At 39.6% G+C, this 66,371-nt stretch overlaps 4 protein-coding genes across 5 annotated transcripts; 1 reads left to right on the forward strand and 3 right to left on the reverse strand.

Annotated features, from left to right (window-relative positions):
* Positions 1-1,056: 1,056 nt before the first annotated feature.
* On the reverse strand, positions 1,057-2,489 carry LOC127368126 (C-C motif chemokine 5-like). Its single transcript, XM_051408613.1, has 3 exons — positions 2,315-2,489; positions 1,717-1,825; positions 1,057-1,421 (listed from the first exon to the last, which is right to left on the reverse strand). The coding sequence occupies exons 1-3, from the start codon at positions 2,394-2,396 to the stop codon at positions 1,310-1,312; spliced, it is 303 nt and encodes a 100-aa protein (XP_051264573.1). The 5' UTR covers positions 2,397-2,489; the 3' UTR covers positions 1,057-1,309.
* A 9,250-nt stretch (positions 2,490-11,739) lies between these two features.
* On the reverse strand, positions 11,740-27,932 carry ehd3 (EH-domain containing 3). The gene is made up of 8 exons (XM_051408587.1): positions 26,658-27,932; positions 23,485-23,661; positions 22,565-22,662; positions 17,413-17,554; positions 17,139-17,238; positions 16,400-16,570; positions 14,634-14,798; positions 11,740-14,526 (listed from the first exon to the last, which is right to left on the reverse strand). The coding sequence occupies exons 1-8, from the start codon at positions 26,882-26,884 to the stop codon at positions 13,999-14,001; spliced, it is 1,608 nt and encodes a 535-aa protein (XP_051264547.1). The 5' UTR covers positions 26,885-27,932; the 3' UTR covers positions 11,740-13,998.
* A 1,220-nt stretch (positions 27,933-29,152) lies between these two features.
* Positions 29,153-35,178, reverse strand: il20ra (interleukin 20 receptor, alpha). Its single transcript, XM_051408582.1, has 7 exons — positions 34,865-35,178; positions 33,790-33,913; positions 33,187-33,389; positions 32,829-33,004; positions 32,530-32,674; positions 32,157-32,293; positions 29,153-31,907 (listed from the first exon to the last, which is right to left on the reverse strand). Exons 1-7 carry the CDS (start codon positions 34,911-34,913, stop codon positions 30,666-30,668), a joined length of 2,076 nt encoding a protein of 691 aa, XP_051264542.1. The 5' UTR covers positions 34,914-35,178; the 3' UTR covers positions 29,153-30,665.
* Positions 35,179-36,165: 987 nt separating this feature from the next.
* On the forward strand, positions 36,166-53,352 carry med23 (mediator complex subunit 23). Of its 2 annotated transcripts, XM_051408577.1 has the most exons (31): positions 36,166-36,360; positions 37,932-37,963; positions 38,064-38,151; positions 38,246-38,370; positions 38,701-38,812; positions 39,305-39,403; positions 39,548-39,649; positions 39,762-39,831; positions 40,190-40,302; positions 40,392-40,487; positions 41,319-41,336; positions 45,190-45,396; positions 45,588-45,731; positions 45,948-46,093; positions 46,254-46,499; positions 46,701-46,843; positions 47,639-47,813; positions 47,978-48,141; positions 48,325-48,449; positions 48,573-48,778; positions 49,054-49,234; positions 49,318-49,488; positions 49,640-49,856; positions 50,043-50,152; positions 50,307-50,433; positions 50,830-50,995; positions 51,179-51,251; positions 51,340-51,554; positions 51,695-51,815; positions 51,906-52,037; positions 52,646-53,352. In XM_051408577.1, exons 1-31 carry the CDS (start codon positions 36,310-36,312, stop codon positions 52,859-52,861), a joined length of 4,191 nt encoding a protein of 1,396 aa, XP_051264537.1. In that variant the 5' UTR covers positions 36,166-36,309; the 3' UTR covers positions 52,862-53,352. The 2 variants fall into 2 exon arrangements, with proteins under 2 accessions (XP_051264537.1, XP_051264538.1); XM_051408578.1 differs by lacking the exon at positions 41,319-41,336 and having other exon boundaries at positions 36,167-36,360.
* The last annotated feature ends 13,019 nt before the right edge of the window (positions 53,353-66,371 follow it).

The raw sequence follows: 66,371 nt of genomic DNA on the forward strand, positions 1-66,371 counted from the left end.
TAGTAACATGATTGTTGATGATCATCACAATTGCAAATAAGACACACTCGAGCTGCCCAATCTCCCGCCTGATTCTTTTCCTCATTAATATGCAAATCTATGCAGCAAGGCCCTCCAAAATCTAATCAGACCATCTCATCTGGTGGGTCACCTGTGGTGTGAGTATAAAGCCTTTGTCGTAAGCTTTCAATGAATAATTGTGCTCCCAAGAATGCCATACACACACATATGAAGTAGAACCCATGGAGGCAGGACATGAAAATAAAAATCTGGGTCTGAAACTATTTAAAGAAAAGCTGGGTGATGATGTCACCGCATTGACGTCATTTGAGGTGTCGTTCTGGGTCAGGAGGAGATTTGGAGGTCACTTTCTCAAGAAATGTTGAGGAACTCTAACAAAGTACGAGCACCAGTAGATACACTTGCACCGCACCTACAGTCTGTGTCTTTACTTTTTCCTTGTGTGTGTTTCATTTTTTAATTGACCCTGGAAATAAGCCATCTGAGAGGGTTTTATAGTTGTCAGATTTGACTTGGTACACAGCTCCATGGTTTAGCTGATGAAAAACAGAGTTGAGATATTTCAAACACCGTTTTCACTGAGCTACTGTTCTCAAGTGTGGAATTACAAATGAGATTAAACAATTCCTCATTTTTCTGCAGTCGACCCAGGGCAATAAAAACCTGGCTGTAGAAGACACTACGAAACATTTGGAGAATGTGAAAAAGAGAGACAAGCAACATCTGCTGGCCACAGAGAGACATCACACACTAAACTGCAAATGAAGGGCTGCAGAAGCAGTGTGATGTTATTTTTTAAAAACAAATGCCAACTGATGCTCGTCTAAAGAGTTAAATCAAACTTTTTGTGCCTGGCTTTGTGGTGCAGATCTGAATTCCCGTTGGGCTCTCTCTGTCAGAAACCACCTTCACGTGGTTGTTTCACTTGTTTGATGTGTATGAGTTGGATGAGGACACTACAACAATGTGGAATTGAATTATTCCTGATCAAAGTCTGGGTCACAAGGTAAAATCAAAACAAAGAGAAAACAAATGTAATCATGTATGTTTTTTAATAATATAGTAATCTTCCAATACATCACTTAAATCCAAATTAAAACAGAAAAAAGAACAGATCATAAAAATCACTAATTTTAGGGGTTTTGCATTTACTTATAAACTTATAATAAAATATTCTCTTTAAAAATAGAGGACGTCATGAAGATAAATCAAGGGTTACTGTTACACCACCACCTCCGCTTGGCTCAGTATTTGAGGTGTGGTACACCGTAACATTGGGTGAGTCGGGCTAGTTGGACCCGGAGCTGTTCTCTCCATCATTTTGGATGAAGCTGATGATGTCCTGAACCCAGTTCTCAGATGGGTTGGCACAGAATTGACGACCTTTCTTCATCATAAAACTAAAACAGAGACAAAGATTGTTGATGTAATTTTCAGCATCACTCTTTTGTGACAGATAGTGTGGTCTTGTTCATTAAAACTTTCCTACCATTTGATACCATTTGTAGTTTATATTTAAATAAAACAATTTAGTTTATGTATCTTTGTTGTCTTTGCTTAGCAACTTGTGTATACGTGAATCTTTAAGAGCGAGATTTTTTGTATATTTAAACAAAGAAGGCCAATAAAGTTGATTCTGGTTGTGATTCTGAACTTGTGAGGTTGAAGTTTAATAACGAGAGATGAAACACTCACATCACAGCCGACATTGGACACTGCCCTTCTGTGTATCTGTAGTTCGACACTTTCGTCTTAGGCAGGCTCTTGGCGAACTTAAAGCAGCACTCATCTGGACCAAAGCTGTCTGAGAAAACCGAGAAAGAAACAGAAATGTTATGGACATAAAGAGACGCTGAGTGGTATTCAACACAAAACCATTACATAAACATAAAATTGTCTTTTTTTCCCATTTCACTTTGCAACCTTTGGAGAACAAATGTGACACAGCTGTAACCTGCGGAAGAAGGCTGTGGTTCAGTTTGATTCAGATATGATTCAAAAGTGAGAAAAAACAAATCATTTAAATGCTCTTACTAATATTTATTTATTCTATTTGTTTTTTAATGACTGTTAATTTAATTTATGAATTTAATTTATGAGAAACTGAGAGGGTTTTTTTTCCGCCAACACACTCAGAAATGACGCAGTGGGAACCTTATTGGGTTGACTCAGCCTTCAGAATAGAACGGAAAAGATTTTATATTGAACAAATAATAAGAAAACACAACAAGAATAACCAATAAACACACAGAGTAAATTCTCAAGTTAAACAAGTGGAATGCAGGCAGCTTACTTGGATATGCCAAGACAGCGAGAGACGAGAGAAGTAAGACACAGGTCACCAGAACGATGGGGTTCTTCATCATCATCATCATCTTGATTGCGTCTGTTGTCTATCTGACCTGCCTGGCTGTCTTGTTGTCTTAAAGGTGTCTGTCTGCTTTCTGTCTGCTTCACTCACAGCCCCTCACTTTTATTGCGCTGCTAGTCTGAGTGTGTGTGTGTGTGTGTGTGTGTGTGTGTGTGTGTGTGTGTGTGTGTGTGTGTGTGTGTGTGTGTGTGTGTGTGGCTGAAAGCATTGGTAGCAAAACAGGTTCCATGACAAGATAAAAAAATAAATAACCCGAAACTACAGAGCATGCATAAACCCTGCGGCCAAAGCAAAAAAAGAAGAGTGAGGGGCGGAGGACGTTGTGGGTGAGAGGAGAAATTAAATAGAAGACACTTTATGTGTGTGTGTGTGTGTGTGTGTGTGTGTGTGTGTTGTGTGGTTTGCAGCGTGCAGATGCACTGTGGTTTTAAACTTCTTCTAAGTGCTGCTGGTTCATGTGGTTTTTTTTAAAGGATATGGTTTAAAATGGAATTATTTTATCTCGTAAATAATCTATGTGAACATGTAACCTGATAATGTAGGACAGGTTAAGAGCTATTTATTATCTTCTTTCTTCTTCTATCTTTTTGAAACTCAACGGCCTTACATCAACGGGCAATGCAAAATACTGTCTGTCCACAGGTCTATGTTCTGTTGTGTGAATGGAAAACAAATCAGCAACATTGGTGAGACAAAAGCTGCATTTATGCATGAATCTCACAGACATTTAAAAGAAAATGTAAGGCGTTTGTATACAATGGCTTAGTCACATTTCTCAAAACTCTTCACACAGTTCTCATTACCAACATGCAGCTCAGCGCAACAGTTAAGCTCACATCCAAAATGAACTAATGCAACCAAAACACTGCTTTCAAGATCAACTTATGCACCTAAACTCTGCCAAAAGTAACATCACACAGTAACATTTTAATATTAATTTATCATAAACCAAGATTCACTTAAGAGAAATAATTGTTTGGATCGTGCAAACATATTCACTAGATATACAGAGCTTCAGATACACAGTTTAGTCCACACTCAAGTAAACTGCTGTGTTATATAAATATATATAAATATATATATTTTATTTGATTTTTAATCTTGAATTTAAGTATGTGGGGATTTGGGGGTAAAGGGTATATATGCATGTCATTTTACTGTATATATTACATACGTGTGTTTTGTGTGTGTAGTTCATAATTTCATGTTCATAAAGAGAGAACAGGAAATGATGGGATAGAGATGTGAAAGGCCCCTAGCAACACCGTAACCACACACTCTGAATTGTGTGTACTAAGAATAGTAAAAATATTTTAACCACATAATAACACACATAATTTAGAACATAGTATGTAAATAAGTGAAAACATTTTCAAATTATCTAAAAAGAGTAGATCATAATGAAAGTTGGTTCATTTATGAAAGAAATGACTTCCTGAATGTCAGATCATCCAGTCACTTCACTACATAATTGTATGGCTAATACTTTAATTCTCAGTTTAGTATAGTGATTATACGTCCACTTCTATTCATACTGTGGACTAAGCCTGATTGATCTGTGTCTGACCTGTTAGCTCAGTACAGATGTGGATGTTTGTGCATTCCTACAATATGTTGCATTTAAGGTGAGTAATATCCTGTGTTTGTTACTGTGTCTTGCAATGTGTATTTAGATTTCACAGTATGGAATATACATGTACGAAGTTGCATCTGGTACTAAATATTAAGCGGAAAAAAATAAATGTATTTATCTGGTTAAACTAGAAGTAAAGGTTCAAGGGTACTTTATTCGTAACCACAGGAAGATTAGCAGTCAAAGACAAGACTCTCGACAAAAATATAAAAAGAACAAACAACTCAGACAATAGACAAACATACAAACATGATAAAGGATAAAGACAAAAGATAAAAGTGCTCCAGGCTCTAAAACTCAAAGATAGCTCAATACAAATGACCTAAGATAAATAACCACTAGAGTAAATAAGGTAAAGGTAAAAGTCGTATATGACTCACTGATTATAGGCAGACAAGTGAGAACAGAATATTAACATACACAAACACAAAACCCCGGAGGCTGACTTGCAGAAATCCACCCTCTGCTAACTCAAACTGAAACCTGTGGTTTGTAACAGAGGAAGGGGTACAAAATGCAATCACTTGGACGTGTGAAAACCAGTAGAGTAAAAATGTGACATATTATATATTTATACCTTATATAAGCAAAGACATGATTTAGTATGTACTGTATATGGAAGCCACAAAACTGCTTCATTACAAATATAAACTGCTGGAAAATAACTACAAGCAGGACCTTGTGACCAAAGATAAAAATTTTACATGAACAGAAAACAACCTTAAATAATTTCATGTTGTGTCAAATTCAAACCCGGCAAATATTCTCAAAGGGAAAGTTTGGAAGTCGTACAAATGAACGCTGTATAAAGGTTTCTGTGGAAGGATTCGGCACGATGATTAGGACATTTCCTCAAATGACATCACTTGAGTAAGGTCAGGTTTGGTTTTGGAAAGAGTGACATGGAAAGAAAGTCTTACAAATGAAGGTGTTGCGGTGGAGGGGTGGTGGGTAGAGGAGGGCGTTATTTGCCAACATCACAGTTCAAATTAGCTCATTTTAACCTTGATTATTTTCTGATTTAAGTGACCTCAGCAAACTTCTGGCCAAATTCATCAGAAAACAAAACTAATTGGCCAAATAAATCCATCTAACTTTTCAGTAGTAGTCTTCCTTATATCCTTAAATCGTGAAAGAAAGCACTCATATATCAGTAGAACACAGAATAAAGAAATCACCTGGAAAGCTTGTGCTGCTCAACATCATTTGAAAGGCAATATAGCCTACATTGTAGGTTGATATGGCCCTGGTTATAACATGTGCAACTGTGGATACTGGTGGGAGACTGAGGGAATGTAAACAACCAACTATGCCACCTAACAAAATTCACCACAGAAAATATGTACAACCGGGATATGAGTAATACCAAATACCAATGACCTTAAGGTCAGACGTAAACAAGACACACAGTCTCATTCAGTGAGAAAGTATAGAATACATTAAGTGATTCTTATTTCAGGGAATAAAAAAAGAAAAGCTTAGAGGTTAATGGTAAACACAGATGAGATGATATTACAATTTTCAACTTAAATGAAACAACATATTTAACAATTGTTTTTAAAAGGTTATAGTTTTTTCTTGGAAGGAGAGCTTCAATTATTTTATGTATTTTTTTTACCAATTAAAGTAAAATCAACAGATGAATAAAGGTATACAATTGTGTAAAAAAAAAGTGTAATTGAAGACATTCAAATGTGTCCTAATATGACTACATATATAAAGAACACATTTTATGGTATTTGATTTACTTGTGTTGCAGTCAGTGAGTGACCACTGGGTGGCAGCAGAGTCATAAAGAGGAGAGTGACTGGAAGAGGAATCTAATCTTTGCTGTGTTTCTCTGTGTTCATTCACAGCTTTTAATGATCTGTAACTGTATTTGTGTTAAGTTTAACACCTGAAAGGACAATAGATTAGGCTGATCTGATCATAGAGTGTCAGATATTTTCACTCCCAGAAATGTGAAGATGAGGGTGTTGCAGATATGGATTCCACAGTGATCCTTTTGGAAATTAGGAAGGGAAATTATTTCTACACAGGAATGAGCAGAAGCCAGAGAGCTTGAACGTGCTTGTGTCGTTTTTGCTATGACTATTTCTTTTATTACCAGTGTGTTTATATTTAAGCTTTGCATTTTCTGAGAATGCATCCTGTCTGTCTGTTAAAAAGGAAAATGTTTAGCAAACAATAACCACTGTCTCCTCTCTGCACATCCTCTCCTCATCCTGGCTTTTGACCAGTTCAGATAACAGACGCTCATTCATCAAGTGATACAGTGTTCCCTCCGTTTTCCATCAGCATGCTGCCTCTCCGGGACAACTGCCCTGCCTGCTGGAAAATCCTCAGCCTTTACACAAACAGACAACAAAGCAAGATAAAATGTCCATTTATCAGGCTATAAAAATTCAACAAAAGCAGGTTTCAGTCACAAGCGGAGCTGGAATTGATGTGATCCAGAGGTGAATCCGGATCTGGAAGAAGTGGAATGACACAAAAAGCTGTAGATGTCCTGTAGTATGAGTGCACAACATTTCAGTACATGGGAAGAACTAAAATGGCTTAATTTAATCTTTGACAAATACTTGTACTACTTGGCATCACTCAGCATGTAAAGACTAAATTGATAGGGAATTAATCAAGTGTGAGTAAGATTATTTGAGTTGGAAACTACTGGAAGACTTTATCGTTAGATGTGATCACCAATAAAAGGGCTGCTGTAGCATCCTGGCAGTTATAATTTCAAAATAAAGTTCCTCTGCAACAGGTGCAGGACGCTTTCTGAAATATCTGGAAAAAGTAAAACTCAAAAGGAAAATCTGATGGTGCCAGAACAGCAGCAACTGCAGTAAACTGTTTGATTCCTGTCTTTAGATGCCTTAAAATCTACATAAGTGACACCAGAAAATGATTTTAAAATGTACTCAAAATGGTACCTTGGAACTCACTGTACTCACTGTACTCATAATAATCAAACTCAGCAAGAATAGCGACGACTAGTTACTGTCCACGCCTAAAAAATGAGTTCTGCTGTCGACAGCTGAGTCAGTCTGGTGCCTGTTCTCCCTAAAAAACATACCGTTCCCTGATAACGTATCAGAGAATTCCTCATTCAGACAACTCTTACATAACAATGATGAAAACTCTGTTCCTGCGTGCCATGCTCACACACTTCCACTCACATCACATGTAAAATAGACAGGAACATGGATGGATGACGATAAAATGAACTTCTTGAACCGGTGCAGAGTGACTGTCAGGGGGCTTCCGATAATGTCAAGGGAAAAAAATGCCTCGTGAGAGTATACAAATATCTGAGGTGTGTCTTATTTTTCAACAATATCAAGAAAGAAAAAAGCTCATTCTCATACAGCCACATCCTGAAAGTTAACTGTCAGGTCTTTCAGGTGGAAACCATTAGACATTAGAGGAAATATCAGACCACAATAGTGTGATATGTTGTCTTATCATACTGTGCAATAAGAATGTTGTTTTCTTTCCCAGAGATACTATATCCACAAAGACAGGAGACTTTAGAGCAACTAAAAAAAGCGATTAGGACAATAACAGTCTAACCAGCACCAATCAGAACTGACTGCGTATGATGAGATGTTGAGTGTTACTTTATGGAAAGAAAATCTTACTTTAACACAACAATGAACTTTATTTTTCCACCTTAGGAGTCTGAAATAGAATCATAACATAACTGTGTTAACAGTTTGGTTAAAATTACTCTCAGGTCAGAAGTTGGTATATTTCTGAAATGTTTCCTGGTATCAGAACAATGATGCTTGTTACTTTAAAGGTCAAAGGACAGGCTTGTTTGTCTCAAAAGCCACAAGAGATTGAGATTGTGGCATTTAAATAAATGAACCACGCATCATGAATGTGTGTTTAGGTGTGTGTGCGTTTTCACAGGATGTTGACCTCGTCCATGGCCTCTGTTTTAGCCAGGAAGAGGTTCAAGGAATGGCCAACAGGACTTGGGGTAACGCACACACACAGACATTTAACACACTGCAGTCACAGGATATAAACAAGGCAGAGCTAGCTGACCTGACACCAGTTCAAACAGCATGTCATTCATTGTCTTTATTTTTGATAGTTTGTACCAGGATCTGATTTCAGACATTTTCCTTTATGATTATCACTAATTACCAGATTAATACTTACCTGTAACAAAATATAACATCTTTCACTTTTAACTTGATTACTTTAAAAATCATGAATAAAAGTAAGTTAATGAGGATTGATTCAATGAACCCTGGAAATAAGAACAATTGGGTTGTCATTGTTGAAACGTAAGTATAGTCACCTATACTGAGTGCAAGTGAATTATATCTTATCCTCTTTTGGCATTAACAAATTTCTAAGTTAGACAATGCCTCTGCCTCTAATTTCTCTTTCAATTTGTACTTTGTTTGTTATCATGTCCTGCACTCACACTCTCTGCCACCATGGAGACAGAGGGCAATTAACAGGAGGGTGTCACCACTCGGTCGACCTTGTGACCACTCCACCCTCAAGCACCATGCATCGAAGCAGCGATGAGCTGTGACTCAGAGAGTCACAAGTGGATGTGTCAGTGAACTACTCTGGTTTGAGCCAGGTTCACTCTCCCCCAGAGGGCGGTTTGGTTGTGTGTTCTAACAAATAAAATTGGCAGTGTTTGTTAGTGGGAAGCTAGTCAGGGATTATGTTGTCCTCTTTTTGGTTGGTCGGGCTGCCTTAACAGTGGGGATAAATCAGGAAGTGTCTGTCTGTAAGTCTTCTCAGGTCAGACTGCAGTGCTTTAGAAATGAACATAACTGGAGGAACTGAGGAAAAAAGCCACATTTAGCTTAAAGGGATAATTCAGGTTTTTGGAAGTCAGACAGTGGTCAGCACATTCCAGTTTGGAGAAGCAGACAGGAGTCACGGCATGGAAGTTAAGTAATGTACCTCTGTGGGTGGGGGCAGCAACAAGATGTATTTTATCCACCTAAAAGAATCCCAAAGCGGGAAAAACAAACACTGGTTCTAGATAGGGACATTCGTGTTTTTCGCGTTTCCAGGCCACCATAGTGTGGGGAGAGTGAAGTGAGGGCGTTGCAGTCGGCAATTACATTGCTAGACGCCACTAAATCCTACACACCTGGACATAAGTGTACGCAATGTTTAGATTATTTTCACTGCTTTTCATTGCCAGCCCTTTCCAATGGGAAACTGAAGCATTTATTTCTGGTTTTTAGTCTTGTGGCTTTGGAGAGAACATAGATGGATATAATAGCTGGCCTGTAAACAAATACAAGTAAACCAAGGAGCCGACGAATGTTAACATTTCTCAGGTGATTTCACTGAGTCATTTTTTTTTTCAAAGGTATGTGATATTCATAGAGTAGAATTCAATCAATTAAATAATTCTATATTTATGATATACTCCACATATATCATAATCCTAAATATGAATTTGTTGAATAAATATGAAAATGAGGAATGTTAAATGCAGCCTCCAGGTTTACTTGTATTGTCTTACAGGCCTGTCTTGCATGGTCCAATATGGCAGAGACATTGACGTATCCCAGCAACACGCCGGAGAGGCCAATGCAGCGTCTATATTTATATGTCTATGTATTATATGTCTATGTACAGGCCTTTATTGTCAAGAGGTCAAGACTTTATTGCACAGGCAGGAAACAGACAGAGATCAATTGAAAAGAAAATTAGAGCAAAAGAAATACTCAAGTCACATATTACATACAATGTCATTTGATATGTATATGATATAAAAAGAAACATAATCACATAATTATGATAATGAATGCCTTCTGACAGACTGTTAAGTGTATATTATATTCCCAATGCTTTATGTAAAACATTTTATGTAGGATGTTTTAATATAATCCAATCAGTCAGTTTGTTAATCACTTTTTCTTTTTCTCTCCTCCCTGACAACTGATCCATTAGTGGACTTTGAGTTAAGGTTATTTAATTAAATTTAAATCTTTTTTTAACCTTTGGCTGCAGGATGATTTTAGCTTGCTTTTATATCATAGCAGTAACATGTACAATGTGTGTCTGTGTTTGAGAGCACCATCCAAACTCAGTGCTCTGAGATACCAGTTCCCTCATGTTTCTGGGTGTATACGGTTAATCCTGATCTATAGCTTCCCCTGTCCACCAGACAAACACACACATCTATCACACATTCACTGCACGCAAAAACACACACGTTCGTATATCACTGTTGACAGACGTAACACATTTGACAAACCAGTTCAAGATATACTGTTTTTCTCCTGAAAAGATAAGATACCATCCAAAACCAGAGACAAAACCTTTCAGCTGTCTCTGCCTCTAAACTATTTTTCCTCTCTCTGTCGGCCTCTTTCTCTCTAGTGTGTTTCCGCTCTCTCGCTCTTTCTGTCTAATTTTTCCACATTTTCCAGGAAAGACTAAAATACTCTACTTAAAATAGTTGTCCTGTTGTTTTCCTATCACTTACTTAATTTTAGTTTATTTCTGTTTTATGATCTAGAGACAGTTTACGACATTGGCCATTACAATGCTCACACACACACACACACACACACACACACACACACACACACACACACACACCATCAAAGTCTTTGTTATTCATTATTTGTATCATAAAACCTGCGTGCCCTTCAAGATAGACGAAACAAATACAAAGACTGATCAGCATACAATAAAAACACTGACTTTCATATATGATGAAGGATGTGGGTGTTGGTGTGTGTCTGTGTGTGTGTGTGTGTGTGTGTGTGTGTGTGAAGGTCAAGGTGGGACAGACAGGAAATGAAGGACAAGAACACAACTTCCTGTGTGAGAGGAGAGAGTGCTGGATCTTCCCTACATACGGGGTGTGTGTGTGTGTGTGTGTGTGTGTGCGTGCTTATATCTGTATATGTTCATGAGGTCTTAAGTCAGAGGGAATGCATTGACTTCCTGTCACACACACACACACACACGGAAGTCCCTAGATAATACAATAATGTCTAGGATGTCGAACTAATATTTCATGCTATGTTTCCTGTCATTTTTAGTTCATGTCATGTTATAGTCAATGTCAGTGACTCTTGATAATTAATGTGGAAATCTGCTATTCATGTATATACATGTATATATATTTTAAAGGGTCTATCAGCTCTATTGTTGTTTTGTTGCTTGTTTTTAGTTTTATTTAGGGACACAGAGGATTAAGCTCCCCTCTTTGCAGAAAGACAGTATATAAGTGGCATAAAACTGATGTGTTTGTGTCTTTTAGTGAAAGAAAAAGCATGACTGAATGCTTTTATGAAATTAAAGTCCTTTCTGTACATGTTTTGCTGATTCGCTCCCTACATTTCTGATAACAGTAAAGTTGTTCAGCATGAATCTCAGATAAATTATTTCAGACAGACCGTTTAGGCTTCCATTGGGAGTTTGCTCTGATTTTATTGAAATAATTTACTATATAATCCAATTTTCAAATCTTTCCTCATTAATCAGTTAGTATATGTTTGTCAGACAAGATATGATCATATTAGAGTGGAAAACACAAACTCTCAAACTATAAATCTTGAGATCTACTTAACTGTTAACTGCATAATGGTTCTGAGTTTAATCAAGAAAAATCTACTGTAGTGTATCAACAGCATGATTTTCTTCAAATACAAATGTATGTTTCTTTTTCTTCTGAAAATAAAATAAACAAAACCCAGGGAAAAAGAAGGCAGAGTAAATGAATCTTTATTACACTTTTGGACTATTGTTTATGTCGACAGAAAAGCAGTGAAGTACAGATTTTGCAATACATAAACATCTTAAAACAGAAAAAATACCATTACGCCAGTGTATTTACCAGTACACAGGACGTCATGTTGCAATCTGTCAGGGTATGAAAACAATTTGTGAATCTGAAGGACTTTGTTTTGCAGAGAATCCACTTTCGACAAGCATGCTTTTAACATTTATTCCGTTGGTCTGTTGTGGCTCGCCTGTGAAATGTAAGATAGTAGTGATGCATAAAGCACCCAGAGATGGAAGTGGCTGATCTCCCAATCTGTGTTTGTGGAATGCGAACAGTCTTTTAATGTACAGTAGATTCACAGTAACGGCACAGAGATGAACAGGGAGGGGCACAAAAACTGGACATATTTCAATTCTGTGGCTCAAGCTGGGTGAATATTGTCTCAGTCATAAAACATATAGTGAACATTTCTTATCATATGGGAACCCAAATTTAGTATGTTTAGTTTCATCTTATGATCAGCAACTCTCACAACAACAAACATGGTCAAACGTGAAGTATATATACACACACATACATACTGGCATATCGCTACCATAAATCAGAAACATTGTACAGAGAGATTACATTTATTACATGTATACAATTTAAAACACGTGAATGGAAAGCCAAAAACAAACATCTGAAAAATGTGTCGATTAGTGTTTTGTTACCACAAAATAAGCTGTGTTCACTCTCTTGACTGCCGGGTTAGACAACTTTCAGATGGTAAACAATAATGGATTCATCCGATTTTCAATTAATAACCCACTGGAAAACTCCTGGATCAGTAACCTGTGTAATGCTTAAGATTTAAACATATATGTTACAAATAATAACACTGATACATGTGGTCGTATGTGTACATACAACAGTCAGGATGTGCCCACACAGAACCGTGAACGTCTGCACATTCAACATTCAAAGTCCTTACAATACATTTATACTGAGAATGTCTGCACACTCATGTGTCCAAACAATACCCATTATATGGTTTCATATTACAGTCACAGTATTTCCAAACATGTTAATGATATTTAGAACTATGTAAAAATCCTCATCCTCAGTTTCTCATGTGCTTGTTTCCCCATTAGAGAAACATTTTCCTCCTTCATCGCAGAAGGTCAATTCAGATGCTACAGTAAATGATGTCATAAACTCACCACACACACACACACACACACACACACACACACACACACACACACACACACACACACACACACACACACACACACACACACACACACACACACACACACACACACACACACACACACACACACACACACACACCTGTATATCACATTTATTGTTTTAAAAAGATGATGTAGGGCCATTTTCTTTTTAAGGTAAGAGGAGGTGTTGGACTGTGAACTGCTCTGGTTAGAAACCATGTTACCAGAACTCATGTTAATTTTCTGTGTGTGTGCTTCTACACATTTGTGTGTTTGTGTGTATTCTCCCGCTGCTTGCCAGGAAGTCTTTGTAGCTGTTTGTTATATGTCGCCATGAAACAAAGGCCAGAATACTCAGCCGTGCCAGGGGACAAAAAAACCTCGAGATACAAGAACTGTGAAATGTTTTGCAAGTTGGGTGGAGAACTGCAGTCAATATGATAATAGTTTCTATTATAGATAAAGTTATAAAGGGGGAGAAGGCAGTTTATTTACTTTTTTATATCCCAGTCTTTTTCCCAAAATGACCTTTTGAAGAAAAGTTTCTTTCTTCACTTTTTGTCTTCACATTGTTGCATCTCCTTTTCTTCCAGTAGCTTGGATCAACTCACATTTTGCTGTATTCCAGTGTGTTTTGTTTTAGTTTCTTTACTAATTACTTTATCTAACATATCTCACCCTTAATACAAAGGAGGACACTGGGCTAAATACTTGACGTCATTCAAAGAACTTGTCAAGATCCAGTTTTTCTACCCTGGTAAAAGCATGGAATCAGCCACTTAGCATTCCCTAACTTTTTTTCTGAATGTAACTTAATATTTTACTCTAATATATTGGCCTCTTGAGGGGAGGGAAAGACTGTAGATGTGAGGGTGACAGCAGCAGAGAGGGACTGGCAGATGGAAATGGGGTCTAATTTAGTTTTTGCTATAATGCTACAGGAATATTTCTATTTTAAGTGGGATGTGAAAGGGGGAGGTTCTACTTACAGGTTTTAGGGATAGGGGCGAGTGTAATCTTACATTTACTCAGGTATTTTCCTCTTGGAAGGCGGCACCAGGTGTGCAGGCAGATCCGATGGTAGTTCATGTCCCTCCAGTTTCACTTTAATCAGGTGATTGGCCAACGCAAACTCCTCATCATCAAGCATCCCATCCTTATCGATATCTGCCAGCTTCCAGATCTTTCCCAGCACTGTATTGGGCAGTTTTGACTTCACCATCTCCCTCTTGGCGTTGGCCCCCGTCACCTTCCCGTTGACGGGAGATAACGTGTAGAAAATCTCATCATAAGCAGGTTTGTCACGGGCGACGACCCACTCTGCCTCGTCGATACCTTCCCCAGCTCCTTCGCCGTACCCGTGGCCAAACGGGCCGTCCAAAGTTCCGTCAAACGCGCCGCCCTTCACAACTGGGTTGGGACGCTGGTTTTCTTCTTGGCGGACCAGGACCATTAAGCCAGCGATGTCGTTGGCCAGCATGTCGTCCACCGCCTCGAGGAGTTTGGGTTTCAGAGGCTGGAATTTGTTGAGATCCTGAGCTTGGAGTTGGTCCTGATAGAGATAACACAAAAAACAAAAACAACCACATCTCAAGTTCAGGTCTTATCTATCAAAACCTCTATATATAAATCTACATTCCTTTGCTCTTTCCTGTTTACCTGCATCTTCTTAAGACTAGGAAAATCTCCAGGTGATATCTGATGCTCTCTCTCAATGCGTTTGTAAATATCTCCCAGACTGCCGATCAGTTCTTTCTTCTTGTTCTCCTTCCCAAACACTGAGGGCATCTCTTTCTTCAGTGAGCTGATGATGTAGGCATGGACCTGCATTGTGAGAGTGAAAGATGTAGTCAAGATTTCAGTTCTGTTCAGTTGATTTGGCGACACTTGTGGTTACTGGTGGTAATGCTAAGAAAGTCTTACTAATTTAAATTTCAGAGTTACTTTTGAAATGACATGTTTATTGACCACCGGGGGCAGTAAATAAGCTACGCTGTCAGGAATACAACAGAAGAGGACAAGATAATCTTTCCTCCTGACAATGCCTGGGACCAGCTGTTCTGCTGTTGCGGATTACATAACATATGCTCTTGCCTTCCAAATTTTGTCCACCACATGCATGCATAATTTCCTGTGAAGCCCATTGAAGCCTTTTGAATCTAGCATGGAAATGGCTGACCCCACCACCAAATGCAACTACTATGTAGAGAGGTAACTGTATATAGCAGAATAAATGTCATTAATAGTAAAACCGGGTTTGATGAAAGTATTAAGGATTGAGACAGATGAGACAATAAAGGCTCACCCATTAGGTCTTATTGGATGTCATACATGCAGTGACAGCTGTTGATTAAATGTATATTCAGGAAGATTTAAATAGGGACCCTAAATTATTTACAACAACATATACACAAATAAACACATATCTGCACTAATGTAGCAAAAATACAGTTTTCAACAAACTATGAAGGACTGATGAAGAACATCTTTATCTCAAATCTCTAATTTAAGATTAAGCAAGTTCACTTTCAGAAGAACTTTTGATACATTGCTCAAATGTAATATCATAAGTAACCGACTGTTGCAAGCCTGGAGTCTAGGGACACTTAACACGCCTTTAACCACATTAGTCATACAGTAAATATCTCAGTAAATCTCTCAAATTACCTTTGTTGACATTTGTTTTTAATATTCAACACAAACTAAACATGGCAAAAGTGAAGGGAAAACCCATATTTGTTAGGTTGCTGTGGTGATATAAATGTTTTTCCCTGAATCCACCTTGTGTCCTTGAAGTTCATCACGAAACCCACAGACACAAACACAAACACACACACACACACACACACACACACACACACACACACACACACACACACACACACACGCTCTCACACTCTATCAGCTGTCAAACAGGAAAACAGTGCTCAACTCTCAGTCTGATAAATCTGTGTGTGTGTGTGTGTGTGTGTGTGTGTATGTTTGAGTGTTTGCATCCTCTGTTTCCTCCAACTACAACAGACAGCAGACTGTTGCCTCTTATACCTTACTTCCTGTCCAGAGAGGAAACAGGAAACAATTCACTCAGAGGAGAATAGCCTAGAGAATTAGTCTGGTTCTACTGGTTCTGTGGCAGCGACAAGCTTATTCTGTCAAGGTTAACAGCTGGACGGGGTGGGGAGTTAACAAATGAGGGGCGAACACAAATAGGAAGCACACACAGAGACACACCTAGAAAATGATTGTAAATCAGTATGTGGAATACTACCAGACTGATAATCCTTCTGTGGAAGATGGGCATTGGGTATAGATATTTTAAAAGGAAAAACCAACACCACCCTCTTCCAACTGTTAGCTACATCTGTCACATAACCATATTCTCCATCATTGAGTGGTTGTGTCTATGTCTTCCACTTGTACCTTACCTTGGCTAGTCTTGCCCTCTTGATCAGATCGTTGAGTTTTCTAAGCGCTGCATTTCTCGGTAAAGACTGAATGTCCTTAAATAAGTCCTGCTCTTCTGCTTCAAACAGCTTCCTGTTGTCTGGAATCAACAGAGGGTGGGACCAGAATGAACCGATGTAGACGCGGATTACCTATCAGGGTGATGGAGAAAGAAAATCAACAGACAGCTAATAGCACCTCATTTTTGAGTGACCACATTGATTAGTTTGTTAGTACATAACCAATAATACATATGGAGTAATATAAATGGGGCATATAATGGGCCATTAGATGACAACTAGAGTAGTTTCTATCTAAGGGAAAACCCCAAACCACAAGTTTTTCCACAATTTTGGGACTGAAGACAATATCAAGGTATGAAGAGAGGTGCATTTTATCCACATCGAGCCTGAGGAGGACCAGGTCGGTGTTTAAATTTTACCACTAAGGCCTGAGGGAGCTGTGTTCCAGTGTTCAGGTATCTTTGAATTGCATTTTCATTGATATTTTTATTCAGTATCAAATGCATTGAGGTTTCATGGATGTACACACAACTGCACTGCTCTGCCTATCTCAGCTCTACCTTCTGACCTTCTGCCCAAACTGGATTTTCTGGTTAGAAACACCAAACAAGATGGTGGAAAGCTTTAAACCTTAAAGTCCATTGTTTTTTGTTTTTTTAAATATTAAATATTAAATATTAAATATAGGTATATATACCTCAGGGGTGTTGACTATTTTCCCCAGTGACCACATCAGGGCACCATACACCCTCATCAGCTGCTGGGTTTCTATCTGGTCAGCCTTGTTCAGCACAACTCTGGGAAAAAACAACACAAGAGAACGAGCGTTGATGTTGACTGATTTGTGTTGAGGCAAAGAGCTGCTAACAGCATCACTGCACGAACATCCTATTAGGTACAAAGAGAACAACTATTCATGTCTATGTTGTCTAGAATTGGATATGTCTGTAAATCAAGCAACCTTACTGTACCTGATCTTGTCCTCATGGTTCTTCAGGGCCTTTATAACCTCTGAGAACTCGTCCGAGATGTCCAGTTTGTGGGCGTCAAACAATAATATGATCCTGTCCACTCTCTCAGCAAACCACTCCAACACAGCCGCAAAGTCATAGCCTGAGATGAGGAAGAGGAGGAGGTCAAATTTCAGAGATGGAAGAATGTAAGAAAAAAAGCTGTAACAACGTGTATCCTTTCACTTCCTGTTTCTTCCTTTGCTCCCGTCCCATACCAGTGTGAAAATATCATTAAAGTAAGGCAATTTAATTAATTAATTTAATAACTGGAATATTCCTATTTTATTTGGGATACTGTGATGTTGCAATATTCCCAGGAGGAAACCGTTACAATGGCTTCAGGTCATAGAGGAGGCAATGAGGACGCCCATATTACAACATGCTGAGAGAAAAGAATGTCTGTTTATAGATGGAGGCAGTACTGTCAGGGTTCAACTAAGTGGCTTTTCAAAACAAAATGATGAGGGCGGGGAAAAAATAAATAAAATGATTGTCTTATTTGGCTCTGATTTTTACACAACAATGATTTTTAACAATTTAGCATCATAAATGGACACAGTCAAGGCTAAACGTACAATGCAACCACAGGCTTCTAAATGAATGAAGGCAGTAATGAATGCATTGATGAATGACTTAATGCCTTCATAAATTCCTCCATAATGCATGAATAAATGAATCAGTGATTAAATCTGTCAGCAGCAGTACATCATTGCCTCCTTTGACTTTCCATCCTACTCAAGGACAAAACTTACCTAGAGAAATTCCACAGTATATGAGAGGAGAACAAAGAACAAAGAACAGAACGAAGGATTAGTGAGCTAAGACTTCCAACCAACACTGAAGGATACATAAGAGATGCAGAGTTAATGGCGAACCTGTTACAGCTGGGATTATATGGATGGCAACTAAGAGGCATTTGATGTCAGTTGGTAGTAGCTTTATGTTAATACAGTCAATGTCAAAGGGATTTTCTGAGGAGCTAGGTTTCTGAAAACTTTTAAAAACTAAATTAACCAACACTTTGAATATATCTAAATCTGACTCATAAAATCCCCCTTTTTACATACTTGCCAAACTGCTGCTATTGCTAATGTGGCTGCGCTGCTGCTCGTCCCAGTGGAGGAACAGTTTATACTCAAAGTGAAAGATTTCTACAGAGCAAAACTTTCTAAACCCTGAGGTTTTGATATTACATGATAATGCTGTCATGATGCCTCCTTATCAGAAAAAAAATAAATAAATCACCTTTCAGAACAGAGTATAATGTTGTTGAGAGTTCAATCATTCCTCACTGGGATGTGAGCAAAAGATTATCAGTTGTAGCAGTAAGTATGTAAAACATGGAAACTGGTTTTGTCTTTCTCGCCCCTACGAGCACAGCTGAGAGGAGACAGAGGGCACACTGCTGCTTGGGCAAAGCTACAGTGGGTTAAGAGACACACAGATACCTTGATATTTTGAATTTTAGTGGATTATTCTTCACAATAAGCAATTTTTACATGGTGTGGGGGGGGGACAAGACTGAGTCTAAAGCTCCACTATCGCCACCTAGGACCTGGGACAATTTTCTTATCAGAGAAGGGCCAATTCCTAACAAATGTTATCTCGGGATACTTTTCAAAAAGAACAGGTCTAAACTGTAGTTCTTATAAAACTATTTACAGAGATCCAACAGTCCCCACCACGAGCAAGCACTTAAACAATTAGGGTTTATTTTTTGTGGGCTCATGAATACCCACAGTGAATTTTCCTATAACTTGTGTACCAAGCTAAAATTTTGTTATGCTCTTGTAGTATCAAAAATGGAGATGACTCATGTTATGGGGAGTATGTAAAACTAAGAAAATCCACTTCTAATGTTTTAAAACGCTCTCTTTGTGTTACAATGTGATTAACTGTATCTCCTCTGTTACCGGCATTCTCGCCGCCATTTAGAAATGCAAGATGATCAGTAAGTGCACAGATCACCGATCGTATCGCAAGACTAGAAGGAAACAGACACTCTGGCTATGTTTGTCCATATGTTAATATGACTAAATATCCAATTGGGAATTGGGTAGCTAACAGGGTAAACTCAGGGAAAACTCAGATAAACTCAAATATATGTTCTTTCCCCAAACCATGTGACAAGAGTCTGATGAAGAATGTGTAACAGTCCATAAATTCTTCAAAGTATCGCTTTAATTAGCCTTTCTGCAGCTGGTTGATGCCCAGATTTATTATCTACAATACCTCCATAAGGACATCTATGTAGGCAGCTATAGCCTGAAAACTCCTCATCTGGACACACACACACACACACACACACACACACACACACACACAAATACAGACATGGATAGAACAATGCAACAGGGTGAAAGAAATGATAATGATAGCACACAGAACCTACAGATATCACACACCCAAATGAAACATGAAAACATATACATGGCATGCAATAAAGAAATGGATGGAACTGGATGAAAATAAAATGAAAATGAACAGACACAAACAAAAGCTCTACCATACACACTCATACACTCTCTCTGTCCCCAGAGACAACACAGATGTGCTGACTCAGTAGAGGTTAATGTTAGCCTGTTTTTACATCTAACAGACAATAACAGGGTCACACCTCACTGTGCTGTTTATTTGGTTTGACAACACGTTCAGAAGACACTTTGACCAGACAAACAGAAAGCAGAACAGAGCTGATGTGAGTCCATTTCAATTAAATGACTTCCAATTGTAAACATTATAAACATAAGTTCGGTTGATGTAGACAGAGCATTCACTCTCAAGACAACAACGTTCTCGTGACAAGTATTAATACACACCCAACCCTGCTATGAAGTAATGTGCTGAACTCAATGACCAGAATATGATCCTTGTTCTTACTAAAGCTTTGGAATTTGTATGTTTATATATTTTATCATCTCAACACTCATCGCTAGATAATCACTACATTATCATGAAAAATGTCAATGTTGATGTAGGTAAAACTTCTCACTTTAAAATTGTGGGTATATCATGACCTTAAAGGTCCAGTGTGTAACATTTAGAAGGATTTATTGGTAGAAACTGAATACAAGTTATGTTTTCATTAGTGTATAATCACCTGAAAATGAGAATTATTGTGTTTTTGTTACCTTAGAATGAGCTGCTTTTATCTTCAGAGGAAGTAGATCATCTTCTAAGGAGGCCACTATGTTGAACCGCTATGTTTCTACAAAAGCGCAGAACGGAAAAAGTTTGCGGCCACTTTAGTTTCTCCTACACGCTTGGAAGGCTGAGCTGTATCAAATGGTTGCAATCTGCAACTTAACCACTAGATGCCATATATATGCCAAATCCTAGACATTGGTCCTTTAAAATCTGAACTGACATGAATTTTATTCCATCCCAGATCTGCTCTGAATGCAATTTGCTCCTTTTAAGGCTGATAACTAATCTATTAATGCTGTTGTTTTATATTGATAAATGCACTATAACAGGTTTTATGTTCAGCACTAGAAGCAAGCAAGAATGCTTTCACCCATACTACTCAATAATTCAACAAAGGAGATGTTTTTCAAGCTCATTACCATACTCAATTCCTTTTTTTTTTTTTATAATGTGAGGTGCTATTTATGCAAAAGGTTCTGTGATAAGAGTCAATATTAAAAATGTCAACAGTGTTTTGGTGAAAGAGAAACAATCCCTGTGGGCCTTACTCAACATAAGGAAACATTTAACAGTGAAAAATGAAAACTGGTTTTCAAAATAGAGAACAAAGGAGAGAACGGACTAAAACATAAAGAATTCAAAGATGGATAGAGAAAGAGGGAGTGAGTGAATGTGGGAAAGACTAAAAAAGTTGTCTTTAAATTATCCCAGCTCTTTTGTTAATGTTAACGGTTGGTATGGCAATGCCAGCATTTAGCCTCGGGAATGCCAGCCGTGCTGGACACACATCAAACTGTAAGAAAGCTGGGAAGAATCCTTGTAAGCCTTTCACACCTAAACATCTCTTCACACTGCATTCTCTGCATTCAGTTCAACACCAGCGCTGCGGAAGAGCTGAAGAATAATAATATCAAGATCCACACAGCTGTGGAGTGTTTCTTGCAATTTTCTAGAAAATCCCCACGAGCCAAGAGCAATGTGAAATGAATGGGCTTTTGTGTAATTAGATGGGATGAATTAAGAAGCAAAAACATTATCAAATTAAAACGGCCATGTGAGACTCTCTTCTACTTTGACTTCAATGTGCCCCTTAGCTTGCAGCTTCTACATTCTTCATTTATATGAAGATACTAGACTTTGAAGGACATTTGTTACATTATTTCCCTCTCTGAATCACAGTCAGATCACAGTATGTTTTTTACCTTATAAAATGAATACAGTTCTTTCCAATATGATAATAATAAAAGTATGTTGGTTACCACCACATGAGTAATGCATGATATGTCTCCGGTGATGTTTGGGAGGTTGCCAAAATGTGCAAATGACATATAGATCTGCTACAAATAACAGTATGTTGTATTTTAACCACTGCAAAACTTACTGAAGTGTAAACAAAGGAAAATCTAAGAGTCCCTAGAATAGTTTTATGGTTCTCTGGTTGCATTTTCTGCTCAGCAGTGACTTTGAAAATAGTGAATTTTGTTTCCGTGCCAAAGCTAAAGCATATGTAACTACTTATGTGCAGCTCTTGTTTGTTGATCATAAAAGTTTAATGTGTGTTTTGCATGTTTTAAAATCAGTACTGAACTGTACAGTGTTACAAAATGTTAAATCTGAACCGTGTGCATGCATGTGTTTGTGCATGTGTGTGTGTGTGTGTGTGTGTGTGTGTGTGTGTGTGTGTGTGTGTGTGTGTGTGTGTGAAGAGAGCACATTCAAAGCTCATCTTTTTTGCCACTGCTTCCTGTTCTTTGAAATGAATGAAGCATAATCCTCCTGATAGCTAAAAACTAAAATAAACACACACACACACACACATCCAAAGGAAATGCTGACATGGTAGTTCAGAGTTCAGTGGGATGAAGGGGGCTCCAGCTGAACGAACACTGACCCTCTCCCTCTTTCTCTCTCTCACACACACACATTAACATAAACAGCGGAGGATCATGAGTGTGTCTCTTACCTCGACTAATTCTCTGTTTCTCCCCTGACAGAATCCCTGGTGTGTCAATCACACTGATGCTCTCCAGCACTGGGTTAGGCAACTGTGCACACACAAACCTAGAAAACAAACACACACACACACACACACACACACACACACACACACACACACACACACACACACACAAGAGTTAAAAGAAACCGGACAGAAGTGTAAAACGTTTTAACAACAAACATCATCCCTCTCCAGACCTCACTCTCCCTCTCTCCTCCTTCTCCTACATCTCCGCTGCTCTCCCTCTCTGTCTCCAGCTGTATAAATACAAACAGGTTAGCAGTCGTCCTCACTGTGAACCCCTTTAATCCCCACTGACAGTCAGCGTTTCTTCTGCCTTCTTTCAGCAGTGGTGAGCCCTCACAGCGAGGACACTACCCGCAAGAGTAAAGAGTTTTTGGCACTTCCTTTTCCAGAAGGATGACTCTGCAGAGAGGACTGGCTGTCTCTATCTCTCTCTCACACAAACACACACACACACACACACACACACACACACACACACACACACACACACACACACACACACACACACACACACACACACACACACACACACACACACACACAGACAGCCATTAGAAGAGAAAGGCCTGACCAGTGAGCAGAGGGAAATTCAATCACACAGGAATGTAGAGCTACAGTGTGGTTTTTCACTAGTACTCTCACCCTCTCTTTCTTCTCCACTATTTCCCCTCTACGTTCACATACTTCACCTTGGTACACCGCTTTGTATTTTCAGTACACACACACACACACACACACACACACACACACACACACACACACACACACACACACACACCCTCAAAAGATATCTGACAGCATCTGCCATCAGTGTAATTCATGTAGCACTTTGTGAAAATGCGTATGTGTGCGTTTACCTGTTAAGGAATGCGTTTCCAAATGCGTTCAGCTTTCTGAAGGGCTTCTTGGGGTCAACCACCAAAGCGTTGCCGGGGATGACTCCTTCTGTGTCGCCGTGCATCACCGCGATGAAGGAATCGGTGGTGGGTTCAGGGCCAATTCTCATTCCAGGAAAATCCTGCTCCAACAGGTAGCTGTATGGGAGATAGTATGACATAGCGTTAAACAAAACAAGGCAAGGGATAAGATGTTTTTGGAGCGACTACCCACCGTGTAAGAATAAATCAACCGTACATAAAAGGCTTTTATTGTTGGCATAATCCTTCCAGGAGATGCTACCTGAGACAATGAACAATAGAGCAGATTAATAGGAATTTCTAAAGACTTCAGGACACAAATATTACATCCACTTTTTAAGCATTTGTCTGGGAGGAAAATTATGCTACTGTAAAGCACCTATGACAGAAAAGTTCTCCAACCACTTCCACATCTGCTTGTAGATTTTAGATTATTTGTCAGTTATAATCAATCTTATGAGTTGACTGGATCCCGGCAGTCAGCTGCAGATGCGTTACCTCTGCAGCTTCTGATTTCAAAGAAGGGCTTTAAGGCTCTTTCAAAGTGATTGTGCGGAAAGGAAATTGGTCTGGATGGTAAGAAAAAAAAAAAAGAAATCACCAGAAAACAGGTCTGCCTTGAATTAGAAGCTGCTGGAACAAAGATTAGGGGAATTTTACATCATCATAGGTTGGATCACGGCTGCTGAACACTGCTCCAAACTCAGCAGGATAATGTTTGATTTAATAGAGGTATTTTGCCAAAAGCAGAATTACATGAACAAAGGTATGTTTGTAGTGGAGAAGGGGATGTGCAGTCCCCACGAGCATGAGGACCGCTGTCAGTAGTACCCCGTGGGACTGATATGCTGCAAACTGCACAAAGTGGACATAACACTGACCATGTAGCAAATATTCAGACTGGACTAGGAAGACGAATCTGTACAAGAATTTGGTTGAGCTCTACCAGCTTGCCAGACACTTGTTTTGTTTACTGACGATGAAGAACAGCTGACTGAGGAGGAAAAGGTTAAAAGGGACGGACAACCGACGTTAGATTTTATGCATGTATGGTTTTGACTGGGCACATTTTTCAGGACACCTATAAAAGAAACAGGCATCATGTTAAACTTGCAACTGATGCAAACTTTTGACCTCATCTGTGACAGTTGCTATGGGAACACAGCTGACTTACAACCCAGATGTTGTAGGTGTGAAAGGTCGAATCCTCATCTGTTAATTCTGTGACATCACACGTGATACAAATGAAGATTAGTGCTTTTCTGTTGAGTCTCACACCCCAAACACACATGTTAATGCAGACCAAAAAAGAAGGGGGAGAAAAAAAAAAGACATTTAGGCAAAAGATTTACAGCTAAAAAGGGACCATAAATTTAAAGTGTGAGTGTGGGATGTGTATGCATTTTAACTGCTACCAGATGTAAGGATGGTTCCCCATACATCTTCTCCACACACACACACACACACACACACACACACCTTGTCAGAAGAGCTAGCAGTGCCTGGTAGAGCCATCTCTCTGCACACGTGTCTGTGTAGTGGGAGTCCTCCTGTCTATCTGTCTGTGGGGTGGTTGCACAAAGCATATGTATGTGCATCTAGCGGACTGTATGTTTGATATCATATATTTACTGTGTGTGTTGTGTGTGTGTGTGTGTGCAATTTACATACACACTACTTTTAGTCACCTTGAAGGAAAACTTGGATTCAGGTGATTATTTTGTTCTTTGAAAGCGTCTCAGAAGGCAAAATTTGGGACAAAAGTGGAAAATCAATAAATTTCAGCCATAAAAAGGAAGACAGGGTCTGATTACAGCCCTCTGAATAACCGCCATACAAGAGAGACTATATTACCCTCCACCAGCATTTCCTGTCTTTCCGTCCATTTTACCTTTCCTTTAGCTGCCAAACAGATATTATTTACATTCTATGACTTGTTAAAATGAAAAAAAAAAAGCATCATTATTGTAACTTTTCCTAAAGGAGCTGCACTGCTTCCACATCCAGAGCCTGTGACCCTGCCATATGAAGTGAAAGAGATGCTGGTCAGGGGGTTACTCAGCAGTTTGTACATTCTGCATCTTACTGTTACAATGACAGTGGTGTGGGGTCAGTCTGCTGACTGGTGGGTGTTGTCATTAGTGAAAGAGTAAAAAGATAGAGCGAGAAGCGAGATAGAGAGAGTGAGACAGAAGAGGAAGGAGAAGAGAGCAGGGATGTCTGCACAGTCTTATAGCAGGAAGTCACTAACAGCATCCTCTCTCTGGCTTTCAAAGGCTAACCCCACTAATTACCTACTATGCTCTGCAAGCGTATGTTTGTGCGAGTGCGCGAGAGAGGGGCGAGTCTTTAGTAGCTGCCCTGCAGTTCAAAGAGTCCCAACACGCAGCTGCTAATATCTCCCGCTGTCACACATCTACCAATACCAGAGATACTCCAGGTCATACTGTAAGTTCTCACACCACTCTAAATATACAGCATTATTTTACTAGCAACCACTCGTTGTGTAACGCTTACAGGCTATTTCTAATCTCCACCAGATGAAAATAAAAGTTTAATGAACTAGATCCCAGAACAACCCCTAATGTGAAAGATTTTCATCCGTCAGTCTAATCTTGACACATGTATGTACCATTAATAGGATGTGGTATGTACACACACATCCTCAGGGAGGGCTCCAGTGTCAGGCAGTGCTGTCTCCATATGATTTAGGTTTGCATGCCTGTATGTTATGTTGGCTGTCATATAAACTGTTTAATGGATTCAATAAAGTTTGCAGAGGTGTGGCTCTAAGCAGTTAGGCTGTGGGTGTATTTTTGTGTGTGACGACTGATCCTTTTGTTATTCTTCTTTTTTTCATAATAATCTTTATGTTTTTTTTACCTCATTGCAATGTGTTTTAGGCCAATTGTGTTAGGTTCTAGTGTATTACACGAAAAAACAGCTTCACTGGTGCAGCTGAGAGAGGGTAAAGTCAGTTTGGGTGTGTCAACCTCGCCCTTTCTATCTTTCTGGTGGCGTGTGTGTGTGTGTGTGTGTGTGTGTGTGTGTGGATAACCCTTGTCATATGAAGCTCTTCACATATGAGCGTGTTTGTGTGCTGTTTTTCTCACCGTATGAAGCTTGTCTTGCCAGTGGAGTACTGTCCAACCAGTAACACCATTGGCTTGTTGTCAAAGTCTGCATCCTCTAGAGCTGGAGAGTGGAACTCGTGGAACTTGTAGCTCTCCTCCAGCGGCAGGAGTTTGGTTTTGTAGAGCTTCTTAAGTCCTTCACTGACTGTCTGAAAGACTTCTGGCTCCTTCTTCCTCCTGTCGTCGGTTCCAAGCCAGCTGAACATGGTTGCTGGTTGCTTATTGTTACACTAGTAAAGCCTCCAATGAGTGTAACTGGTCAAAGATGCCTATTCTTGTTGTTGACTGACAGGTATATCCTGAAAAGTCTACAAATTTGTTATGTCCTTGAGGAATTAGATACTCCAAACTAAAACAGTTTCAAAAAGTCAGATGAAGATCTAACCTAATTCAAACCTAATTTAGTGACATATACAAACTAATGCACACTAAATGATATATTTTTCTGGAAATCACCTTAAAAGTCTGTTTTGGAAAACAAATTGCTGAAAATCAGCCTCAGGAAAAATATATATGGATGAAATAAAGCCAGCCAGTCAGTCAGTCAGTCAGTCTGTCCTGCCACACTGAATGGGTGGTGACTGTTGTTGTTACTGATAATATTGAGGTCTGGTCTGATATTCAGCCCAGTTGTAGGCTATTTAAGACTTTGTCTCTTGTAATGTCTACGAATAAAAAGATGTAAAGATTATATATGTTTTTATCAGAATTTAAACCTTTAAATGTACTATCATCATCGAGTCCATAGGTCCTGCCAAGTCCAGGCCACTTATGCTCCTGGACCAAAGAAACACTGCATTAAATGAAGTTGTTATTTGTTTGCCAATCTATTTCAGTAAACAAACACTGTCCAGAAAGGCCTAAATCACGCTGCTCATGCACAACATCCCGTTACCGCAATTCAATTTTCGTCCAAGGGCTAACTAGCAGAGGAATCCCAAAAATGATGCACCGACCTGCTGTCAGAGCGCAACCACCGTTATTGTTCAACCACTCCCGCTCTTCAGCACACAAAACAACACAAAACCTCGTCGGGACAAACTAATATTTCTGCCGTTTTCGTGTCAAAAATAAAAAAAAATACGAGTAGCCTGTTTTGCTAGCGCTACGAGGGTATTTTCTGTCACAGCACAGCGCTGAGTGTAGCAGCAGCTGATGTCCTGCAGCTCAATTTAAATGCCGAGTCGAAGGAAACCCGAGCCCGGCGGAAGTGCCCAACGGCTGGCAGTCCGACCCGCCGTGGTCCCGCCCAGTGATGCGGAGCTGAAGCTGAGAGGGACGAAGCCATGATGGATGAGGAGAGGACGAGCTGCCGATGGAGCACAGCGCGCCACCTAGAGGCAAATACATTTACACAAACAAACAGCAACTTACTCACTTGGTCCCAGTAGGGTAACTAACTAGTTAGGCTACATTTACTCAAGTATTTGTACTTTAGTTTCCATTTTGAACAAGTGTTTCCTTCTAATTCACTATGAATGAAAATAGCAGTATAACAATAAAGGGCAAAATGTTGAAGTTTTGACAGCTAGTTACCAGGTTACATAACGTTACAAAACATGATAACGTGAAAATATTATACATAGCCTCACCTCACCTTGCTTCAACAGTAAAATGCTACTTTAACATTAATATATATTAATGTGACATATAATAACGAATGAAACGTTACATATTTTGCTGGATACAGTGACTCCTGGTGGAGCTCCATATCAAAACCAATGTGGCTCTAAAGATGTATTAACTAGATATTAACCATATCTAGATAAACAAAAACAACTTCATTTAATGCAGTGTTTCTTTGGTCCAGGAGCATAAGTGGCCTGGACTTGGCAGGACCTATGGACTTGATGATGATAGTACATTTAAAGGTTTAAATTCTGATAAAACATATACAATCTTTATATCTTTTTATTCATAGACATTACCAGAGACAAAGTCTTAAATAGCCTACAACTGGGCTGAATATAACATCAGACCAGACCTCAATATTATCAATAACAACAATAGTGACAATCCATACTAGGATACAACATGTTTTTATAGTGTGCATGTATAGTGGTGATATGACAGGAGAAATATATAACAATCACAGAAATTGAGATTTTCCAACTTTAAAACCTATGGCTAACGGGCAGTTACAGCATCACTAATGAGTATACTTACCTATATATGTCTATATCAGATACAAGGAATAAGGTGGGAGAGGAATTAATTTTAATTTTAAATGTCCTTGCTCTTGCTTGCACAGAAAATGCCATGATGTGTGTTTGCAATATGACCAGCAGATGGCTCTATTGGCCCTCGTATGAGAAAGTTAATCATAGTGCAGAACAAAGGTCGGTATGTATGTATGGTAAGCATGTGGACTCTTCCTGAGAATATCTAAAAGCTGATAAGAGTATCAACCTCTAGTGAGAAAAAGGAAACACTGGTAAAATAACAGGTGTTAAAATCACAGCAGAACACAATAGTTACCAAGTAAAATTTTTTATTTTTGAATATGCAATAATTCTTGCAACATAAAAAACTGTGACAAATATATCACTGACTTCTTTCACATAGTAAAACCATTTTGACAAAACATCAAACATATCATATTGCAAATAACCTGAATTGTGTAAATACATGAATCTGAAACTAAAAGTAACTGTGGGGTTTCATAATTACCCTTTTGCTGTGGCTTTGGATGCATGCAAGTTACCAGTGTACAGGAAGAGGTTTTACAGTAATTCAGTGCCAAAAATTCCCCAAATCTGACCGTGGCGATAACTGCTGTGTGGATAAAATGTATTATCAAAGCTTCCTTCATATAACATTTTGACTAAACATGACTTTAAGCAAAGATAATTAAAAAGAGGAACATTAACAAAAGAGCACAATGATTCACTCCATTATTACACAACGAAACATACTTAATGTAGCATGCTTATGAACATACGATTATACCAAAGTGAAAGTATTTACTGTGCTTTAATCAGTAGCATCAGTAGCAAATAATGAAGTCTGACAACATAGGCAAGACGAGGAAGTATCCTGTCACGCCTCTGAACATCTCAAACAGAAAACAAAGGCACAGATAATATTGACACATGCTGCAGGTCAGGCAGCTTCATTATTTATAGTTTCTAGATTGAGTAGAAAAAGTGCTGTAGTTTTTACTTCATCATGGAATCACAAAAATGCACATCTTGTCCTTGAACATCAGTATTTCCTTCATATATTCAGCAATGGGGCATTATTACAAAAAGTTTGCTCTAGTCACTGACTGATAAAATGAGGAATAATAACATTATGATTCAGCCACCAGCATACCAATAAATACTGTCTCAACAAAAACAGTTTAAGTACTTCACCTGGAACTAAAACAGGAACAGACTAGACCAAAACCAAAACTACCCACAACTACTGCAACTATCAACTAAACAGATATTTTTTTTGGTAAAGTAGAAGACAACACCAACGTAAAGTTTCTTTATAGGACTTTTTAACTACTACCAAATCTCCAGAACTCACTAAGATCACAATCACAAAGATTGTGCAATCTGTCCACAATCTAATCTGGTATGTTGATGATAGTTCTGGGAAATTAAACCGGAGCAGTTCATTGGTGCTTTGTTGGCTTGAGACATGAAGCATTTAGTGACCATGGAGTAATATGGTTTACATTTTTATCACACAGCGTTTAATCAGGAAGAATCCTTTATCACAGGTTATCTATTACAAGAAGTCTGACTTCATGTCAAGCATAATACAATGATTAGACTGAGTTAATCAGATACATCATAAATCATGATAATAATGATAAAGCAGCAACATTCGTGTGTATAAAAAACCCTACTACAGTACTAAGTGCTCCTTCGAATTTAATATTATCACGTGTATTTTAAATAAAACTGATTTCGTACAAAAATATTTCCATGATTCTATGTGCAGAAGAAGAAAATTTTTCTGTAATAATGGGGTGAATATATTGATGAATATCATCTACTGGTCCATTGAGATTACCAAGTTCCATTTGGTCAAAATATCATCCACCTCCCACCCTCTTTCCCCACTTCTCTCCATCTCTTTCTGTGCCTCTGCCACTTCCTCGGACCCTTGTCTGACATACACGTTTTCCAGCTTCAACTCTCCCTTCGTAGCATTCACTTCCTCCTCCTCCTCCTCTCCACCCATCCTGTTCTCCCTCCCTTTCTCGTCCTGCATCAACCCTTCCTCCCCGCTGAACTCAATCCCCATCTCTGGCAACACTAGTTGCCTGGTCTCGGGATCCCAATCAATACAAAGAGTTCCCTCCTCTTCCTCCTCCTCCTCCTCCTCGTCCTCTGTTCTGACCACTGTAGCCAATCTCAGAACACCATAGTCATCTGGTAAGACATCTGCCTGGTCAGCATGGGAAGTAGACATGCCTTTGATACTCTGAGAGGCATAAGCCGAAAGAAGAGGTGCTCCTTCGCTCTCGCTTTCTTCCTCCACACCTCCACCTATCTTTTCATCTCTTCTTGCTCTCAACTTTCCATCCATCTCTTCCTCCTTCTTTGTTTGTAGATTTAAAGGCACATGGAAGAGGCCAATTTGTGGGGTTTTGTTTATAAATAAACCAGGACACTCTCTACCCTGCTTCTCTCCATCCTCCTCTCCTTTGGTTGTTCCCTGAAGAGACAGTAATGGTGTCTGCGTGTGGGTGGGTGGAACAGAATTTACCTGTGAAAATGCATGCGCCTGTATAAGTGTGCTCATCTCTGTCGGCATGTGTGTTTGTGAGCATGTGTGGGTTGACTTCTGCGAAAGGTAGGACTTTGCACGAAGAGCGTGAACTCCAGTACGGTGACCATCCCCAACTCTCCAATCTTTCTTCTTGTGACTGTCTTCTGCTGCACCTTTCAGGTGTACACCTTTCAGATTATTCCCATCTTCCCCACCATCATGCCTCCTCTCCTCTCTTTCTTCCTCTTCTCCTCGGACACTGATTTTAGGAGCTACGCCAACAAACCCATAATCAACAGATTCATCATCCCAGGGGTCCTCAGGCTCTGGGGGTACTTCCCTCTGTGCCCTCTGTGGGGCATATGCTGGTGGTGGTTCTGCAAAGGGTCCATCGCGCTTTGGGCAATTACGGTCTGATACGCCACTTTCGAGATCTGATGACTGGATGATGGTGATGAGGGTGATGTTGAGATTCTCAGGGGGGGACATCAGAGGGGGCTGATGAAAAGAAGGTGGGTTCTGGAAGTTGAAGGAGTGTGGCATTAAAAGACTGACCTTTAGCTTTTGAAACCGTTTTGAAATAAACTTGACATGCTGAGAAGCCATGCAATAGTCATGTATTATTTATCACATATCAATTAGACAGTAAAATTGATATTGCAAAAAAATTTAAGATGCCATTTTGCAAATTTTAATTACATTAAGGACAAAATAAATAAAGGATAGACAGTAGAGCCATTGTGTGTAAAATGTGTGTGTTTGCATTACCAGTATATATGGGCTCTTCTCTTCTTTCCCCGTCAGGTAGTAATAGAGAACGTAGCCAACCACTAGCAGCATACACATGCACACAAGTGGAACAACAATACCCACAACCACCCTCCGTAGCTGGCCAATCACAGGGTCTGGAGGATAATGGGAAACAGGAACATGACACACACACTCACTTTTGTATAAAATCTAAAATGCTCTCACTAAGCTATTTTTCTTGATTGACACAGGAAATAAAAGACGTTTCAGGAACTAACATCAATCTGTCTTTCACTTGCGTATCAGGTTTAGTTACGTTCCTTTCTACCTGTCAATCAGAGAGGGGAAATATTCACTCTCTCACACTAACACACACGCAATGTGGTTGTACCTGGAGGCGTGGTTATGCAGTGCCATGCTGACGACTGACAATGGAGAGGGATTGAGATGAACCTTGCCAGGGCAGAGAAGCAGTACTCAGTATCGTATTCCATTAAGCGGTATTTGTATGGAACGGAGCCAATGGGGATATAGCTCTACAATACAAATACACACACACACACACGCACACACACACACACACACACAGATTAGTCAGTGTTATAGGAGAACTTAAGGTTTGCTTGATTTAACAGCCCATCTGTGCCGGGAGGGTGGGACAAGCTAGGACTTTCATATATTTTTACTCACCGTCTGGATGCGACGGGTATCGCGGATGGACAGGTTGTAAGTCATCTGGGAGTAGAGTGTTGCCATAGAAACCTTGGGGGTGTCATTGTTAGGCTGGTATATCATTGGTCCCCTCAGACTGATGATGGCACTGTTGTCCTCTAATTCTACGGAAACCAGTGGAGGGCCAAAAGTAGCTATGGAGATAGACAACAATATTTTGTTTTAGTAAATTTTAAGTATTTTAAGCCAAAATGTTAATTCTAAGTTATCAAAAAGTTAGGCCAAAAGGTGGTACTTTCTCTTAAAGATTAAAAGTCAACTGTCTTTTTGTCCACCCTTCACCTGTGTGTATTTCCCCTGTGTAGCTTTAACTTACTGTCCGAATGTGGATCGAATCTCTTGCGTGTAAAGGCCCATTTGGACGATGCTCTCCGACTCACAGCACGAACCCTGGCATGATAGCTGTGCTTCAGATCCCCTGTCTCATTGCTCAGATCGCACCATCTCCGCACTATATCTGTACACCGCTGCACCTCCCTCCAGCGCACCCGTTTTGTGCCCTCAACGCTGTCACCGTAGCTGGGAGAGACAAGAGTAGGCCCACACTGATCAGAGGATGACTGACACTCGGACAATAAGAACGGAGGGAGTGAACTTGAAAACATACTCCTCGCCTTGTTCAATTCCCCCTCAAGCAAGAAACTTAAACTTACATAGGCTGTTTCTTAGCTCTAGTTACATTTCTCTTTTGTTTCTTTTTGTCTGTAACTTCCTTTGAGACTTGCTGAAGAAAGGTGAATATATGCATTAAGTTCAACTTTAACTAGGTTAAGTCTAAGGTAGTAACAGTAGGACCAATGTGCTAAAAAAGAAAGAAAATATTTACAACTTAAAGACAATGACTTTGTTCCCAGGGACACTATAGTTAAAAGAACATACTTAATTCGCTTTTTATTTTAACTCTAAAATCTTTACTTACATGGCATACTGCACTGTAAAGTGTGTGTCATTCAGTGTGCCATTTCCTGGGAGCCATTGCAGTACATTCCTCAGATTCAGAGAGGAGAAGAAAACATTGACGGGGCTGGGAGGAGAGGAGGAGACTGAGGAGAACAAGAATAAAAAGTTGAAATTAAGAAAGATAAGTAACACAATACAAACTTGTGTTTCTCATTAGAATTTCAATCAGTTTTCTGGTTACATATTGCAATCTTCCTCTTATGGTTCCACAGTAGTTGTTAATACCTAACTTGCTGTGCTGTGGGATTGTCTGCTCATAAAATAATAAAAAGTAAACAGAGTAAATCATAATTTAACTCGTTTTAGTTCTCTATGTACAGTGTATACAGTAATGTTTGTTCAGCTATTTCTGCATGGGACACAAATAATGAAAGTAAGTGTAATCTGGTTTACCCAGCTTTGTAAGTTACAGACACGTGAACCTATGACAAATGGACTAATTTTCATGTATGTACACACCCAAATGACAGGGCTGTGACCCATTCTTGAGCCAATCTTACAAAGGCCTGCATAGTAACAGTTGCTATTTTGACACTTAAGTTTTTATTACTGTGTTATGCATACAACTACGGTCAGCCTGCATTGACCGACAGACACCATAAATTAATGTTTGCTATTGTTAACAATATTTGCATAATGATTCCAGCCCAGGTTGCAATGGGGATCATATTATAACAGCCTACTTTGGATACACATAATAAAAAAAACTGGACAAACAGAGCTCCTTTGGTTTGGATAAATATTAAATCAGATCTGCTCCATAGTGAGATTTAAATCAGTAAATGATTAAACGAATATGCTCAACATTTCTCTTGATGACATTTAAAATACTGTGTAGTCAACCTTGCAGTAAGAGTTTTTACTACACAGACAGAAGAACTCTATTAAAACAATAATACAAGCTTAATATAAAGTGAGCTTGTCATGGGAATAAGCCTAACGTTAAAATAAAAATATATAAGAGAAAGAACACAACAAAACAAAAACAAGTAGCCTATAATACTACTCGTCATGTTAGTTGAATGCAGTCATACCTGAGCAGTGCAGAGCCCCCAGGTACAGAAAGAGTAACTCTGTCCACATGTCTGTATGGAGGGCTCATGTTTTCACAACATTTTCGGCAGCTTCTCGGCTCCCCCACCGGCTTGTCTGCTGCTCGGACAGTAGCTGTCGGCACGCCACACGATGAAAAACCATCAGCTAAAACAAACAGAAATTAAAAACACAAACAAACTGCAGATTGTGTCGGAGTTCTTGAGTATCAGCCTCCTATAACCGGTACCTCTGCGATTTACAGTGAGTAAAACAGACCCTACGACAGGTTTCCGTGAATGAGGAAGGAATGTGACCTCACTTGTTTGTGCACTTTACACCAGAGCAGCTGTGTGTGTGTGTGTGTGTGTGTGTGTGTTTGTGTGTGTGTGTGTGTGTGTTACTACTAGGAATTGCTGGAAAATATATCCCTTCAAAAAGTACCAAAAATACTCAAACTCTATCACAATATCTATACTCTATTTTAAAATAATCCTACAATAAAATGACCCCTATATTTTTGGTTTATTTATTACTGATGAATCAACATTTTAGCATTTAAATGTACTTTATTTAATGTAGTTTTATTTACAGTTAACAGTTCAAAATATTTTACATGATCATGTATTTCTATATATAGATATTATTTTCACATTATAGCTTCATTTTTATTTAATGTAATTCTGTTAATGTTGCTTTTAGATTTCAGGATGAGTATTTGTGTAAGCTTTAGCTCCCTACCTTCCCTGCACAAGCTTTCTTACAATGTTTTTGTAGATTATACTCAGTTCTGAAGTAAAGTAGCTCAATGGCTGTTGGAGAAACATCAACATTGCCTTGTGATAATTGTTCTCGGAGCTGTTCCAAGAAGCAGGTTATTGAGTTATCCGGATAACCTTGGCACTCTTTGTTTTTGCATCAGCAGCTCATGTTTCACTACTGACGGACAGCACACTGTTTTCTTTACTACACCTTAGTTACAAATAATTTCACGGGATAATAAAACAGCACCAACAAAAGGAAGAGCTTTTTATTAACACCGTCCATAGTGACATCTGGTGGACAACATACATATGTCTCCATTTCACACAGCCTCTATTACGCCAAAGAGGTCAGACTTCTGAATATAGATTTTAAAAAGAAATAGCGACTGTAAGCAGTATGCTTCACATTTGTTAAAATAATCAATAATATGTTAAAACTATCATTAGCTTGTATTAGTCGACGGCACAAGAGTGACCACAGCACGGCGACGAAATGAGGCGGAACTGTGCAGCTTGTGTCTGGATGTCACTCCGGATTGTTTTTTGCGGCTGCACGTCACTCGGCGCATTCATTCCGGTGCCTGTTAGCATGTTAGCTTGTCGATGCCATTGTCACTGAAAGGAGGAACCTGATCGATTTGTGTGATGGTTTGATATAAAAGTGGCACTTTTTTAAAGCAAACATGGCGCTCTCGATGGAAACGCAGCTCCAGAGCATCTTTGAGGATGTTGTGGTAATTTGCATCTTTATTAACAGTAGTTAGCATTTCCGACAGCGTTAGCCCTTTAACATCAAATGTTCACTCATAAACCTGCTGTGGTTTGCAATTTATTAATCCTAATAACATAGCTAAATAGGGGTTGTTTCTAAATACAGTTACGCTGTAGCTAATTTTTATAATATAAACTACTTTCATCAAAACAATCAGAGGTTTTAGACTTTCTGCATTGTGTCTACAAGTTCTTGACATTTATTAGCTACATAGAAGTACTTAAGTGTCTTTTATTGCACCTTTTTAATGCACAGATTTGCATAAGAATGTTACTTTTGAAAACTAGTTCTCATTTTCAAACCAAGAAAGTGTGAAATCTGTTGTGCTTTTTCACAGACAGTGTTAACTAATTGTGCACCTACCCAGTCACATCGTTTAACATCAGAGCCTTTAAAAAAAAACCCAAAGTATTTTTTGCTTGCTGGTTGACAGTGAGAAGAAGCATTGAGAGAGGAGAATAACACTAGATAAAGGAAGTCCCCCTACATCTGTGTTTGAATAATATATAATCATTACACTGCACTAGTGCTGGGTGGTATGACTGGGCCTTTATATAGGTTTGTACTGTCAGAAGTACATAGAATATAAAAACATTTTAATGCCACCATGTATACTATATACTGAAGGCTTTGACTACTATCGGGTTTTCTTGGCCCCACACAATGATATGACAATATATGTAGGAATTACAATGCACCAAAAAGTTGCAGAATGTAAACAATTTAGTACAACTTAGTAAGAAAGTTAAAACAACTTAGTTTTAATAGTAGTTATTAACATAAACACATGTTGGTTATGTATTACATGCTTTGTTTTACTTTTTACATTTCAACAAATAAGTATTAAAAAAAGAACTCAAAAATATATAAAATATGCAAACAACTTAGTTTTTTAAACACTATAAACTGACTAAAAGTATTGTAACTATTCGAAGAGATATTTCTGTAATGTTCTGTTGCACAAATCTAATTGTCACAAATTATTGTGTGCCATGGTGTTTTGACCTGTTAAAGAGGGTTAGTTGTGGCTTATTAATTATTGTGTTATAAAGTTATAAATGTTAGTAAGAAGGGAAGCCTACGTAGATGTAATACATGCTACACAGCCTGCCACCGACCATAGTGCTGCTTGCTGCCTACCATAGTGCTGCTTGCTGCCTATTAAAGAGTTACAGCAGTTATTTCTGCTATGCACCAGTATGGTGGTGAATGAAAATTCATATCACGTAGGAAATTACAACCGTTATACGTAATAATAAGTTAATCTTGTATACTGCCCAGCACTGCACCTGCACTCAAGCTGCCAAGCTGACAGGCATTCACCCTGAGAGAGCCACTCTTATCTCTTCAAACATAAGGTGTTGTTCTGTAGCAAATTCTGACATCTGGCCTCTGTGTGTACTGATGGGACTGAGCAATAAGAATTGTTATTAGGAAAGAAGTGGGATGTTGGTAGATGAAACTACAGAAGAAAGATAGAGAATCTTTTCAAATAATCTTTTTTCAATGTTATTTTTCTCATCCTTTCCTCAGAAAACTGAGATGATAGAAGAGGCCTTTGCTGGGTAAGATGGCTCCAAACACACACTCACACATTCTGTTTACTATACAAGTAAACTAAAATGAAAATCTGCAGGCTAAAATATCAGTTGTGTTGTGCTCTAGGATGTTTATGGACACTCCAGAGGATGAGAGGACTAAACTGATCAGTTGTCTTGGAGCGTTCAGACAATACTGGGGAACACTACCACAGGTCTCTAAACACATAGAGGCAGACACACACTCACACATAAGATGATGAATGATTGGCTGGATGGGTTTTTAATTGCATCCATGTCTTCCTGCAGGAGTCTCATGAACAGTGTGTACAGTGGATAGTGCGGTTTATACACAGCCAGCACAGTCCCAAAAGGATCTCCTTCCTCTATGACTGTCTAGCAATGGCTGTGGAGACCAGTCTGTTACCACCCAGGTACACACACACACACGCACACACACACACACACACACACACACACACACACACACACACACACACACACACACACACACACACACATAATGCATTAATTTACACTCTTGTTCTAGTATTGTGAGATTTTTTTTAGGTAGCGCTTGCCTTAAGGTATAATTAGAATATATTAATTATCCTTATGATAATTCCACAATTTAAAGCCTTACTTTTAATTTATGATACATTAGTCCCATTAACATGCTTTGTAGTTAATCTATTGTTATGTTACTGTTATGTCTGTTATTTGTCCTAATCATCGATCTAATGAATCTGTTTCTGTGTCTAAAGGATGGTGTGTGTAGCTCTGATAAGCTCAGACAGTTTGGAGTGGGAGAGGACTCAGTTGTGGGCGTTAACCTTCAAACTGATTCGCAAGATCATTGGAGGGATGGACTACAAGGTCTCACACACACACACACACACACACACACACACACACACACACAACCACACACACAAACACACAAGCAATGCCTCTTATAATCACTTAACCCTTTATAATAAAATATCCTCTTGTAAGCTTTGCATTATTGTTTTGAGTGTTGTTAGAACATCAGCCTTATCTTTGGTCTTCAGTGGTCATGTAGCTAAGGCAGGAGTCCTTGTTAATATTTTGTACTGAAAGCATCACATGCTGGAGGTTTTTTTTGTTTTACAAACTTAATCTCAGAGTTCCATCATGTAATCCAAAATATACTGGCTCAATGTTTTTTTAAAGCATCTTAAATAAACACCACTATGAATATTTCACTGCTTTTCACATCTCTTCTCAACAGTTCAAATCTTCCATCATCAGATATATTTTTATTTGAAGTGTGTGTGTGTGTGTGTGTGTGTGTGTGTGTGTGTGTGTGTGTGTGTGTGTGTGTGTGTGTGTGTGTGTGTTTTTCAGGGTGTTCGAGACTTTCTGAAAGCTGTGCTGGATAAAATTCAAACCATTCCTACCACCGTCAGCTCAGCTATAGTCCAACAGCTTCTCGCTGCTAGAGAGGTATTTTACTATCATTCACTTATTAAAACTTATTATTTGTGATTTATTTTATTTCTCAATCTGATGGGCTGTTTGAATAATTATCTGTAAGTATACCAAATCTATCATTTTGGGTTTTTTTTTTTAACTTTGTGTGTATTCCAGGTAGTAGAGTATATCCTGGACAGAAATGCCTGCCTCCTTCCAGCTTACTTTGCTATCACAGAAATCATAAAAATGTATCCAGAGGGACAGCTGTCACACTGGGTAAGTGTGGGTTTCATGTGTATCCAACAAATCGTTCTTTTTTTAAACATGTTTCTCTCCTGTCCATACCTGATTTCTTATGCCTTTATCTCTATTTCATCTCTGTTTGTAGCTTCTTGGCAGTTTGATTTCAGACTTTGTGGACAGTTTCAGACCCACAGCCAGAATCAACTCTATCTGTGGTAAGAGACATAAACAGACCCACGCCGGAAGCTTGCTTTTCAGAGTTTTGTTGTTGTCAAGGGTTCTTGTTTTTTGGCAAACTGTTTCTCTTCTTCATGCTTTGCATTTGCTTCAATTAGACCCCTTCCCTTTTCAAAACACAATAAGTAGAAAATGTACAGCAACTATAAAGACACACAAGAAGAATTCTATTTCTATAGAGCACCCTGTGGCTAACACAACACTTGCACATATGCCACATTGCATGCCACATTGCATGCCACATATGTATGACTTATAGTCGTAGTACATAATGCAACTAATGTATGTGCAGTGTTTCTTTTTAGTCATTTTGTGTGTGAATGTGTGTGTCCACAGGTCGGTGCAGCTTGTTACCAGTAGTGAATAACAGCGGGGCCATCTGTAACTCCTGGAAATTAGACCCCACTACTCTCCGCTTCCCACTGAGAGGCATGCTGCCATTTGACAAGGTAACATATTAACATATATACACTACACAAGCATTTACACACAGATACATAAAAGCAGTAATACATTGTATGTTTTTATTGTCATGTAGGACCTGTTTGAGCCACAGACGGGTTTACTGCGCTATGTGTTGGAACAGCCATATTCGAGAGAAATGGTGTGCAACATGTTAGGACTCAACAAACAGGTATGAAAATCTCTTCTTCTACCATTGTTCCTTTGCTTCTGAACCAAGTCCTCTACCTGCCCTCACTTTTCTCCTCTTTTTAATTTTTGCCACCCCACTTTCTTTGCTCCTCTCTTTGCCCTATCTGCTTCTACTGTTCCTCCTTTTTCATTCTTATCTCCTCTCTTTTCTGTCCTTTTTCCTTTTGACTTATTCCTCTAGCTCATCTTGTTCATGTCTTAGTTTGCCTTCTTTGTTATTCTGCTCTCTGTTTGTTTAGTTCATCTTTACCTGGTTGTTTTCTTCTTATTTCTTATTTCTTTATTTCTTATTTATTTAATTTCTTGTTCTCTTCGCCTCCTACCTTTTTCTGCTTTGACACCCCTCGCCCCCCGTTGTTGCCCTGGTAACACAGCTATATAAGATCATATGTAAAGCAAGCCAATGCTGTGAGCTTGACCCATAATGCACTGGTGTTAGTCTTCCCTGTTGGGTTCATGCAGTTTCAACTCAGCTGACCTCAGTGAACACCACAGACAGAGTTTGACCAGCTCTCATTGTGTCCACACAGTTTGTGGTTAGCAGAATAATCAACACTGGCCAGAGCTCAATTTTGATTTTGAACAAATAACCCCAAAATCCAGCTTTTTTGAATTGGCTGAGTTGATGCTAACTTTGCTGAACGTACAGTGAACAACCTAGCTCCTTAGTCACCACTTTCTCTCTCTCTGTCTCTCCTTTTTCCCCCCTCTCTGTTTCTTTCTCCTTCTTTCTTTGTTTCTCTCTTTTCTCTCTCTTTTGTCCTCTGGTTGTGTGTTGTGTTTGTTTGTCTCTCTGCCATGCGCTCTCTAGACTCTGAACATTGCCCAGGTATGTCGTTGTTCCTCTTCCTGGTTGCCCGACCTACCAACTAACCAGCCCATTGGACGCTTAGCCTTTTAGGCACGCTGATAGAAATGGGAAACTGGACAAAAAAATAGAAAAGAAAATTTGAGAGTAAAGAGAAATGCTACAGAGCTTGAGATGGTCACAGCAGGGCTTTATAGTAGAAAAAGAGACAGATGTGGCCAAATAAATAAATATTGGGTAGGTACATAGACAGAACAGCAGGTAAATTAATTAAGTATGATAGACAGCAGATAAGCAGGCTGTTTGTGGATCATTAACCATGGATGATTTGTTCAGTTAATAGGGTGCTGTGCAATAAAATTGTTTCCTGTCACATTTTCAGTAACATGAGTTTGCAATCTGCCTTATCTCTGCCTGTAATGAAGCAGAATGAGTGCAGAGTGTGTTAGAATAAAATGTATTGATTGAAGCAATTAATGGCCAATATTTTCTGTTAATATTCAGTATTTCTGTATTAGGCAATATTCTGAGCATAACAAGAAACGACTCCCAAAAATAGAATTCATGGCCTATTTTAATAGTGCAGGCTTTTAGAAAATGACAAGCCATTAAACGAGCCATTAGCCATTACTAACTGGTCACCATTGCTGCTCCTATAGAGGTGAATAAGCCTAAGCAGCTCATTACTGCTTACTGCCTAAATTTATACTGGTAATGGTTCATTTATCATGGTTTTGCAACAATGGAATTGCTTGTTATGTTAATGTTTAATACACCTCACTCACATATATTTGCTGTGCCAAGTGTGCGTACAGTGATCATTTAATATTTGATTTTTCAACCCTGGATGGTCTTTCATTAAACCGATCATACAGTTTCAGATCCTCTAGACTGCAGTGTTTGTCATTAGAAAACAGTGTGTTTACTCCCAGCCATTATATACAGCCTGTGGTTCTAGCTTAACAAGCTGACATTAAGTATTTCTGATTTTAAACCCTGCTGTTGACATTTCAAGTCCTGCTGCACTGCATGTATGAATGTAGTCTGGTCCTTGCCTGTTCTTAGCGGGGCCCTCTCGTGTCTGACCTTTATGCTGCTTTCTGTTGGGCTGACCTGGGCAAAACTACTCTATTTTAACTAAATAGTGGTCTTAACTGGTATAGCAATACAGTTTATTATGCTTCGTTAACATTTAACTAGAGTGCACTGCAATAGCCAGGCAGTGATCACCAGCTGTATTTACCATACTGTATACCAGGTAATCTACGGGTCAATTAATCATTATCAATTTATTTATTTTTAGGTTGGCATTGTGAGTTGGTAGGTCTGAAGGATTTTCATTGTCATGTCTTCTACTTCCAGTCTAAACTAACTTTTGAAGTTTTGATGCTGCTACATTAATTAACTTTATTTCTATGCAGCTTGTGCTATCCGGACACTTAATTGCATTTGTGAAAGTGATAAAAGTTTCTTAAATGAATGGCCTGTAATTTGTAATGTTCATGCTCTGCTGGCTTCAATTCGTCATTCTCTTTACATTATCGATTCTCCAAAGAGTAGCTCTTGTCTTTCCAGTGTTTTTTTTTTTTTTTTTGTAATTACAAAGTTCCAGGCTTGGACAGCAGCATACTAATTTAAATTACATTAGCTCAGGCAGCTTCAGAAATGGAAGACATGGCAAAGTGTGGATTACGAAGCCGCATGCTCCTTACACTATATTTTATCTTTTTCTTTTTTGGTCAGTGTTTTGCCCAGGTTGGCTGATGAGTGATTCTGATTGGCTGTTTGACTGGATGAGTGAACTCTGACCTGTGTTTTGTGGTGTTCATTGGTTGATGATGCGCGTGGTTGATGATGCGCGTGGTTGATGACTTGTGACTTGTTTTTTTTTCCTCCAGTTTTTACCTTTTGCATCACTACTGATTAATGGCACTGAGCAGCAGTGCATAACAAACTACAAGCAACAACAACATCAGTTAAATTTGTTTGGATATTACCTCAAAACCCTGTGTTTTTCTCAGCTCCTCGTATAACTGAGTTAGGCTACATAATTTAGTAATTAGTTACATAAAATCTTAAATATACAGAAACACTACTGAGGGTGGCATTTTAACCCATGACCCATCATCCCTTCAGCAAACAATATGACAGCTGGTACAGTTTCAGGTTTTCTTGGGCTTTTTGTTTATTTTCAGCAGTTCAGATTGAAATTAACATTTCACCCTCACACTCAGAAATACTGTAAATCAAAGACGTACTGGCTCATAAAGTTTGAGGACATCGTTTAGCTCTTTTACCAATATACTCATTATATGTAGTCTGAGAGTCTGAAGTGAAGTGTGTGAACTGTAAGGTGCTGATAAGTGACGTTCTACTTGTTGCACAATTAAAGACCAGCAGTGAGCACTATTGTTGGTGGATTAATACTATTTTTTCAGGGGAAAAAGAGAGTTTATTGATGTGAAAATTACCTTTAAAATGTATTTGCTCTGGATACACACCAGTTTTCCCCTGGCTGAGGTTTTGGTATGTAGGGAGGTGGATGACAGCTGGTATGGTTTTTACTGTTTCTAGGACACTGGATTTGGGATGTAACTAGGTTGTGTTGATTTCTTTGTACAGTAGACAGAAGATATGGCTGTGGATCCTTCTCTCTTTCTCTCCCCTTTTCTTTGTTTTTCTCTTGCCCTCCTTCTTTCTGTGTGAGCATGTATGTATGTGTGTGTGTGCGCGTATGTGTGCATGTGTTTATTGGCAGAGGAAGAGAAGTGATGGTCAGCCTCACAGCTCGTCTTCTTCCCAATCACACCACCTCCCCACCATCCTAAACCCGTTAGCCTGCATGCAGGAACGCGTTGCACTGTTTGGTTTGGTGTTTTGTGCTGTGCTGTGTCATACTGTACTGCTCTGTGCTGTGCTGTGCCTCGCTATGTTGTGTGAAAAGGGCTGTTAGTCCTTCAGTGGTTGGCCACTGCAGAGATGCACACTCCTTCTGCTCTGTCACAGATGGGTGAAGTTAAGTTTCACACCCTGGGTTAATAAGAAAATGTTTAGAAGACCAGTATCTTGTTTTGGATTGGTCTGTAAATATAGTTAACAATGTAGTAAATAATAGATCATATAGTCTGAAATAGTTAAATACTATGAATGTTTTCAATGAAACTCAGTTGCATTACACCACTACTATTGGTGTAACAGTGCCATGTCTACACAGTCATCCACAGGATCTTGTTAACCTGCCTTCCCTGCCATTTTTTGACTTTCTCTTGATTCCCGTGCCTCATTCCCTCTCTCCTCCCGTCTTTCAGTCTCTTTTACATATGGAAGTCTCAACATTGCTGGTTCAGATAGCCCAGTTAGGTTGACATATTATGCATTTCTGTATGGAAACATTTGGATCCTACATTATCTTAAAAATACCAGCACAAAACCTCTGCGGAGCTCAGGTTTATGTTTGTCAACGTTACACTATGTTTGCATTAATATTATTTATATACCAGAGCATTGGGAGATAAAAGTAAATGTGGAAAAGGGGCAGGAGGAAGATTTACACAGCTGACAGAAGCAGGAAGGAGATGCCGTCCTGCATGCAAGTGATGGGAAAAGGTTTTATAAGTCAATGTCTAACAACTGTTTGAACATCTATAACATGAAAATGTGTATATGAAGTAATTTAATGATGATCTTTCCCTCATTCTCTCCCACCCTCTGTCTGTCTTTCCTCTCCCTTCCTTTTCCTCTGTCTTTCCACATTTCCTTCTCCCTTTTCTTTCTGTCCTTGGACGTCTTTCCCTCCCTTTCTCCGTTTAACTTCCCTTCTCTCCCTTGCCCACTATTTTCTTTATCCTTTAACACTCCCCTCCTCCCCTGCCAGCATAAGCAGCGCTGCCCAGTGCTGGAGGAGCAGCTGGTGGACCTTGTGGTGTACGCCATGGAGCGGTCCGAGACCGAGGAACACTTTGACGCCGATATCGGAGGAACTAGCCAGTTGCTGTGGCAGCACCTCTCCTCCCAGCTCATCTTCTTTGTGTTGTTTCAGTTCGCAAGTTTCCCTCACATGGTGCTGTCGTTACATCAAAAGGTAAGGCTGCTTAGGCAGTAGCATATTATTTAAAAAAGACGAATTGGTGGGATCACAACATTCTGCTAAAATGAAATGGTTAAGTCTAGCTGTATCATCTCTGTGGCTTGGTAAAAACAAAATGAAGCAATTTTATATTATATTATTTGATCCCTGTTGTGACCCTTGTTGTTGTTGGTCTTTCTCTCTAGCTTGCAGGTAGGGGTCTCATTAAAGGGAGAGACCACCTGATGTGGGTCTTGCTGCAGTTCATATCAGGAAGCATTCAGAAGAACGCTTTAGCTGACTTCCTGCCCGTCATGAAGCTCTTTGACCTGCTTTACCCAGAAAAAGAGGTACACATCCATTTTGTTCATTATTAGTCAAGCCCCATTTCATTGCATTATTTATTGTCTTTAGCACTGTGTATCTTATTATTTATCCAGCTTTTTATTGGCACTAGTACAGAAGTTCTGGTAGTAGTAGCAGTAGTAGAAGTGCTAATGCTAGACATCGTAATATGTTCTGTAAGTAGTACTGTCAGATTATCTGTGTTTTCTCTCCCGCTCCAGTGTATTCCAGTTCCGGATATTAACAAGCCCCAGTCCACTCATTCCTTTGCCATGACCTGCATCTGGATCCACCTGAACCGCAAAGCTCAGAACGACAACTCCAAACTACAGATACCCATACCACACTCTCTGAAACTACACCATGAGTACGTGTCTTTAACATACTGGACCCTGAAATATGCCCTTTTAGGTCAATTAATACCTCAAAACTGCGCACTTCCACTTATGCATGCTTCCAAACAACTGTACACGAAAATACTGTACAAATATACAACATCTTCTGCTTCCATCCCTCCTGTCTGTTAGGTTTCTCCAGCAGTCACTGCGTAACAAGACTCTGGGCATGTCAGACTACAAGATCGCCCTGCTGTGTAACGCCTACAGCACCAACTCAGAGTGCTTCACTCTGCCAATGGGCGTCCTGGTAGAGACCATCTATGGGAACGGATCTATGAGGATCAACCTGCCTGGCACAAACTGTATGGCGTCAGGATCTGTCACCCCGCTGCCCATGAACCTGCTGGATTCACTTACAGTGCATGCAAAAATGAGGTAGGATATACAGATTAATTAATTTTTAAAAAAGTAGGTGCTTTGTTTGAATGATATGTAGATCTTTGACAATGAGATACAATGAATTATACAGAGAGCTACTCAGATAATTTATTAAAGTGCATTGAACTTTCTCTCATCAAGTCTCTTTGTCCCTCTCTGTCTGCCTGCCTGCCTGCCTGCCTGCCTGCCTGCATACAGTCTGATCCACAGTATTGCCACGCGGGTAATAAAGCTGGCTCAAGCCAAATCCAGCATTGCCCTGGCCCCTGCGCTCGTAGAAACATACAGCAGACTCTTAGTCTACATGGAGATCGAGTCATTGGGCATCAAAGGATTCATCAGTGAGTTACAGAAACATTTTAATTCACTGAAAATATCCACTGTGTTGAAAAGATGTTAACTTCAGACTGACTGACAAAGTGTAATTTGGATGCCTCTTTTCAGTATCACATCATTATGTTCCCTAAAGAATAAGAGTTGACAGTCAGATATTAAATGTTAGCACACGCCTCAAACTTCATCATCATAATCATAGATTATCAGGCAGCAAACATTTACTTTTAAGATACAATTAAGTCACTTTTCAGTATAAAGTCATATTTACTGAGGCACCACTAAAGCAAGGCTCCAGCAACAAAACAGTGAGAAAAAAATGAAAAAGCCTGAAATGTTGTTTATTAAAATCTCAGCTAATAACAATATTTACCTACCATTACATGTCAGTTTAAATTGAATTGAATTTAGTTTACCACTGATTCACATCGTTTTCCCAGTGTTCAGGGTCCACAGTGGACATTCATCAATGTGCACATTTATACATATTAATTCACTCCAAGGTCCTAATTGCAATAACATTTAGAAGGTGGCAAGGTAATCTCATGTTTCTAAAAACCCACCCATGCATAATTTCTTATGAATATGAACACAATTGGGGGGGAAAGTCTTGATCAGGGATCAACTATGTTTTCAGAATGTATAACTCTGTGTTATAACTCTTTCAGCATGTCCTGGTTCAATTTGTATTCAGTCATCACTGCTTGTCCACTGGGTTGCGTTTTAAGCAGACTGACTCAGAACATTTGTGTTTCACATAATTTGACACATGTTGAATAATGTGTCACTCTCTGTCTGTTCAGGTCAGTTGCTGCCTAACGTGTTCAAGTCTCAAGCATGGGGAATCCTTCACACGTTACTGGAGATGTTCAGCTACAGGATGCACCACATCCAGCCACACTACAGAGTCCAGCTGCTGAGTCACCTGCACAGTCTGGCTGCTGTACCACAAACCAACCAGAACCAGCTGCATCTATGGTAATGTGGACGCCCACATTCACATATATTTAACATAATCGACAACACTGTACATGTGTTGTTTTTTTATTGTGCCCACCTCCACTGTTACTAATTAAAAAACACAAAAAACATCATCAGGATGATAATGGTCTATCTTGCTACGTGTGTGTCTCTTCTCCCAGTGTTGAGAGCACAGCACTGCGGTTAATCACAGCCTTGGGGAGTTCAGAGGTGCAGCCACAGTTCACCCGCTTCCTCAACGACCCAAAAACCGTCCTTTCAGCCGAGTCTGAAGAGCTGAACCGAGCCTTGATCCTCACCCTGGCCAGAGCCACACACGTCACAGGTAGCAGTCATTCTGGATTAACTTCTTTAGATCTTAGTTCCTCTCTGTATTATTCTGCAGTTTGTACAGTTCTTTCCTTCCTTTCTTGTTTATTTCTACCAGTTACATGTCAGTTGAACTGACTGCACAACAACCCCTGTTTTACATATTCTCTTAAATTGTCTTCTTTGTGTCTGTGGGTAGATTTTTTCACTGGCTCTGACTCCATCCATGGGACTTGGTGTAAAGACATCCTCCAGACCATCATGAACTTTACGCCTCATAACTGGGCGTCACACACACTTTCCTGCTTCCCTGCTCCCCTACAGGTGCATTGTGGTCTCTTAAGCATGAATGGCACTGACAAATCCAAACTACAGTTTTATTCTGATCTCAAATCAGGTGCATCATCCTGTTCTAATGACCTCACCCTCTATTTATTTTCCTCTCAGGCGTTCTTCAAACAGAACAACGTTCCTCAGGAATCTCGATTCAACCTGAAGAAGAACGTGGAAGAGGAGTACAGGAAGTGGAAGTCCATGGCCAATGAGAATGACATCATTACCCACTTCTCCATGCAGGGCTCACCCCCACTGTTCCTCTGTCTGCTGTGGAAGATGCTGCTGGAGACGGACCACATTAACCAGATAGGCTTCAGGTTTGGTGTCATTATTTTGTCTCTACAGATACAGAATCAATTCACACAGCCACAGACACACACATTGTACATACAGTGCCCATAAAAAAGGAGCATGTGGTAATGACCCATCTCACCACTGATGTTCTGGAATTTAAAATTTACACTAATTGGCCTGAGGTGGGATCATTCCCAAGTCTCTAAACAACATCTGTTGCTAATTAATCCAATGGGAGAATACAGTTTTTTTTGTGGGATGAGCTAACTGTAGCCTGATTTTTTTTCGTGTCCCTCAGGGTGTTGGAGCGTATCGGGGCTCGTGCACTGGTGGCTCATGTGCGAACATTTGCAGACTTCCTCGTTTATGAATTCTCAACATCAGCCGGTGGACAGCAGCTCAACAAGTGCATTGAAATACTCAACGACATGGTCTGGAAATACAACATAGTCACTTTGGACCGGCTCATCCTGTGTCTGGTGAGGAGAAACTTTCATACAGAGAGATATTTCTACTGTATGGCAAGGTCTGTGTGTCTCACTTCTCCTTGCTCTTCTTACAGGCGATGCGTAGCCACGAGGGCAACGAGGCTCAGGTTTGTTATTTCATAATCCAGCTGCTGCTGCTGAAGCCCAACGACTTCAGGAACCGAGTCAACGATTTTGTCAAGGAGAACGCTCCTGAACACTGGCTGCAGAGTGACTGGCATAACAAGCACATGAGCTACCACAAGGTATGCAAGGAACAAAAACTCACATCCTTATCACAGTCGATCCATCTGATTTGAACAAGACCTCAGTCGAAAACAGTGAAATGAAGAGAGAAACCCAGCTCTGAAGATGCAAAACCATTTCGATTTTTAATGTTTGCTGTTCCTTTACCAGAAATACCCAGAGAAGCTGTACTTTGAGGGACTTGCAGACCAGGTCAACCCTCCCATGCACCTCCAGCCTCAGTACCTGCCTATCTACTTTGGCAACGTATGCCTGCGCTTTCTGCCTGTCTTTGACATCGTCATCCACCGCTTCCTGGAGCTTCTTCCTGTCTCGAAGTCCCTGGAAACGCTGCTGGATCATCTGGGAGGGCTATACAAGTTCCACGGTGAGTAAGATTGACTTAAAATATGAGAAGATTGCGTGGATGAAAGAGGGAGCAGGTTTCGAATAAGTAAAAGAGCAATAGCAATAAATTACATGGATGAATAGGGGAAGACGAGCCTGGGATGTGAAGGAAATGTTAAGGTCATTGTGCACACTGTTTTGTATTGACTGCTGTGTTTGTGTGCAGACCGCCCAGTCACCTACCTGTACAACACACTTCATTACTACGAGCGACATCTGCGGGACAGAACCAATCTGAAGAGAAAACTGGTGCATGCCATCATGTCTTCACTGAAGGTAGAAGGGAGATGAAAAAGACAGACACCCAACTTAGAGAATATTTTATTTATTAAAACTATACATGTATGGTTCCTTGTTGTTATTTTGCATGTGTAACTACAACTGTCATTTCTTTTTATTGGTAATATTTACCATATCATTTTTTTTTCAGGACAACCGTACCCCAGGTTGGTGCCTTAGTGAAACCTACCTGAAGTTTGGCATGAACCCCAGAGAGGACAACGTGTGGATCCCTGATGACACCTACTACTGCAAGCTGATTGGACGCCTGGTGGACAATATCCTTCCAATATCTCCCCCTGTTGGCAGATGGATATGTCAGTGGTCTCTGTAACTGACTTTGATACTGGCTAATAAAAAGGCCTCTGGGGTACCTGAATAATATATTTACCCTTAATGCCAATAATTCTAATCTCTCTTAATGCCTCTTTGCTTTAGAGGCACAAAGTAATTGCTTTTACATCTGTAGTTAATTTAATCTAAGGTCATTTTATTGCAGCCAGTGTAGCTTTTACAACAGAGAGGAGTTATGTTGTTGTTGTTGTTAAGTGTTTCATGGATATATAAGTATAATCATGTAATTAAAACAAGGACACATCGAACATTCAGCCCCTATTGAAGCTCGTTTTCTCCTCCAGTGACCTTTTATATAGTTTTCTTTAACTCTCTCTCACCTATGGCTGGCAAGTCACCCGGTCCCTTCCCCAACTGTGACTGGAGGTTCAATGAGTTCCCAAACCCCGCGGCCCATGCCCTGCACGTCACCTGTGTGGAGCTAATGGCTTTGGCCGTGCCGGGAAAAGATGTTGGGAACGCTCTGCTCAACGTTGTGTTGAAGAGGTAAAAATCGTCAAAAACACTGTGTCATGTTTAGACAGTTAATGGCTCCGATTTGTAATAATGAAGGTTATTTTGAGCATTTTGGTAGAAGTGCATTTTTAGTCATATTTTTGGATGCATGTACTGGTGATATAAAAGTTTGAATTACTGATGAGTCAGACCATGTTTTCTTTCACTTTTTAGCCAACCTCTCGTTCCCAGAGAGAACATCACAGCTTGGATGAATGCCATTGGACTTGTGATAACCGCACTTCCTGTAAGAACAACGCTTGAAACAAGATCATTGCAGTTCTTAACCATTTCGCATCAAGTTTGTTCACCACCTCCGTCTCCCCCTCTTCCAGGAGCCCTACTGGATCGTTCTCCACGACCGAATCGTGTCTGTGATTGGCTCTCCGGCACTGACATCAGAGACAGAGTGGGCGGGGTATCCCTTCGCCTTACTGGACTTCACAGCCTGCCACCAGAGCTACAGCGAAATGAACTGCAGTTACGTGCTAGCGTTAGCTCACGCTGTCTGGCATCACTCATCCATCGGACAGCTGTCTCTGATTCCTAAGTAAGAATGTCTCCTTTCCTGAGTCTGTCTGTCTGGTTACTCTACTCTCTCTCTCTCTTTATGTCCTTCTATATGCTGTTTTTCCCACATATCACTTGTGGTTGACATGTCATCATATATTTGTCTCTGTGTGTGCGTAGATTTCTGTCAGAGACGCTGAAGCCCGTCGTCCAGACAGAGTTCCAGTTACTCTACGTGTATCACCTGGTGGGGCCGTTCCTGCAGCGCTTCCAGCAAGAGAGAACACGATGCATGTTGGAGGTACACACAAAAGTTTGAGCATAGATCATTAGATGACAAGTGCTTTAGTTTACTTTTTTTTTTATAAACCCCTGTATTTGTGTATTTCAGATTGGTGTGGCCTTCTATGAGATGCTCCAGGCGGTCGACCAACACTGCCAACATCTCAGCTACATGGACCCAATCTGTGACTTCCTCTATCACATCAAATACATGTACACTGGAGACAGTGTGAAGGAGCAGGTGAGATCTTTTTTTCATTAAAATGGAGAATTAACCTGACTGTACAACATTTATTAAACACAGTAGACCGTAACAAGATAATAAAACCAAACAACGAACTGATGAATGATAAAAAATGAGACATCTGGAGACCTTAGTTGCCCAGACTTCAAGTAAGATGACATCTGTGAACTTCAGGAGACAGTTTTGTGTTTTCAGTTCCCATTTTTAGTTTGAATCTGTCTCCTCCTGCGCAGCAAGACAACTCCAGTCCAGACCTGACACCAAAGTTAATTAGAGGAGATGAAACTGTCGCTCCACTTCGTGCTTGAGGCTTAGACAAGACTGTACTTAAATGGACTTTTCAAGTAATTCATTTGAAAAAAGCCACCATTAAACACTGAGGGAAATCTTTACCTGAACTGTATGTGTTATATTTTGGGTGCTCCGATTCAGAACAAGTGATGTTATATAAATGAATGTGATACGTGTATTTGTATTTTGTTGTTTTTTCTAAACTGATCCAGTTTTTTTCTCTCCCTAACTTGTACTCTTTGTCATCACTACATTGCTGCCTATCTATCTAACTTCACCTGTGTACTCCTGTTCTTCGGTTTCTCTGTCTCTAGGTGGAGAAAATCATCATGACTCTGCGTCCAGCCATGAAGCTGCGACTGCGCTTCATCACACACAGCAGCATGATAGAGACTTCGTCGTCAGCTGCCACCGCCGCCTCCGCTTCCTCCGCCTCATCCTCCACCCCTCAGCCCCCCACCTCCTCGCTCTCGTCATCCTCCGCCGCCGCCTCGCCCTCCTCCACACAGCATACGCACACACCTATGTAGGTGGCATGGGTAAACACAAACACAGAGGTACAATTATGACTGGACTTTCAAATACGTACCCTAAATATCATGAGTTTTTGAAACATTTTTGACATTACTTATTCTGCTTGACTTAAAGTAAGGATTACAAATGGTTATTGTACTTTTATAAACAAGAACCCTGGATTTCCAAAATCTCAGCTTGTTGCAAAGTGAAAAACCCAGGTTAATTTTGCTCTATGATGCTCAAAATTAATCGCTTGAACAGATTTCAAAAGAAAAGAGATATATATATATATATATAGAAAGTCTCTGAAGTGAAGAATCTCTCAGAACCGGCGTCTCTATCAACAAACTGTACAATAACATGCAGCTCTCAGTATCTGCTGCATTCAGGAGAGTCACAAAGACAATATTTGTTGTTACTATCATGGCATCTTTTTTTATTTTTCTGTTTGTCGTCAAGTTTTATATTGTACATTATTATTACTTCATTAAAAAGATTTTGGTAATCTGGGTTTAACTCTTTATTGCTGATTCTTTCTACCACTAGTGGACTGTGTGTGTGTGTGTGTGTGTGTGTGTGTGTGTGTGTGTGTGTGTGTGTGTGTGTGTGAGGTCTTTTGTACATCAAGTGGATTTTTTTCAGTGGACATTTAATCATTTCACATGATTTCACATATTTTTTTGTGCAGCCTTTGTTCATCTATGTTAGCATTTTGCAAAGCCCCTGTTTTTGAATCAATCCACCTAAGATCTGTAATTTTCTTTACCACGGTTGTCTTTTCTTGGCCTGTTACGTCTCTTCTTAAGTTCGTGTTGACCTGGAGTCGTGATAACTTGTGGTGTAAATACCGCACGGTCTCTGTCAGTTCAGCTAACGGTCATCTCTCACACTCACAGAAACACCTTTTCTTTAGGTGAATCACACAGACAGGCCATGACCTGGGTGATCCCAATTTCAGAAAACTCTGCTCTAAGGTGCTTTGTCATACACAATACAATATAACAACACAGTAGCCTGGCACCAGTAGGGGGAGTTCAGCAGTTACAGTTTCAGTAGGATATACCTTTTATAATTGGAGCACAGAGAGAGAGACATTATAGACCCTGTTGACCCCATTAGATTTTTTCCCCCTGTCTTTCTGCCAAACCAATATCTCTAAAACATCTGAAGAGATATCTATCGGTGGAAAGGCCAGCTTTGAGCCAAGAACACTGAGGATTTTGGCGGTGAGTTAGTGATCTAGGATTTTTGCCATTTGTCAATTGGCAATGAAACTCATGGTGTGAGAGAGACTTGATTCCAAATCCTCGGGGGGGGTATTAGTTGGGTCAGTAAATCAAATTATAATTGAAGTGGTCCCTTTGGGTATTACAGCAAGCTAGAGAATTGAGGCATTGATGATGCTTTGTAGTCGCATTCAGCCATGTATAGTGAGCATTCAAAACTGGTTAGCTTTTTTAAAACCTCTTGTAGTGTCTGATGTTGTAGATAGAGTAAAGATACTGTGAATCTTTTGCTCAAGCAGCCATCACTGTAGCAACACAACAGGACGCTTGTGCCTTCATGAATCGACGGCTTTGTGTGTCACCTAAACAAAACACCGGAACACGAGTGTACCGACAGCACCATTAACAAAGCCATGCTAGCAGATCTGTGACTGCTGCTGCTTTGAGCTAAATGATAACATCAACATGCTAATATGTGCTAGATGAATCCCTCTGTATTCGGTTTTATTACATACATTTCATTATCTTTTTTCCCCCACAGTTTATTCTCAATAGAAAAGGCAAAAAGTTGTGGAAAGATGTAATTTAGTGTAGCATCTTCATCATCTGTTGCTGTTTTATCATTAGCCGATAAAGGTTCAATTTCAAACCCTTGCATACAACGTCACACACCAGAACAGCCCAATGTGCCTATAAACACACACAGCAGTGATATCACAGGGTACTGACATTCCCTGGAGTACACTTTTAAGTCACTGCAGCAAGTTGAACCACTGGAGGTCAGTATATACAAGATTAATGGCTGGGGTTAAGTTGCTCTTTAAAGTGACTATAATCAGTACTTTCATGACAATGTATCGAGTGACAGTGTGAAAGGGGTTGCTCCTGGTGACAGACCTACTGTGAATTATCACCTGAATTTGCTGCTCCCTCTCCTTTACTGAGCTTTATAGGGAGTTATTTTGTTGTTTACTGTTTTGGTTCACTCTCACCCCTCATAGCATCATATCTGGCTGCAGCTGCCAGCTATTTTTAACAAAAGATGTGGGTTGTAGAGCTTAAAAACTCAGTGTACGCTACCTGCTCTCCATCCAACAGACAGACACAGCTGTCGGCTAACCGGTCAACATAGTGCAGCTAAAGAGCCGAGAGACCAAAAGCAGGTCTAAATGAGAGTGAATATTGGATTTGGGTTTGCCAGCTGGCCAGAAACACGACTCCAGATGAATGCTAATTTTGCTCCGTAACTGCCTGATGTGTAAATGAGCAACTGCTTGCTATCAAGTTTGCTCTATCAACTTTAATGGGTGATGATGTATGTTATGAAGCAATTTCAAATTGTTTTAATACCCTCAATCATGAAGGTGTAGACTTTAGGTAGGGACCCAAAATTAGACTAATTTCCCTGTTAGGTTTCCATGTGAGGGAAAACCTCTCCCTTCCTTATCAAGTCTTGAGAAGTTCCTTAGCGAGGCTGATGTCTCTCTGTGAGCCCCTCGTCGTCTCATGTCGAAGGCAGTTTTTATGTATTCGAATCCTGATGAAAATAGTATTTGCATAGAAGAAAAACAATAATCATTCTCACTTACCCCATCTCAATTACATTACATCTTCATGGGGTGAGCTGTAACTGAATTACATGAACATTAATTAAGTCGTTACTTAAGTACATTAGAGACCTGAACATCTCCTGTGATCCGTGATGACAGTGCACATTCAGCTCCTCGTCACTCTCATATTGATACGAGCTTTCCGAACAAGAAGCTTGACATCATTATTCCTCTTCATTAAAGTTTCATGCATACTAGGTCAACTGTGACTTAATCACATCACAACTAATGCCATGCACTCTCGGCATTTAATCCCATTCTGCTTTCTCTGTGTGTATGAGTCATCACATGATCTCTATATAATGCCCGGCTGAGATGTAGGTCATCTCATGTGCATTTTTGCTTACGCATTAAACTCTGGCCCTAAATGTAAAGTGGCAACATGTAGGCCTGCGGGATGCGGATGCACGGGGAGTTTCACATCACAGCATGGTCGAGTAAAGCTGTCGTCACATATGTGTTTTTCAGTTTCAGCTCTGCTAGCGTTGCGTGGGATGTCTGGGTTTATATATAGCAGGGCTGTATATAAGGCTTATGAGCTGTAGATGACTGGGATCCGGCATGAATGTGTCATCTTGTATCGATTGTGGATACACACATTACTTTTGCTCCATTTCTAGAACTTGAACTATATTGTTGTTCAAGTTTCAGTCCCAGAACTGATCTTAGTTTTATTGTTATTTAGAAAACAATAAAAGAGGAGAAGGAGATGTCTACAAAAAACAAATGCTATACCTATCATCCCACCTATCACAAAAGAAAAAATGACCACACAAGGGTAAAATACTGAACCACCTTCACAGTTGGAGAATATATCCATGAATATCTATTCCAGTTAAAGATTATTGCTTCCCACTCGCAACCAAAATACAAGCAAAGAGGAGATGATTTCTTTTACAAACTCCTCTAAGCTCCTTGCCACACATTGGATAATCCTTCATATGGAAACACTGGTATCAAAGCACATGGTGAAAATCAAACATGATGAAAGACACAAGTGGCAGACAACAAGATTAAGCAATATGCATTTTTGTCACTAAATTAGACCGCCACTGTCCTCTAGACTAAAATATCTCAGCAACTAGTCTAAAGGATGTATTGCTACTGTCTCTCTCTCTCTCTCTCTCTCTCTCTCTCTCTCTCTCTCTCTCTCTCTCTCTCTCTCTCTCCACCCCCCAACTGGTCGAAGCAGACGATGGTGGTACTGTTGGGTCTCTGTAAATAATGTTATAAAGAGTTCGGTCTAGACCTGCTCTATTTAAAAAGTGTCCTAAGATAACTTCTGTTATGAATTGGCGCTATACAAATACAATTGAAATGATTAAGTTGGCTATTTTATTTTATTATTATTTTTTGTTTTATCTAAGTATTAAGTATTGGATGGGTCATCAGATATTTAAGGAGATACATTTCTAATTACTAGATTTTTCAGCTTGGTTTATGACAAAATACCTGCAGATGATATTGATTAATATTGCTAACATGCTAAACTAAGATGGTGAACATGGTAAATATTACTTGCTAAACATCAGCCTGCTAGCATTGTCACTGTGGTTATGTTCGCATGCTGATGTCAGAGTTTAGCTCCAAGCACTGCTGTACTCAAAGTACAGCCCATCAACATATAAAAGATAGCCTATATATCTTTCTATCTGTCTTCATGTACTGTATGAATGGTACAGCTTCACAGAGCTGGCTAGCATGGCTGTAGACTCTTAATCGAATACACTGTTTTTGATTTATTACTATTTTAATGCCAAGAAATGCCTCATATCAAACAGAGGAACCGAATGTTGTGATCAATTGGCATGACCACACACTGAATGACAGATAAGTCGTTTTTGCCACTTCTGACGCTCTGTAGAGCACGAATCATCATATTTGCTACATATTTTATGAGTTTAAAGCAGTTAATTCATTCTCTTTATTTTAGCATTATCCAAAAATTGCAACAAGTCTGGTCTTCTAGGTAAATACCAAAATCGTGCTCCCAGTTATATTTAAAGTCTTATCCATAAGATTATCAAGACCGTTTATCTTTCTGCTAATATATAGTTCTCTGTTTAAAAGCCTCAGTTTACACACTTAACTAGTTGGTTTTATGCAGAAGTTACAGTCATGAATGATTTCCCTTTATAAAGAGATACACATTTGTTTATTTCACCCTCAAGGAGCCACAAAAAGTCACACACACGGACACACTCTGGCTTGTAAACTCAGTACCCCAGTCACAAACAGTAGACACACTCAAGCATTTCCTCCATCCTTCCTTCACATTCAATTACTGCTAAATGGGCAGAGCTGAGCTAAACACACATGCACAGACACAGAGCACTCCATTTCCTCATCTGGGGTCGCTATGGTAACCGGGTGCATCTGTGGGGGGGGGGTGAGTGTGTCCCCGGCGTTTTGCCTGCCTCTCTGACTTAATGTATATCAGTGTGTGTGTGTGTGTGTGTGTGTGCGCGCGCGTGATGATCTCCTATCCCCATCATCCTGAATCTCGTCTGACAATCTTATTTCTTTGAGGAGAGGAGCAGAGAGACAGAGGTGAGGATGGGAGAGGGGTGAGAGAAGGAACAGGTGAGAAGGGAAGGGGAGGAAATTGGAGAGGAGTGACAGGTTAACAAAAGTGACAGCAGGAGGTGTTGTCCCTGGTGTTTCGGTGGTGATTGTTGTCCTTCCTGGCATTGTGAAACAACACACCTGTTTCATGCTGGAGATGCACTCAAATCCCAGCAAAAAACAGGTTAAAATGGGATTCATCTTACACGTGTGTGTGTGTGTGTGTGTGTGTGTGTGTGTGTGTGTGTGTGTGTGTGTGTGTGTGTGTGTGTGTGTGTGTGTGTGTGTGTGTTTGGAGAATGCAGTATGGAGTATAATGATGCCAGGGAGGAAGCAATTACTGACATAATTGTCGTTTACCGCACAATAATTAGGATTACTGTGGAGGACAGAGACAGATGGAGAAGGACAAAGAGAGCAGTGTCAGGTTATTTTATTAGTTTATCTGCACTCAAAAGACACAAATATACAGACATTGTTCTTATAAAGATAGTGATCAGAATAAGTGTGTCCATAATGAATGCATTTATACACCACAAAACATCACGCTACCTGTACATCTTTAGATTGTAAAGTCTCTGTGGCCAAAGGAAGCCGCTGATTCTGATCATTTTATTCAGAGGAGAATATTACCTGTGTTCCTCTAGCATGTTCAGTAATCACTGCATATTAAATATTTACAGATAATCAACTAATGAAAATGATTGAAAGTAATTGCAGAACCTAATGAAAGGACGAAGGAATAGATTTTATCATACAGTGACAATTAGTTTGGTGTTGTTTGTTACATTAAAGCTCCTGAAAACTCAAAACTTGTATAACATTAAATAGTTTCTATTTATTAAAAGTGATTTATACTTCCGTATCAAATCGATGCTGTAGGTACAGTGTAGCCTCAGATCCTAAGCTTTAGCCTAAAGTGTACCTTCCCAGAATTGTGACGCAGATTGCAACAACTGTGATTGGTCCGCTTGGTGTGTGTGTGTGTGTGTGTGTGTGTGTGTGTGTGTGTGTGTGTGTGTGTGTGTGTGTGTGTGTGTGTGTGTGTGCGTGCGCATTGTCTGAGAATGGGAAGCAACTCACACCCAGATGAGTTATGCTCCTGTTTGAGAATCCCTCTTCAAACATACACAAACCGGCACACATGAGACGCCGCTTCACTGCACAACATGCTCTTCTCTGTCCCCTCGTATTCCGTTGTCCTTTTGTTACACGGGCGTCAGTGGGGAAGAAACGAAACAGAGCAAACAGACAAGACAGACTGAGAAGAGAGATGAGAGGAAGAGTTTCCATTTGAACTCAACGCAGCAGCATAGAAACTCCACTACCAACTCGCCAGTGTAAAAATGTAACCTGTGTAGGCTCAATGTAGAGCCGATGTACTATATAACTATAAATCAGCCTTGACACTCAAAAACTGAGCAAACGATCCCACAACTGTCGACACATTTTGATTCAAATTTTGCTAAATCCTGATTGGTGTACAAAAGTATGCGACATCACATCACCACTTTAAACCAGTGAGAAAAACTCACACAAAAAACACAGAAATCTCTCCTGTAACCAAGACTGTGTAAACTGTTAGCGGAATAATCATCATCATAATCATGTGGGACCACATCGCTCATAACAGGAGGCTGTTTGAGAAAACAAGTTTTTGGCGCCTTTAATGTTTCACTAAATGCAAAAAGAACTCTTCATAAGGTTTAAATATAGCTAGCTGCCTCTAGCACTATACATACAGCTATACTGCATATTCCACGTGACTGCTTTTGAAGTATGCAAAGCAGCAACGGGAATCTAAAATTTCCATGCAAATACACTTGCAGCTGTATTCTAATGTAAACTCTCCTGTGCTCTGCAGATTGCTGATTGCCAGCAGCGTGTCTCCAGCTGATTACACAACTTTAAATCTATTACACACAATAACGTTAAACTGCTGAAGCTGAGAAAAACATTTTGAAATATTTGTTCCCAATTACACATTTTGAAGGATGAATACAGCAGAACAGAGATGTGAGGACAAAAGTGGAGCTTTATTTTTACACTGGACTGATATCATGACTGGTGTCTTAATCATCACACTGCACATTTCCATACGGACACACGCTCCGCTGGACAGATACTCAAAGTGAGTTAGAAGTGTTTTATTTTCAGGCGAAGCTCACTCAGGTAAGTACTGGTGACTAATTTATGTGACTGTTAACCTTTTTAAATTCACTTTGAAGAAGTCCCACCTGCTTAGGAGCGTGTGTGTGTGTGTGTGTGGGGCCAGATGGTGTGACGATGAAAGGAGTGGACAACTACCTCACCTTCATCACTGATGATTAAGGAAGCACAAAACAACATCCTCCTCCTCACGTATCTACTGTTGCTAGGAGAGTTTTTAGGTTGAAAGCAGCTCAAGGACAAATTGAACATTTTGAATAATGGAAATGAGAAACATTGTTCTGAAGAAATTATACTTATTAGGCAGAATGTACAGAGGGAACTGATAAAGACAGACAGATAATTAAAAAAACACCACAATGGGACAAAATCCCTGATCCAGTCTGTCCTGTGGGTCTTCTCTTTCTTCAGTGCTGGCCAAAACAAAGCTTGAAACATATTCCACATATCTGAGTGTGTTTGTCTGTTCAGAAGAGGTTTGGGTATTCTGGAGCCTCAGTGCAGCTGGTGTGTGTGTGTGTGTGCGTGCGTGTGTGTGAAGCAGCCTGGACTCTGGTAAACAAGTCTTGATGGATGCACTCTGCCCATTTGTGGCTTTGGAAGTTTCCTCCGCAGTGTCAACAATTAGACAGCAGCTGATATTTGCTGATAACTTGATGTGTGTGTGCTTGTGCTGCGTGGGCGGGAATGTTTGGGTACATTTGCAAGTGTGTGTCTCGCTAATAGGGACAAAATCTTCAAGCAGCTTTTATAAATCTGTAAGCTTTGGTCGCAGTGACTTTTTCCTGATTGAGGCAAAGCAAAGCGAGGGAGGGTTATTATTCAGATCCAATCTTTCATGCCCGCACAAAGTAAAGCAAAAACATCAGCTCTTAACAGGATCAAACAACGTCAAAAATATTTTTTCACAAATCAATTTTTGGGTCTGTTGAATGACCAGCAATACAGCGCTTCTTCCTTCCAGTACGTGTTTTAACTTGTGCTGTTTATCATTCACACATGCTTCGCATCCATTCACCCACAGACTTGTCTCGTCAGTAACAACACACACGGGATGTTCACAGAGCAATTTGCTGGTGTCGTTTCCTCACAGCGGTTATTAACAGAGCGTCAACATAAATCTCAGTCTGAGGCTGGAAAGACAAAGAAGAGGCTGTCAGATACACAATCATTGACAGAGGACATGACGCGTAAGTTAACCATCAATAAATCCTCTGCTTCCTCTTCGTATGTCACCATCTTCCTGTTTCTAATGACCCTGTACATCACAAAAAGCCCACAATGACCAAGCAAACACACACACTCAGTCCCAGACTCAGAACGTGCAAGCAGTTTTACATTAATTATAAATCACTTACACTCACACGACTACCAATCACTTTTCCAAAGCACTGTGCAGTTTTTGATTAGTTTTCTACCTTCCATGAAAATTGCTTCTTCACATTGAACCTGCATCCTTTTATTTGTTTTGTCAACATCACATTATCATTATTTGTTACTGTAGCTACAGGGATAGTTTCAAAACTATATCTTGGTGGATTTGGTGCTTGTAGGAAGTTCTGCCTCTTGAGTTTGAATATCAGACCCAAATTAACAGTTATGTTCACTTTGATGGATTATATATCTGTATCTTGTGTCTGTGAGTTGAACATAATGTTGTACTGGCATGAGTTGAAACCAAAGGCTGACCTCAAGGTAGAAAATCAATTGAGTGATGTTAAGTACACTCGATTTGAAGCTAATGGGCTAAAACAAAATCTTCATTATGGTCCTTTAATCTGTTCTTGTGGCTCAAGGAAAAACCACATGGAGTCACTGTGTTAACATGCACGCTAATTATCCAAGCTAAACTTCACTAAGAATACTCAAATTACACAATTACATAATTTAATTAGAAGTTAGTGACGTTTGTATAACTTGTACACCAATCTCAGTTGTTTAGGTCAGTTCAATTCATTCTGCCTTCTTCTGTAAGCCTCTTTTCATTTTTGTCTTCCACATTATGTGAAATATGTGGCTGCATTTGTCTTGAGCATATGTTAAATTCATGCATGCATTGTTCCCTGTGAATGTGCGTGGGCATGCAGTTTGAATACTGCGCATACTCCTACATATAGAGGCAATTACAAAATGCAAATGCCTTGAATGGAAAAAAGGTAGGCCATAAATAGTATCAAATAAAAGGGCTTGATACAATGAAACTCTTAAGGATGATAGATTTAAGGAGTTGGGGAAGCTCATTAATGCAAACTAAGCTGCCTAATGTCCAATGAGTAACGAAAAGAAATAAACTCTACTGTATGCAACTGCTTCTAAATGTAAAAATCTATACAGAAAAAAACCCCCAAAAAATCCACATTTATTCATCCACAAAAAAACAAACCACCATCACACATTTCTTGGCACACACAAACAATTTGTTCACATGGACTGTTAACACCCATCATGTCTTACAAAAGCCTTGCAAAGGCTTTTAAAAACCTCCTCTTCCAGTGTTATACAGCCGTCATTAAGAGCATCCTCATGTCCGCTGGGACTGTTTAAAACAACAGCTCAGACAAAAACGCCTGACCGCTGTCACCCTGCGCACTCCTTTATACACACAACCAGCTTCAAAAACAGCCTTTTTTCCACTGCTGGATGGAAATTCAATTCATTAAAATGAGTGCTGCTTGTTAGTACCCACATTTAAGCACTTTGACCACTGCACTGCTGTGCTGTTTTTCTGCTTAATTTATTTTGTTTATATATATAATGGACTGCTGATGTGTATGATGTGTTTGTGTTGGTCCACTGAGTCTGTGCTGATTATGAGGCTGTACTGTAGAAACCTTCACCAGCTGTGTCTTTGTCATCACTAAACTTGAACTTAAATAGTTACGCGTCTCAGGATTTTCAACATCCTAGGTGTTAAGTTACAGTCTAACAACACAAACTCTTGGTTTGATAGATCAAACCCCCGTCTGTGAACTCGGATAGTAAAAACAGTATAGCTGGGGTCACATGCACACAGTTGAATGTTTCCTATCTAACTACCACTCCTTTTTTGGCTTTCCCAGCCATTGTAGCTGTTGCTACCCAAAACATTCATTACAAACCGTGAATCAGTGCTTGTGTTTTAGATCCACCAGACTCAGCAGGTGTTTATCTCTGCAAATGAAGAGAAAATGGCTTTTTGAGGTAATTTAGAAAGTGTTATTACAGTTTGTCATTCTATTGTTTACAATGCTGTGCACTATGTGATGTGACAGAGTAACTTATCACAGCTGCAGGCTGTAAGGGCCAATTGTTCCACTATAAAACATCTTGTCTGTAGTAACATGCTTTTGATATAAGCAAATAGTATCATAGTATAATACCCCATTACAAGAAAATGTTATGAATTAAATATAATAAGTAAATATTATCATTAAGCATCATTTTGTGTCATGCATCCTATGTAGAACAATTGTTCTACGTTTCAGGAAATACGCTCATTCGTTCTCTTCGTGAGAATTAAATGAGAAGATCGTTTCATTCTCATGTTTGTACGTTGAATATGTAGCTAGAGCTAGCAGCTGGATAAATGCTAGCCTGGCTCTGTCTGAACAAAATCTGCCTAAAGCACCTCCAGCACAAGTGATTATGCTTTTATTTTTACATTTCTGTTTGTGTACGGGTAAACAAATGAGATAAAACATGTTAATCAGTTCCCTCTGCCTCCAGTCTTTATGCTAGTTAACTACCCAAACTACAATTTTGGGCCATAAAAAAAAGGAATTACTTTCTTTTTTTTTTGCCAATACTTCTCTACTGTCATTCAAAGCTGATATTCCTTGCACTTCCCCATGAACAGTGGAGTATTTTATTGTTTTGGTTTATGTGTGACCTGTGAACAAGTGGGTGCTTTTTGCAGAAAATTCAATTGACCTTTTTGTATTATAGTTTGTTATAATTTCACATTTGTTAGTAGTTTGAACTACTTTTTCTAAGTAGCTTTAGTAAACCACCTAGGGTACCATACCGAGGGTAGCTTTGCTTTAGTAGTTAAGCTTGAAAAGTTATGCTTTCAAATTAGCTTCCCCAACATGGTATGTAGCTATAAATAAATGATACATGTAGTGGTGTAAATAGTACAATATTTGCCTCTGAAATGTAGTGAAATTGTGTAAGTGTAGCAAGTAAAGTATAGCACCTGAGTAAATGTACTTCTACAGGCTCAACTGTTGGTTATGTACAGTGCAGAGAAAAGTTCTAGCGGTATTAAACACAAAAAGTAGTCAGTGTCAAAATAAGAGTTTTGAAAGAACACATTAGTTTGTTTTCACACTTATTAGCCACATGTTTCTACAGTAGCCCAGAATGGACAAATCAAACACTGGCTCTAGAAAGGGCCTTTCATGTTTTTCACAAGTTTTGCAGGCCACCGTAGTTTCTCCTGCACACTTAGAAAGAAAGTGGTGTTGAGTTCACCACGGGTTGCCACTAAATCCCACACCGACCCTTTAAAATACACATTTAATAAACATTCAAAAGTGAGAAACACTAATTTCTCAGATAAATGACTTTAACTACTGTACATAACTCCAAAATTTCCTGTAATTGTAATGGAGACAGAGAACATCATTCTTCCTAATAGATTCTGTGTATCTGTATGTGGGTGAGCGGGGGGGGGCTTGTTCATATTCCAGTCATGTTTGAGTCACCTTGCAGCCGAGACTCTTCACCACAAAGAACTGCTCTCCCTCTCCCTCCCTCTGCCTGCCCTTTAATTTCTTCAAATTATTATTGTGATAATTGCCAGCTTGCAGCCCACAGCCTCAGTGAGATAGTTTCTATTTTCAAATGTTATTATTATAACGCCATACATGTGTTTTATGTAGATTTGGCACTTACAGGAGAGAGGGGAAAAAAAAGTGAGATCCACAAAGTGATAAGTATAGTAAGCTGGCCAGACACACACATGCAGAATATACAGCCTCCTCACTCACCTTGTTTTTCAACCACACACACGCACATATTCTCATATTTTCTCACAAATACATGTGTTCAGTAAGGCAGATGGTGCCATGAGCCGAGACTAAAATAGAAAGAGAAAAGAGGGTAAAAAGGAAAAAAAAGGATATTTTGTCTTTCAGAGCAAAAGCAGAGAACAACCCTGTGGGCTTCAGAGAGCACACACACACACACACACACACACACACACACACACACACACACACACACACACACACACACACAGATAAACACTGCACAACACGTGGTTGTGGATGGACGCTGACCAAGTTTTGTTACTTTCTTGTATTTCTTTTCATTGTTTTATTCTAAAAATGCCCCCAAAACAGTTAAAAATAATCACATTGAATTTTACCAGCTAGCCACAATGTACTCGTCTGCCTAATTATCCTCAGACAACCGGTGTATCGGCTTCTCAGTGGTGGCGTTCAAGCTGTCCTGTCAGCTGTCATTGTCAGTGTCTTCATACGGAAAATGTACGGAAAATAAATTATAAACTATAATTATAAATAAACTATAAAACTGGTACTGGTATGATAAAAGTAAGCTATAAAATAAAAATAAGTTCTTGTGCTGTCTGAATGTAAGTTAAAGTATGGGCAACATCCCCAAAACTGCATTCTACACTTCCCACAATGCAACTCAATAGTGTTTTCCTTCTGGGTAAATTTACAAGAACCATGATGAAATCATGAAGGTTATTTTCTCCGACTTTTTTGGCTCCTGACAGAGCCATAGACTGACCGACCTTCGTGTGTAAAATCGGTGGAGTACACCTTTAACTCTGACCTCATTTTTAGATGAATTTCACACACTTGATGATCGAGGCGCTCTGCCGGTGAACCAGATGTATCTTATGCTACAATATTCAAGATTAAATGGACAGTAAACACCTGAAATATTGTGCTTTGATAAATACTTCAGTATTCTAATTTACAACTTTCTCTCTGAAGAAGAAA

The sequence above is a fragment of the Dicentrarchus labrax genome, unplaced genomic scaffold, assembly GCF_905237075.1.
Source record: "Dicentrarchus labrax unplaced genomic scaffold, dlabrax2021, whole genome shotgun sequence".
Lineage (NCBI taxonomy): Eukaryota > Metazoa > Chordata > Actinopteri > Moronidae > Dicentrarchus > Dicentrarchus labrax.

What these genes read in the sequence shown, in the direction of transcription:
- med23 (XM_051408577.1), top strand. Translation starts at nt 36,310, where the DNA reads ATGGCGCTCTCGATGGAAACGCAGCTCCAGAGCATCTTTGAGGATGTT. An exon ending in CAGAGCCACACACGTCACAG is followed by an intron (nt 48,142 to 48,324) that starts GTAGCAGTCATT and finishes GTCTGTGGGTAG; the next exon opens with ATTTTTTCACTGGCTCTGAC. An exon ending in CAGCTGTCTCTGATTCCTAA is followed by an intron (nt 51,555 to 51,694) that starts GTAAGAATGTCT and finishes GTGTGTGCGTAG; the next exon opens with ATTTCTGTCAGAGACGCTGA.
- ehd3 (XM_051408587.1), bottom strand. Translation starts at nt 26,884, where the DNA reads ATGTTCAGCTGGCTTGGAACCGACGACAGGAGGAAGAAGGAGCCAGAA. An exon ending in GAAACAGAGAATTAGTCGAG is followed by an intron (nt 17,555 to 22,564) that starts GTAAGAGACACA and finishes TCCTCATCTCAG; the next exon opens with GCTATGACTTTGCGGCTGTG. An exon ending in AGAGGGCAAGACTAGCCAAG is followed by an intron (nt 14,799 to 16,399) that starts GTAAGGTACAAG and finishes CTCACAATGCAG; the next exon opens with GTCCATGCCTACATCATCAG.
- LOC127368126 (XM_051408613.1), bottom strand. Translation starts at nt 2,396, where the DNA reads ATGATGATGATGATGAAGAACCCCATCGTTCTGGTGACCTGTGTCTTA. An exon ending in CGCTGTCTTGGCATATCCAA is followed by an intron (nt 1,826 to 2,314) that starts GTAAGCTGCCTG and finishes CGGTTTTCTCAG; the next exon opens with ACAGCTTTGGTCCAGATGAG. An exon ending in TGTCCAATGTCGGCTGTGAT is followed by an intron (nt 1,422 to 1,716) that starts GTGAGTGTTTCA and finishes TCTCTGTTTTAG; the next exon opens with TTTTATGATGAAGAAAGGTC.
- il20ra (XM_051408582.1), bottom strand. Translation starts at nt 34,913, where the DNA reads ATGTGGACAGAGTTACTCTTTCTGTACCTGGGGGCTCTGCACTGCTCA. An exon ending in TTTACAGTGCAGTATGCCAT is followed by an intron (nt 33,390 to 33,789) that starts GTAAGTAAAGAT and finishes TGTCTCTCCCAG; the next exon opens with CTACGGTGACAGCGTTGAGG. An exon ending in AGAAGAGCCCATATATACTG is followed by an intron (nt 31,908 to 32,156) that starts GTAATGCAAACA and finishes TTCAACTTCCAG; the next exon opens with AACCCACCTTCTTTTCATCA.